Here is a 71,851-nt window from a genome sequence, read left to right as displayed (position 1 = left end):
AACATTTTTACATCATGTCCTGTTTTGGGGGGTTCGGGTCAGGTCAGGTCAGGTCACAAGGTCACCAAAACTGACACCACCTCTAAAAAAGTTCAAAGCTCTCTCAAAGGCACAGCTTTTATCCGATCGATGTAAAATTTACAGTACTTGAAGATGTCACCCAGCTCTACAAAATGGCTATCTCGGATTTTTTATAAATGTGACCTAAGGTCAGGTCAGGTCATCGCTGCTCCCCATTATAAGTCAATGGGAGAATCGAAAAGTAGTTGTTTTTCAGCTAAATCGGGCGTGATTGATCCTATATTTCGTTATTGAAGTGTCTTGGGTCAGCAAATCACAGCCCATGTGAAACCATTTGCTTGTGACCTCGCTGAGGTCACGCTAGGTCATCTCCCTGGTCACCAGAGGTCACCAGCGGTTTTTCTGCACTTACTTGTTATTGAATAGAGATAGAGACTCCGTTCGACGTTTATCGTGTTTGTCTCGTCAATGCGGATCGAATGATATGCAGCATGACCTATTTCGGTAAGGTCATGACCTTGACCTGAGGTCAAATTTTCAAAATGACCTTTCGAGGTCAAGCTATATATCATTCGACGCGTCTCGACGAGCCAAGCACGATGGTGCATGAATCGTTTCTCTATTTTCTCGTGAATGCATGCTATAGTTAAAAACATTTTCAACAAAATTTGCCAAGTTGACCTTGCATGACCTCTGTAGGCCAAACCGTTGAGCTGAGGTCAAATCTGACGAACCTTGGCGAAAGAGCTTGAAAAGAGCTATCGATTGCTTTTTTCCGCGGCTCTCTAGCTCTTCTAGTTTCCGAGCTACAGCGGAATATGTCCGGCAACACCGAAAACACTGAAATTTGACCTATGATGACCTCTAGCGACCTCAATATTGACCTTAGCGAAAAAAATGACCGAAATACTTTCGAACGTACTTGTTATGGGCTTTCGTTTGCTTTTTTCCGCGTCTTCCTAGCCCTCTTCGTTTTCGAGTTAGACGGGGGGGGGGGTCATTTTGGCCCCCCCCCCACCAGGGCGAAGGTGGCTCAGACCCACACCAGGGCGCGGGTTAAAATATGCCTAATGTAACAATGTAATAATATATGCTCACTCGAAATAATATGCCTAATGTACGTTTTTGTATATCTCTTAGAAAAAAAAAGTATTCGAAAAGTTTGTTTTATCGTATTCTGATAAAAGCCCCATACCTGGGGCATTCCAGGACGATTCAACAGGTGCATAACACCCGACCCCCTCAGATTTGCTTCTAATTTGCTGTACAGGGTTATTCTGTGCCCAGAAGCCGAATCTGAAATTGTCAGACCCGTAGAAGCAACAGTTTTTGAGTTATAGCATTGGGAAATTTTGGAAAGTTAAAAAACATCATTGTATTTTAGTAGCTATATCTCTTCAAAAACTTGTATTAAACTATAAAAATTATACATATTTGAACTTGCCACATCACAAGCTTTCTGATGGTATGCAAAAATTTTCAAAATTTTGAATTTTTAGTTTTCCGAAAATTGTTCAAAAATTTATTTCAAATTTTTCAAAGTGTGGCCAGTTAAATAAAATTTATTTTTTTTAGCTTTTATTAATGCTTAGGGTATTGGGAAACTATATCGTGAAAATTGGAGATAGGTATTTTTTACAAATATTTTATTTTATTTTTTTACTTTCTCCATGTTAATATAGGGTAGTGTGGGGTAATTTGAACATATTTTTACGTCTTCTCCGTTGTACCAAATTCCAGTTCAACCCTGGATGAAGAAAAACTGCTTCAGTAGCGCAAGTGTCACTTGCTTTCACCATGCAAGCCTCATTTTTGGACGAGCCGAGCATACCTTGAATAGCATAGCCTCACTTCTCCACCAAGTCACGGTGTGTTCAAATTGTCCCACCGTGGGGTAATTTGAACATACTGTCTTTACCTGTCATAAAAACGATAGTCTCGCCAGCACCGATGGTGTTTGACCCATAAACAAATAGGCAGAACAATTCTTAACATACCTTCACTTGAAAAATCAACACAACAGCAAAAGTCACAGTTGCAGAGTATCAATATCTGCACGCTGCACACCGATCAGTTGACAGAATTCGCCCCTCTTCAATTAAGAGAACGTCTATCATTTTTGTTCGATAAAAACTCTCCCAACCGTACTACATCTGTTAAAGTGGTGCCAATCGAAACCTGGACATTTGGAGTTCTGATTTTGTCCAATGTCCAATTCGGAATTGGTTGGACAAAGGTAGGAGACTGGACAACATTGGACGATGGCTTGCTACACTTCAGCGCTTTTTGTAAAGTAATCGTGCATAGCATTAATTGGCGAATGGAAAGCTTGCTAAGCTCTCAATATAATGAACACTTTTCGGCTGGTAAAATTACATGATAAGCAATATAAATGACGGTTTTGAGTGTTGATAGCTGCATAATTTTCGGACATATTTGGACAAATAGTTGACTTTAACATTTTTGGACGGAAAATCAACAAAAATGCCGGACATTAGACGGATATTAGACGTAAATTTTCTAAAACTGGCATCACTTATCTGCTACTGCCTTGGGTCGAAAATATTGGCAAAAAAAACTGGGAGCGTTGTTTTTTTCGGAGCTATCCCTGTCTTCATTCAAATTCTCACAGTATGTTCAAATTACCCCACACTAAAAGTTATTTTGCCAGTTTAAAAAACAGGGTTCAAAAGTAAATTTCTTGGATTGAAGGCACCGATTAGGTCATTATACAACAAAAACCGTTGCGTATTAGGCGCTAGCAATGCAAGATTTTGCGCTGCAATGAAGTTGCAATGACGTGTTGTTAGGCGTTTTTCCTTGTGAAATTGATTTTTTACACTGTGCGTCAACATCTTCATTCCCTGAAACTTAAAACCCCGTTCATATGATAGCCCTTTTAGTTACGATAATTTCTCTCATTGGTCTTATTGTCATGCCACTTATGGATTTTCCGTAATTTTCTGTTATTCACACTATGTTCAAATTGCCCCACATGTTCAAATTACCCCACCCTACCCTACCATTTTGCTCTGATATGGTGCCGACGGTGCTATCTCGGGAACGGATGATCGTAGCGCGCCGGACGAGGCGGCAATGGAAAGATCTCAACGAGATGGATCTAGACATTGTCCGAATGTTGTTCTCGAAGGTCACGGGTCAGGTCAAGGTCAGGTCAAAGACCAAAATTCCAGGTTCTCATTCCCCGGCTGCTCCTGAGGCACTTTCATAATGATGAAGCGATGTGAAAATTGCACAGCATGCGTCCAACATATTTATAAAGGCGGTGAATCAGTAAATATGCAATCACAAGGTAAGGTCAAGGTCAAAATCAGGTCACGAAAGGTCATGATGAATAAACAGGGATTAGGGACATGCGACACATGTTTTATGGGTTATTTTTCGATTCCAAGTCAATGGTGATGGGCATTTGACCATTCGGGACCAAATCAGGTCAGATTAGGCCAATGCCAAGGTCAATGTGTAAAGTTGCTGCTTCTATGTCGGCATTAAAATACCTACCTAATAAAATTGTATGATATATGGCTATACTAGAGTAATGAGTGAAATGAAATGAATAATTTTTACATTTGTCTCCGTTTCCAAATTTCCATTTGGCCCATCCCGAAACCTATCGCTATATCATCTGCGCCTGTGACAGACCAGTCACTGCGAGCTCGGCTCGCTCGAATGAGCCTTGGCGCGGTGACAGACGACGCGCCGGTCCATGCGGTCAAAACAGCACAATAAAATCATCGGGTGCCATAAATCGACCACGCAGTATGTGACACTGAGAATGAAGAATGCATGACGGGAATGTGTCAGGATTGCCCTGGCGAGGCTGGTGTTGACACGTTCTTGAGCCTCGTCCTCCACGACGAGGAGTGTGTGACCATGGACCATATGTATAAACAGTGGGTTAGCACCGACCGATGTGAGCTTATTGATGTGCGAAAGTACTGAGATGATTTCATTCACGATCTATCTGTGTCAGTGGTGAAGCTCACCAACCATCACTATGTAGCAATCCGACAGTGTAGGGCATTTAAGGAGTGTAAAGAAAGTGTTGTGGAGGGAGAGGCCGTTGTCGTTGGGGACTTCAGTGAGAACTATACGTTCGTCATACAGGATGAGGTGCAGAGTCATCACTGGGACGCGCCACAGTGCACCGTTCACCCGTTCGTGGTGTACTGGAGGGAGAATGGAGAGGGACAGCACCAGAGCTTCTGCATTATCTCAGATAATCTAAAGCACAACACGACCGCTGTCCATGCTTTCCAAAAGGCTCTGATTCCACGACTGTAGGAAAAAATTCCGTCTTTGACTAAAATCAGATACTTTTCAGACGGCTCAGCAGCACAGTACAAAAACCGCTTCAACTTTTCAAATATCTGCGCTCACAAAAGTGACTTTGGGCTAGACTGCGACTGGCAATTTTTTGCCACCTCGCACGGGAAAGGCGCATGTGACGGCGTGGGAGGCACCGTGAAGAGAGCGACCGCTCTCGAGAGTCTACGCAGGCCCATAAGGGAGCAAATCACAAACGCGACCGAAGTGTTTGAGTTTTTAAGTGACACGTTCGAGACTACAGTGAACTTTGTATTCGTGTCGAGGGTCGAAGTCGAAAAAGCTGCAGAACACCTCAAGGAGCGTTTCAGCAAAGCGGTGGCAGTGAAAGGTACGCAGAGTCTGCACTGCTTTATTCCGGTCAACCACGAGACACTGCGAGTCTCAAAGTTGTCAGGGGGACCAGGCCGGCTGGTGAAAGTACACCACAGTAGGGCACCGAAAAGACGAAAGTGAGCCCGCGTAGACTTGCTAGCACCCCTGCCGTGTGTCTGTATGGTGGCTGTCTGTGCACTGTATTGTTGGTGATATGTGTGCCCAATACATTTCAACGAGCTGGTCACCAAAATGTGTGTTGTATTTCCTTCGTTGAACAAGGGATTGGTTGACCTGACCGTGACCTGACCTGAACTGACCTGATTTTGTCCCGAATCGTCAAATGCCCATCACCATTGACTTTGAATTGGAAAATAACCCATAAAACATGTGTCGCATGCACATAATCCCTTTTTATTCATCATGACCGTTCGTGACCTGACCTTGACCTGACCCGTGACCTTTAAGAACAACATTCGGACAATGTCTAGATCCACCTCGTTGAGATCTTTCCATTGCCGCCTCGTCCGGCGCGCTACGATCATCCGTTCCCGAGATAGCACCGTCGGCACCATATCAAAGCAAAATGGTATATTAACCCGCGCCCCGCTGGGGGGGGCAGAATCTGCCCCCCCTCCCGTTTTTCGCCAATAACTTCTACACGCGTTTTGCCAGCGACGTCAAACTTTCAGTACCTTATCATACATCAATTTGACACGTTCCCTGAAAATTTGAGCGAAATCCGTCGGAATTTTTTGAGAAATTGACGTTTTAGTGACGTCATGTTCGCCATTTTCGCCTCAAAAATGGCAAAATTTCAAACGCCGCTAACATCTTCATTTTTAAAGGAATCAAGACGTAACAAAAAAGGTTATACGTGATTCTACCTTGTCTATCAAATGGCTATCTCGGTTTTTTGAAAATTTTGGATTTTGACCAAAATTTTTCCAAAAAACTGACTTTTTTGGGAAAATATTTATAAAATCCAAAATTTTGAGTTTATCAAAAAACCGGAATATATGCCAAAGAAGTTGTCTATGTGCACCTACATACCAATTTTTAGAAGAATCGGTTCAAAAATGTGGGAGTTATTCAAAATTTTATGACGTCACGACACACAATTTTTTTGAAAAATGATTTTTTTGGAAGTTCTAGACCTCGTACGGAAACAAAAATAGCACCATTCGATTCGCCGTGAAAAACTGCATCGGATGGACACCTTTTTAGGCCTTAACAACCAACTTCAAAATTTGACCTCACTTGACCTGACCTTGACCTGACCTCGACCTGAAATTCATCCAGAGGTGGTCCATATCACTTATTGAGTGTGCCTATTGAATTCCATGAGTAAAATGACCCATAAAACATGTGTCGCACATGCCCTTTTCTATATTTTGTTTTTGGTGACCTGACCTGACCTGACCTGACCTTGACCTTGACCTTTGAATGACATTGTGTGCAACGAATATGGTCTTGGTAGTCTAAGAACACGTTTTTGGCAATCAGTCTCAGTCCATTCTTCGGCAACTACGGTGCAAGGCCGATACTGTAGAAACTTGCATTTTGTACCCTTGACCTGACCTTGACCTGACCTCTGACCTACTTAAGCAAAAAAAATTGGGCTCTTAAGATCCGCCTTGTTGAGAGCTTTCGATTGCCGTTTTCCCCGTCTTTCTACGACCATCGGTTCGGAAGTTAGACAGGGGGGCAGAATCTGCCCCCCCAGCAGGGCGCGTATGGCTGAATAGCCCAGCGGGGCGCGGGTTAACATGGAGAAAGTAAAAAAATAAAATAAAATATTTATAAAAAATACCTATCTCCAATTTTCACAATATAGTTTCCCAATACCCTAAGCATTAATAAAAGCTAAAAAAATAAATTTTATTTAACTGGCCACACTTTGAAAAATTTGAAAGAAATTTTTGAACAATTTTTTGAAAATTCAAAATTTAAAATTTTGAAAAATTTTGCATACCATCTGAAAGCTTGTGATGTGGCAAGTTCAAATATGTATAATTTTTATAGTTTAAAAAAAGTTTTCGATTAGATATAGCTACTAAAATACAATGATGTTTTTTAACTTTCCAAAATTTCCCAATGTTATAACTCAAAAACCGTTGCTCCTACAGATCTAAAAATCTCAGATTCGGCTTCTGGGCACAGAATAACCCTATACAGCAATTTTGAAGAAAATCTGAGGGGGTCGGGTGTTAATTTGCACCCATGAGCTGTTGAATCGTCCTGGAATGCCCCACCTGTTGGCCATCGGCGGCGACGTACGAGGGGGCACCGGGCACCGCGCCCCCTTTGATTTTGGAATTCTAACATTAGCCCTATGGGCGTTGCATGGAAAGAATGGGACCAAAAGTCGGCAGTGCCCCCCCCCCCCTTAATTGAAGGTGTTCCGCCGTCACTGCTGTTGGAAATTTATTGCGCCTTCACTCTTTAGGTCCGAGCCGATGTCAACATTCCATTGACAATATTGTAGAGTGCATTCACGACGGAGGGACCGGAGCGTCTTCGTTTATTGACTTTGTTTGTTGACTCCGTTTCGTCTGGCTGCCGACCGTTTTCAACAATCGTCAGTCCCTGCTGGCGGTCTATGGGCTGTGCTGTCACCTTTCAGGGGCAGCAAGGTTCACCTGAAGGCACTGACACTGTATTGATCTCCGAAACGGTTTCATTCGAGCATCTTTTGTTACGAGGCTTGTAGCTACAACATCGATTTGAACAGCGTCGTGTTCCTCATGTGGAGACGCGGCTAATGAGCTAGGTTATCATTACAAGCTAAACTTGAAAATTTGCTTCAATGTCAACTATGCTTGTTTCTACAGGAAAAACGTATTTAGCACTAGCGAATGATGATAATAGGTGTCTTTTGATTAGGTACCAGGCGCGGATCCAGGGGGGGGGGCGACAGGGGCGGCCGCCCCCCCCCCCCCCCCGACATCCGAAAAAGGCGCCCATAGCCCGCGGCAGAGAGGGCGCCCCGAGCAAAACAGAGGCGACACAGCAAAGGTTGAGCAGAAATAGGGCGCCTCCAGCAGAAGTTGGGCTCACCAAGCAGGAGAGCGACGCCCAATTGCCCATTCCCAGCAGATCAGAGTCGCCCCAGAAGCAGATGGGCGCCCCCAGCAGAAGAGGGGCGTCTTATTACAAGAATAAAAAGATGCCTTCTGTTCAAGAGGGGCACTCCTGGCAGGAGAGGTGTCCCCCTGAAGAGGAGCGACGCCCCAGCAAAAGTAGAGAGGCGCCCCCATTCCAAGAAGAAGAGGGGCGCCCTAACCGCAGATAGGCGCCCCAACAAAGAAAAAGAGAAGCCCCATAATAAAAAATGGGTGCCACTGGCAGAAAAGGGGCGCCCCTGGCAGCGGAGGGGGCCCAGCAGGAGAAAGGAGCCTCCAGCAGGAGACGGGCGCCCCAGCAGAAGAGAGGAGCCCCCTGCAGGAGAGGGGCGCCCTCAGCAGAAGAGGGGCGCCCCAGCAGAAGAGAGGCGCCACAGCAAAAGTTGATCAGAGATGGGGAGCCTTCAGCAGAGGTTGGGCTCGCCAAGCAGGATAGGGGCGCCCCATTGACAATATCCGTCAGAAGACAGACGCCCCAGCAGCAGATGGGCGCCCCCGGTAGAAGAGGGGCGCCTCATTACAAGAAGAAAAGGAGTATATTCTGCACAAGAGGGGCGCCCCTGAGGCAGCGGAAGGGCAACCCCAGCAGAGGGGCTGTGCCCCAGTAAAAGGAGAGTGGTGCCCCGCTCCGAGCAGAAGAGGAGCGCCCAAGCAAAAAGAGGAGCCCCATAAGAAGAAAAGGGATGCCTCTGGCAGGAGAGAGACGTCCCCCGCAGTGGAAGGGCGCCCCCCGAAGAGGCGTCTCTAGCAAAAGATAAGTGCCCCTGCAGGAGAGGGGCACCCCAGCAAAAGTTGGGCAGAAATGGGGCACCCCCAGCAGAATTTGGGGTCGCCGAACAGGAAAGGGCCGCCCCATTCACAGTAGAAAAGGGGACTCCCCAGCAGCAAAGGCGTGCCCTAACAGAAAAGGTGCACTCCCAGTAGAAGCGGGACGCATCAAGAAGAAGAGGGGCACTTCTAGCAAAAAAATGGGCGTCCCAGATAAGTGGGCCGCCTACAGCAAATTGGTCGTTCTTAGAAGAAATAAGGCGACTTCAGCAAAGTGAGCCTCCCCATGACGGATGGGCGATCCAAGCAGAGGTTGGGCGCAAATATCTTTAAAACGGCGGCGCTGCGCGCAGCCGTCTTAAAGATATTTGCGAAAAACCTAGGGGGACGTGACAACGCACGGCGTGGGTTGTAACTCTCGATTTTGACGACGGTTTGGCGCCCCCGGATTGCCAGGTCGCCCCTATTTCAACTTGCCGCCCCCCCCTCCCGAAAATTCCTGGATCCGCCCCTGTTAGGTACTGAAGCCAAAACAGCACACCAATGGCCCGCATGATTGCATTGAGATCAACACAGGTCGTGCAAACAACACCAGCAGCTGAACCTTTTGGCAGAGACACACGAAAGCAGTACAATCATCTTAACCCGCGCACCGACGGGGGTCTGCGCCAACTTCGCACCGACGGGGGGGGGGGCGGATGACCGCCCCCCCCCCTGAGATCTCGAGAACGAAGCAAGATAGCGACAAGCGGTAAACGGCATCGGATACGCACGGCCAAGATCTACAATTTTTACTAAGGTCATTTTCAGGTCAGTTCAAAGATGACGTCACAGGGGTCGAAAAAGTCAAAATGGCGTCGCTATATATAGAGATGGTTTTTCTCGAATAACTTTCGAATTAGTCAAGATAGGAACAAACTAAGGGCATCATCGTGATCCTCTCGTCAATCTGCATCGAATGATATATATGTTGACCTCGAAAGGTCAAGGTCAAAGGTTGACCTCAGGTCACGTGACCTCGAGGTCATCATGTATATCATTCGATGCGTCTTGACGAGCTGAATACAATGAGACCATCCACGCGTCTGTATCTTGTTCCTGTACGGAGTTATTGGCCAAAAACCTTTGGTGACCTTTGATGACGTCACATGACCTCACAGCTGCCCAACAGCAAAACAGACCTCAAGGTAGTGAAGGTTGATCGTATATGAAGTCATGTATGGTATATGGGGCGATTCCGACCCGTTTTAGTGGTAAAAACAGGGAGTTGATTTTTCCCCCATTGACTTATAATGGGGAGGTCGCGAAATTGACCTGACCTTAGGTCACCGATATCAAAATTCCGAGATATACAAATTGTAGCTACTAATGACCTTATAATATCCTGCGACTTTCAAAGGCCTCCGACATCTACTGTAGCTCTGGCACGGTGACAAAGTTGCAAAAAAGTGACTTGAGGTTGGGTCATTCAAAGTGACCTGGTGACCTGACCTTAAAAGGTAGGAGGTTCAACCTTGCACACCATGTGTAAAATTGAGGAGGTTATGGTCATACCAAATTTTGCGGCGCTACACGCCGCGGTTTTCCCGCTATTCGCGAAAAACCTCAGGGGGGGGGCGGATATCCGCCCCCCCCGTCGGTGCGCGGGTTAAACGTGCTCATATCAAATTCAAGCATTGCTTAACCTTCGCCCCAGTGGGGGGGGGCATATGTTACCACCCTGTCGCGTTTTTTTCGTATAAATAAAAAACCGCGGCGCGTAGCGCCGCGCCGCTTGGGGTAGCTTTTGGTACATCAATTTTGGACAATGTGTGAAATTTTTGACCCCAGGTCATGTCAGGTCAGGTCACCAGGTCAAGTTAACTGACCAAGCCTAAAAAAAGTTTGCAATCATGTCCAGCCTGCAGTGTTTGTCAGAGAGGTTTCAAACTTGGTGGATTACATGATGTTATGGGTGCCTACAATTTGTATATCTCGGATTTTTTATATGCGTGACCTAAGGTCAGGTCAGTGGCGTGACCTTTCCATTATAAGTCAATGGAGAAAAACGAAAATGCCTCTAGATCCGTGTGTACGCATAGGAACAGTCCAAATATTTCAGGATAACAATGATTTGGACCACCCGTGACGACCAAGGTGTCTTTTTTGCTGATAGCCTCTTGAAAGGTCATCCGAGGTCATTTGCGGCTACAAACAGTTTTTGCCAATAACTCTCGATTGGAAAGAGATAGAACGCTGGGGTTGGCCTCATTGTGTTTGTCTTGCCGAGACGCATCGACTGATATGCAACATGACCTTTTCCGGTCAGGTCATGACCTTGACCTGAGGTCAAATTTTGAAGTTGACCTTTCAAGGTCAACTTATAGTTCATTCGACGCGTCTCGGCGAGAGGAACACGATTCTGGCATTATAAATGACCTAGCTTTTTTTAGTCAAAAGTTATTGTCGAAAAACACTTTTCTTAAAAACAGCTATTTTTGGAGTTTTTGCCCTCTGGAGGCTAAACCGTTGAACTGAGGTCATTTTTGATGATGACGTTATCAAAAGAAGAGTTCAAAAGCTATCGATTGCTTTTCCCAGCGTTTTTCTAGCTATCATAGTTCCTGAGATAATGGCATGTTTTCTGAAAAATATAATGACAATTCGCAAATTTTGACCTTTGATGACCTCTGGTGACCCCAATATTGCTCTAAGATGAAAAAATGACCGAAATACTTTCAAACGTACGCATCAAGAGCTATCGACTGCTTTTTACCGCGTCTTTCTAGCTCTCTTAGTTTTTGAGTTAGAGGTGGGTGGTAACATATGCCCCCCCTCACTGGGGCGAAGTTGGCGGAGACCGCCACTGGGGCGCGGGTTAAAGGAAGGGTGCCACCTTTTGGACACAACGCAGTTTTTACAAGATTAGCCTCACATGAACCTAAAAATCGGCTTCACTTACCTATGCTCGAGACGGTCAGCATTGAATCCGCACGTGAAGTTATCATTTGCGAGTTTTGCTGCCAGCATTCGGGCAGGCAAAAATCTTCAGCACTATTTCCTCGTCGTGTTAAGGGTATTTTATAAAACATGAAATCAGCAAAGGTATGTATAAAAGTTATACTTTTGAAGCATGTTTTATCATTTTGAAAGGGTATATTTTTTCTTTATGGTATACACTTAAGTTTTAAAATTTTAATTGGGAAGTTTTTCTAGTAAGTTGCATGAAGGGTGAAGGGTTCCATAGATCTCTTAAGCATTGTAAAGGAAAAACCTTTACTCGACTTATTTGATGTTCTTTTGACGTATCTTACTTAGTTCAACTTACTTACTACAACTTAGTTCAAATCATGTTATCTTCTTCCTTTTTATTTGTTCATCTTTTTGTCTCAGTTGCGCCATCAATGCAAATGGCAGAATGATATGTTGCCATGACAACAGGATATGCCAGCCGTCCTAGCTGCCACATCAAACGACCTTGAGTTGTAGTGGTGATATAAACAACGATCTTTTTTTTGGCCAATGTATTAAATGCAATGTTTCGGTTTTTTGTATATTGTGGACGCGCTAACCACGTCTAAAAATTCAAATAAGTAAAATAGATTCATAAAACAAAAATTTCGGAAGGTGGCACCCTTCCTTTAATGCGCGAAATGACATTGTTCGTTCCAGCAATACCTTTATCTTCTCCTTTTGACTTTTGATGAAGAGCTCGCAAAATTGACCCATCTTACTATTGATAGGTATCACTAAAATCGAATATGAAAATCAGATACCTAAATACACGGAATCAGAGATAATCAGAGAAACGTTTCAAAACTCATGCTACCTACTTTTCTTTAGTTATTTACACCAGTCACATAATCCATAGTTAGGTACGCCATCCTCTCTTCAAGTGATCGCACTAGTGTCACCAGCCTCGAGCTCGGGGCGGCACGGATGAAAGTGCGGCTATCTCGTGTGCATCACCGACTGCAATCGCAGGTGTTTTTATCTAGTGGCACTCGCCGTCACAAGAACAGGCGCTGGCCGGGACGGGGCGCGTGTCGCCCCGGGTGTCTGTCTCAGCGCCGTGCCGAGGCGGGCCGGCCGTGACGGCTGTGACCCGGTTCGCATGTCATCCATCAGGTGGGATGTCGTCTCGACGCGGCGAGAAATGAAGACGGCGAACGGCTAGAAGTAAGGACATTCTCCTAAAAATGAAAACACTGTTGGCCTTCAAGGCAATCGGCTTTTGTTTTGACCGTGATTTTAAGCGTTTAACTCAATGGTGACTTCCTTCCATCACATGAGCATAGCTTTGGTAACAGTTCGACTTTACAAATGGGTGCAAAATGGTTGTATTTTTTACGTTAACCCGCGCCCTGCTGGGGGGGGGGGGTGTTTGAACACCCCCCTTGTGGTTTTTCGCGAATATCTAAAAAACGGCGGCGCTCCGCGGCGCCGTTTTTGGTACACCTTATCATACATCAATTTTACACATGTTGTGAAAATTTCAGAAAAAGGTCATTCAAGGTCAGGTCATCAGGTCACTTGAAGTAACCTCACCTCATAAAAAGTTTCAATGTTTGTCGTAGCTACACCGAGTGACCGATCGCTTTGAAACTTTCAGCGATTGCTAAGAGCAATAGCATGTACAAAATGTATATCTCAGAATTTTGATATCAGTGACCTAAGGTCAGGTCAATTTTGCGACCTCCCCATTATAAGTCAATGAGAGAAAATTGAAATGCGCCTCTTTTGGATGAAAGACATTATAAACACTCCCAAACACCGAATTACAAGTGGTTTAGACACACTGAACATGAAAATGGTGTCCGTGACCCTTGTTTATGCCCTGAGGTCATCTTAGGTCACGAATGGTATCTAACAGTTTTTCGCAAATACCTTTTGATAGAGGCATGCTAGAGCGATGAAAACGCCTTATATGTGCTCAGCTCGACGATACGGATCGACTGATATGCAACATGACCCTTTCCGGTCAGGTCATGACCTTGACCTGAGGTCAAATTTTCAAGTTGACCTTTCAAGGTCAAATTATAGTTCATTCGATGCGTCTTGACGAGAGGAACACAATGCCGGTGACAGTAAGCTCGTACAAGGCTTGGGTCAAAAGTTATTGCAGAAAAACTGTTTCCGAAAAATCGGCTATTTTTGCAGTTTTTGCCCCCTGCAGGCAAAACCGTTGACGTTATGTCAAATCTGAGAGTATTACTCAGAAAGGGCGACGGGCGTTAACCCTATTAGTGGCAGGCTCCTGGCTACCCCTATTAGTGGCAGGGGGGGCTGTTTACGCCCCCCCCCCCTTGATATCTCGAGATCTAACGGACCGATTTTCAAAATTCAAACGGCATTCGATTTCGCTCAACGTGATCTACATTTCTAAAAAATAAAAATTAAAAAAATGTCAATAGGGGGGTAGAGGGGGTAAAAACGTGCAAATTGCAGATACATTTTAGACTGTTTATCACGGCCAGGTTTCTGAACCAATCTTAACGCAACTTTTGCCGATCGATAGAGAATGAACCAGGAATTCACATGGATCCTAAAAGTATGCATTTTCAAAAATCATAGGCGGATACAGATCATTGAGATTAGGGGTACACAAAAAGTATAGTAAATAAGGTTTTGTTCGTACTGCTTCTAAAAAGGGTGGTAATGGTCTTGTTATGTTACAATTTTCTTATGAGAGAACGACTACAATTGTATTGGTCATGCATAGGCGGTGTCAGGGTACCTATGTTGGGAGGTAAAACATAACCCCCCTTTTTGGACGCCTGGATCCGCCTATTATAGCAAAAACGTGTCAAAAGAGGATGCACAATAACTTTGTATATGTTATCACATGATACATTTCATTCACTGTTCGTAAAACTTGTGCATACAGTTATAATACATCAGCATCGTGATCTTTGCCCAAATGACTCGCTTCACGAATAGGACCCCCCAATTCCCAGTGCTCTGGAGCCGCCCCTGGCAAAGTTATGAACTTGAAATTTTCAGGGAATGTGCCCAATTTAGTTTTAGGAAAAGTCAGAAAATTTCTGCATCGTAGCTGCAGCGGTTTCGGAGATATTCCCGAAAAACCTGAGGGGTGGATGAAAACAACCCCCCTGCCACTAATAGGGTTAATATGGGCTATCGAATGCGCTTTTCTGCGGCGCTGTAGCTCTATTGGTTCCCGAGTTATGCGTTGGCTTCTTGGAAATTTTCGACATTCGACGCTGGAAATCGGCGAAATTTTGCCTTCAATGACCTCTGGCGACCTGACCTTTGACCTGACCAAAAAATTGACTGAAGTGATTTCGTCATTATTTTTGACGCTCTTTCGAACGCCGCCTTCCGCGTATCGCTACGTGGCCCAGGAGCAGAGTTAGAATGGCGGGGGTGTTCAAACACCCCCCCCCCCCCAGCAGGGCGTGGAAATCCAGGACCCCCAGCCGGGCGCGGGTTAAGACCGAACACTCGGTTCGAAGTTTTGGAAAATAGGGAAGAATAAAAGGAAATTGAAGATAGCCATTTGATCTCACAGGATATGGCAGGCTAATGACGTTTCGAGCTTGTATGTATTGTATGTCCATTTCGTGCGTTCATACGACTCTTTTTTCTTCGAAGACGTGTAATTCTTGTCGAAATCCTATCATTCATGACGCCTTGTTATCTGAAAAAAATGAGCCGTTTTTAAACTTTGTTATAATAATAAAATTCAGTGAATTCACTCAATTCGTATAGAGATAAATATTTAATTCGTAATAAGAATCCAAAAGTTGGCGCGACTGCGGTGCGCCATTTTTCACTAGGGGAAGCGGGGGTAACACCGCCCCCCTAAGCTTTTCGCCAAAATGAGAGAATATGTGTGAAGTCTCTTGGTAGTTATTGTTTTGGTTACAATATTTAAACATTTTCTCACCTGTTTTAGGCACTTATTTTGCATGCTCCTAAAAGGTTTTCATGTATCACGACTTTTAAAAATACCTTGCATATTTGCTGCCTACAAATTTTGTGGGTAACCCCGCCACCGGTGTTGATGTTAACCCAACCCATTCCTACGAAAGCTTTTAATTGTTCAGAGATCGTGTGCGATGAGTTTCCTGTCGGTAAGTGGTAATTTTCGCAAATAATCGGTAATGGACACCTAAATAGGTATAGGTTCATCAGCTGTTTGCCAGTTTTATACAGCTGGCAAGTGCTTGGTCGGGATGCATGAAAAATATAAAGTAAAAAATCAAATAAGCTGCTTATTCCCGACTTAGGAACACCTACGAACATAAATAAAGCGTGTCTTTGGAGTTTCATCACTTATCACGCTACAAACAGGAAACACCGCAACCTCAATTGGGGTAACACCGCCACGGGGTGGCGGTGTTCCCCAATAAGTGATCACAAGCAAAAATCGCCAGCGGTAAGAATGTACTACACGGTTCAAGCAAACTTATCTTACTGGACAAAGCCGATCAGTTATTTTTCGATGTAATCAAGTAAATCAAAATGAGTCTCTACTTAAAGACATTCAAAAGTGCTCCCAACTCATCGAATTTTTATAAGAGAATGTGCATTTTTCTTGAAATGCCCACATTGAGCTTCGATTACACTGAAACACCGAAACACAAATCAGAAGACGCTTACCGGCGTGCGGTCAATAGGAAATAACGGATTTTTACACTTCACATTTCATACTTTCGCCGCCAGATGGGGTGGCGGTGTTTCTCACAGTGGCGGTGTTACCCCCGCTTCCCCTATATGCGTGACAAAAATGTATGGGGCGTTTAACGCCCCCCCCCCTCCCCATCCTCCCCATCAGGAAGTGGCGGATTGGTTGGTCAAACGGCTTTTTGGTGGATTGAGTTGGCGGCTCGCGGTCTTGGTCGCTAAATGTGTGTCCGTCTCCTGTCTCGGTTTCAAAATGTTTGAGATACCTACACACCATTTTAGCCCGCTTTTTCTGTCGAAACGGATTTACGGACTAAGGAGCTTGCGTCACAGGTCCAATTTTGAGTAATTGTGCACACTTATGGCGTTCATTTTGTTACAAAAACTAATGGCCTGGCAGAAGGGCACAACTGATTAAAAAGGGTGATTAGGTACTGATTATTGAACCAAGGCCACAGAGAGCTGCTATCAGCCATGTAACTGTTTCTAAAACGTGTAACTGTTTGCTAAAGCGAGTGAAACGCGTGCCAGAGTAACTCCACTCCATGCCGTCACTGATGAAAACATCGGCTCTCGACACCGGTCTGTCACCGAAGCTTGGTATGCAGACAACTCACCTCTGACGCGACACACCGCGCCTGTTTTTGCCGCAGTCCACGCTCGCGGCGCACGCAAAACCGCGCCGTTTTGACGGTTCGGTCAGCGCAGAGCGTCGGGTTTGTCGCCGCTGGCGGGATGATCGCGCGCGCAGTGTACGCAACATCAGCAAGAACGGCCCTCGGCTCTTCGTCTGAAGGGCGGCGGGACGGAAAATCGCAGCCGGGGAGGCGGAGGAGGCGGTACCTATATAGACGGAGATGCCGACCGGAGAAGCACAGAAGGGGAGAGTGACCTCACCAAGACCAGCCGACTCCAGCCATCATGAGATTGGTGAGTGTGTGGCGGCGACTGTGAAACGGCGACCACGCATAATCGTAAACACATTACAACGCACAGAACTTTTTGAATTTATTGCACTTTGAGTGTCATTTCAACTACTCGTATGCTTAAGCCGATGCAGAGACTGTGCTGTTATGCATCATCTTAGGTGTGAAAGTGATCAGTGATTATGTAGCTTACGATGCTGCGTGGCACATGCTGGTGTGGATGCCAATTGCTTTAATTCAGTATTGTTTGCCCTATTGTTTACACTTCATTACTGCTTCATCGCGCTTTTTACCGTGTTTCTTTTTCATTGTTAGATTTGTTTCCATTCCATTGTCTTTCCTCCCGTTTCAGCTACCTTTGCTGACCTGTGTGAGCGCGCTGGCGGCGGTGTCGCTATCCGCCCCGGTGGAGCCGGACCAGGAGAGCCCTCCGGCGGCGTTCTCCGACTTTTCGTCCACCGAGGACGACCTGCAGGCCTCCGGCACCATCAGCAAGCTGAACTGGGCGCGGCCAGGACGCCACCGACCGCACTACGTCGTGTACCATGTGCCGCACGGCCACGGCGGGCACAGCGGCTGGAGCGGAGGGCACGGCGGCTGGACTGGAGGGCACGGAGGGTGGACCGGAGGGCACGGAGGGTGGACCGGAGGTCACGGAGGGTGGACCGGAGGGCACGGAGGCTGGACTGGCGGTGGAGGACATGGCGGATGGACTGGCGGCTGGAGAGGAGGCTGGGGAGGCTGGAGAAGGCGGCCTGGCTACGTCATCGTGGTGCACAGGTGAGGAAAATGATTCATTTCGCACTCGCTCCATAGTCCACACAGGTTACGACGGTATGCCAGCTTTACTACGCCGTGAACTGCATGCTCGCTACTTAGCAGCTCGCACGCAGCTGCCAGCCCCCATTCCTCACCATGCGACTCCCAGCGCCGGGTATATCCTTACCATCTGAGCGTCGGCACACTGTTCGAGCGCTCCACTCTGCGACCATCTGCGCGAGTGGCTATCAGCGATATGTTTAATGCATCAGTCCACGTTCAGTTGTCTGAGACCGACCAGCAGCGTGCCAGACAGACCGATCCAAGGTCGTCTCAAGGTCACCGAGGGGTGGATCTGAGGGATATGGGTCCAGGGGGGGGGGGGAGTACTCGAGAGTCGCCAACCTATATTTGGCCGAGCGGGGGTCTCGTTTTGGCGAGACACGTGGTTCAGTCTCGGCGGACTGGAATGTGGTGGCTCCATTCACCGTGGTTGCCATGGCAATTCACAGGTTTTGACAGACATCCTTAACATGTCACTGAGTTATTGGGATACCAAGTGCATTTCAAGAGCTCTAACTCAGTATGTTAAGTTTTTTTTTTTTACTGGAGCCCTCGCTATTGGTATGCCTAAATATTTGCAAGCACTTCACATGTACGTACATAGTAACTGGTGTTTCATGTGTAAAATACCAATCGTTCAACAATTTACATAGACGTACCTACTGGCTACTGAAAGTAAACCAGTTTTGCTTCTATAGAGGCCATGCGTTTTGTCCTCTACAAAGTCTTTGTGGCTTATATGTGATTTCCACCCCCTCCACTAAAAAAACAGACGCAACATCGCCTCTGATTCAACGACGTCTTTGTCTGCAACTATTGTCGGCCATGAGTTGACTTCCTCCTCCCGTAAAAGCACTCTCAGACCGGCCATCGGCTTTGCTGTAACCAAAATGTTGTACCTTTTTATGTTTTAGGATGTTCCGTTTCTTCTCACCGCACTCGCACATTCGTTGATGATCAGCGCACCGGTGCAGCGCAACGACTTCGTAAATCGACCACATGCACCATTGCATTCCTGCATTATGCATTAGCCAGGAACGCCCGCCTGACAAAAGACAGTTATTTATGAGACTAATGTCACAAGCACGAGGTCTTTTCCTTTCCCCATGTTAACAAGCTAAGAGCTACATCTTCTCGCACCGGTGTAACGTTCACTTGGTCTTTGCATTGGTATCGGTTGTCGTAGTCGCGTATCTCAAAGTCATGACCTTCATCTCGTGTTCCGCAGGCCGGTGACCTACGGCTGGGTCGGCGGAGGCGGTCAGGACTGGGGCGGCACCGAGTACCACGGCACGGGCTCGCAGTACCAGCAGCAGTACACCGAGTACCCGCAGCAGTACGACGCCCAGGAGCAGGGCTACGGCGCCGGGACGGACGAGTACGCCAGTGACGACATGTACTCGGAATGACCAGTCGTGAGCTGAGGTCACTGGACTGTGGCCGTCAGTGCAGTGGATGTGATCTTATGTGTACTGCTAAGTTTCGCCTCTGCTTTGTATATCGTTTGTTTGCTATTGGAGCGTATGTTTTTGAAACATTTTTATTTATACCAATGTAAATATGTTTTAATAAAAAATCCTATAATTAATATCGTATTGAAACCACCAAACGATAAGCGATATGTTGACACAGGAACTAATTCTAAGAATGTACCATTTTACAGTAAAATATGTCATTGTCTTTGTCATTGTCATTTATTCATTGTGTAAAGACCTATCCACCAATCTGTGGCTATTACGGCCTAGTCAGTAACATCAACAAAAACACAGTAGGTACATATCACACAACATATTAAAAGTACAGTTCACATGTAAGTATAAAACAGCAGCGTCAGCTGGGATAAAAAGAATGTGAATGCTACGAGTAAGACACCTTTTCGGGCGACATACGAGCGAGCACGAGAGTGGCATATAAGCATGTGCGGAAGCGCAAAGTGTGACCTCCAACTTACATGTGCGGAGCAGCCTATCAATCGGTCCCTAACCCGGCAGGCGGTGGGCCTACCAGCCACCTTCCACGCGGTGGGGGGGGGGGGGGCACTTTTTTGCCCCCCCCCCGTATCTCCGAAACTACTGGACGGATCCGAAAAATTCAAACGGCGTTCGATAGCCCTGTCAAATTTGTCGAGGGAAACCAAATTTCATTGACCTCGGGGTCACCGATGACGTCACAGGTCAGGTCAAAGATAAAATGTTTCACCGTTCACAGGGCTTCTAGGGAAAGCGCTATAACACCGAGTAAAACGCATTTTGTCGAAAATCAGCGATAAGGCGTCAGTTGTCTAGTACATATGTTGCTATTAGAGGTCACTGGTCATACCAGGTCAGGTCACAGGTCAGGTCACCAAAGGTCACCAAGGGTCACCACATGAGCCCAACTTTACTAAGGTTATGTGATGCATGTTTTATGGCCAGTTTTTCATTTCCAACTCAATGGTGTTGGTTATAAGAGCATCAGGTACGGTTTAGGTCACTTTCTGGTGGAGGTCAGGTCAAGGTCAGGTCAAAAAAGGTCAAATTTCAAAGTTGATATTTTTGCACAAAATGGGTATCGATTCGATGCAGCTCGTCACGGGGAGTCTAATGGTGGTCTTTGTTTTGCGCTACGAGGTCTAGAACGGCTAAAAATTGAGTTTGAAAATTTGACGTCATCAATTTTGAACAGTTTTTTCGCTATAACTTGGCCAAAAAACGAGGTATCGATCTCAAATTTGGTATGTAGATAGAAGGCGGTAGGGACTATCACATATATTCCGTTTTTTTTTCGAAATTCAAAAAACTTTTTGGATTTTTTGGCTATTATATTCAAAAAATCTATTTTTTGATTTTTGGGGGTCAAAATCCAAAAAATTCGAAAAACCGAAATAGCAGTTTTGTAGCCCTTTTGATTCCACACCTTTTATGTCTAAAACATTTTTCTGTATCTCTAAAGCTGTAGGCCTGACAGCTCTTCCCGCGAAACCTTTTTTTGGGTCGAAAATTGCAAAAATGACGTCACTCTTACGTCATTAGCGGCCAACCTATCATAGCCTTTGGAAAAATTTTTGGTCACCATGTGCGCTAGCTGCTCCCGGGAGGGTACTGAAAGTTTGGTGACGATCGACGCAGCGGTTCTCGAGATATATCGAAAAAAGTAAAGGGGGGGCAAAAAATTGCCCCCCCCCCCACCGCCTGGAAGGTTAACAGTGTGATGTAGGCGCAATAGGCCCAGCAAAATTCAAGGTGTGGAAGTGGCCTACCGCAACTATGCACTTGCAAGCTGGGTCGATAATGACATTTGCCGGCGCCCTTGTCACCAGTCTCACTCTGTATCCTCATCCTAGCCCTCGCCGGCACAGGGGGGGGGATGCAACCTCCCTAAGGTTTTTCGCGATTAACTCGCGTAAAAAGCGGCCGATCGCGACAAAACTTTCAGTACCATCGCGTTAATCAATTTAACACCTACCCGGAAAATTTCATGACCCTGACCCAAATGACCTTTGACCTGTGACCTCTTTTCCGAGACCATGTTTGGCCGGAATCACGATTCGGCGTATGTCGGCTCGCATTCCGCGCGTTTGCAGTCTTTTCGTGGTTTCAAGCGTTCAAACATGTGATATGATGTTGCTCCCATGCATTAGGGTGGGTGTCAAGGTCACCTGAAGGTCAGGTCAGGTCATTGACCTTTGATGACCTCGGTTCACTTTTACGAGTTTTACATGTTTCTAGGCCAGTTTTTGGAGCTGAATTCGAATTAAGCAACCATGTGAACATTTACGATGTAGTTTTGGTGCCTTCGTAACATGTTACGAAGCTATCGGAGGCGGTTGACACCTACTAGGAATACCCGGCAGGACCCCTACTGGTTGACCTGACCTGACCTGACCCGACCTGGACTAAACGCTTAAAGACATCATCTGTGATCAAAACTAACATGATATTCGTGGATCAGCACCCCGAAAAACCCCATAGCAGCCACACTTTACGACGTTCTAACAGGTCCCGATTTTTCCGACTTTTGGATCATTGACCTGACCTGCAAGGTCAACCGGTGACCTGGGACCTTAACATTTGGTATCATCGGCTTCCTCTCGTCACGGGCAATACGCTCGTTTTTTTTTTCCGCGAAGCTCTAGCTCGATCAGGGGTGAAACGGCAAAGGGGGGGGGGGGGGTCCAACAGACCCCCATTATAGTTTATACGTTCGCGGCTGGAAAAACACCAATACGGGCGAGGGTTCAGTATTTTTGCTAGGTCAAATGCTACATAACCGTGCTCGTAATTCGTCTTTGTCTCTAAAACTCTATTTTTGGCAGCTGGTTGAAGTTCACGTCTGTGACGCCGAAGTTTGCCGTGCAGGAGTCTAGAAAAATCGGTCCTGAGAGTCTGAGACGTTATCAAGCTGGCTAGGTCCATTTTTTTTTTGCTTCAAAAGATGTCAAATTAATGGGGGATAAGGTGCAGCAAGTTTCGTCTTTCTATCCCTAAGCGTTCTTGAGGTATCGCAAATATTCGCCAGGGGAGGCGAAAAACGCCCCCCCCCCCTCCTCCGGACCCGCGAGGGTTACGCTCAATACGCCTATGCATGAAACCTGAAACCATAATAGTTTTGAACGGCAACATCTAGGGGCAAGGTGCTCATGGATTTTGCAGATCGGCGCATCGCCATCAGACAACAGTCGGGTCACCTCAAGCTTGCCCCCACACTGGCGAAAATTCGTGGCGCCGCCACTGCTTCGAAGCTCATATTTTCACGGGCGTAGGAACGTCATGAAAAGTGGGTGGGCCACCCTGTCAAGGGGCCTCCTTTTCCAGGGGGCCTCCTATTTTCAGGGGCCTCCAACTTTTGCCTCGTCCTGCTGGCTGCTTTCAAGTATGACCTCCAAATCTAGCTTCTGAGATCGGGCAGATGTACCCAGGGGCGTAACCGCTTAAGCGAACAGTGCGGAAAGTCCGCATCATTTTTAAAACTTATTCCCCCTCCGATTTTTTTTTTGAATCTATTTGCCGCAAACGGCGCATGACCCCTGAAAACCCTTACACAAATGTCTTCCTCGTTTCCCAGGTGCCCTCATTAGCTTCATAGGCGCCCTCTTTGGCATATAAGCGCCCTATGTATAGTCATCAGAGACATCCCTATATGTCCAACAGTCGCCCCGTTGTCGCATACAATGTGCGCTTATCATAGGCGTCTCTCTTTTATGGACACTTGAAGGCGCCTCTCTTTGCCATACCGGCGCCCCTGTTTCTTATGAATGCACCCCCATGGCATTGATCAATTGCAATTTGCAGACCTCTATTGCATGTGGACGCCCATATATGTAGGCCTCAGAGGCGCCCCTCTTTCGCATTGAGGCGCCCCTATGGGCTTCATAGGCGCCCCTCTATTGCACGTAGGTGCCCTACTGTCTGAGAACCGCTCCCCTTTGGCATGCAGACGCCCATCTTTCGCACGGAGGAGCCGCTGTGGTTCTTAGAGACGGCATGGTGCTCCCAGACGCAGATGGAGCTCTAGGAGTCGACAGTGTGGGACCTTCAGTCGCTGATGGGTGCCCGCCAGATGTGGACCCTCGGAGACGCCGGTATGGGGCCCTCAGAGATGCCGGTATGTGGCCCTTTAGAGACATCGGTGTGGAACCCTCAGATACTTCAGTGTGAAGCCCTTACAATTGCTGGTGTGGGGCTATGAATGCGCTGGCTTAACCCTCGCCGGACCTATTGGTTTTCTACATACGCGCCGGCCTACATCCATCAGTATCATGGGCCTCTTCTGCCTGGTGTGATTATAAGGGCCTCTCAGGTCATCAGTCTCAGGGGCCTCCTCTGACTACAGTGTAGATGGATAGGCCTCCCAGACATCAGTCTCAGGGGCCTCTTCTGACTATTGAGGATAGAGGGGCCTCCTCTGACTAGTGAAGGTAGGGGGCCTCGGCTGGACCGCCAGTGTCAGGGGCCTATTCTGACTAGTGTGGATGGAGGGGCCTCCCAGACCACCAGTCTCAAACCTCTGACTAGTGTAGATAGAGGGGCCTCCCAGACCGCCAGTGTCAGGGGCCTCCCCAGACCAGTGTGGATATTGGGGCCTCCTCAGATCCACTAGGGCCTCTCAGGCCATCAGTCTCAGGGGCTTCGACTGACAAGTATGAACAGAGGGCCTCCTTGGATCCATCACGGCCCCTTGGAGTCCGTGCGTGGGGATTCGTGGAACTTATTTTTACCGAGTTTGTTTATTCTGGAAGGTGACGACGTCCTCTCAAATCGAGACGAGGGGCCTCGGGTAAAAAGTGGGTGGGCCAAAACACATGGTTGGCCCCCCACCTCGAAAAGTGGGTGGGCATTTGCCCACCTGGCCCCCCCTGTTCCTACGCCTATGCATATTTTGACACAGGTATCAAATTGATACAGCCGAAGGTAATGCAATAGAGGTGGCAAAAGTGAAAAGATGCTTTTTTCCAGACTCGAACCAGACCCGACCGGACATTACTGTTACTGTCCGACTCTGGAAAAGTTGCAGTCAAGGCCCTAAATACAGTTGCAGTGTTAGTAATCTTGGGTGGCAGGGGGCGTTGTAAGCATTCATCATTTGTAGATGGCAGCACTATCACTACACTCTACAACAAAAGTTGCTTAATTTCAATTTTTAAGTGTAATTTAAAATATGGCTATCCAAATCAAGAAGTGAATTTTCAGGCTCATGAATGAACAAGTACACCGAAATCACGAGTGAAATCGAATATATTTTGCTTACTTTCGTGCTTTCGCGCAAGCCCTTGCCGGTATCTTTCTTTCTTTAGAATTGATTTTCTTAGTCCCCCATGAGGATCATTTGCTTTTTTCAGGATGTGTTTTTAACACGATTACTTTGAGCGTGTTTTGTGTTTTGTTTGATTAATTTTAATATTTGGCATCATAAGATATTTTGGCATTCTTACTCTGTGCGCCTTTTATTGCAGTAGAATAAGATGTGGGAAGGTTAATCTGCACCAATCACAAGCAAGCACGATGAAAACACACTTCACAAAACAACATGGCATCGAAGACATCGGAGAGGTTTGGGGCTGGGGAAAAACTGAAAGATATTAATATAACACAAGATGAGCTAACTAAATTCTCCAAGGCCTTGAAGGATGAAGGTTTCCGCAAGCTTTTGGGCGAATATGTTGATGAAATTCGTGATCCTGAAAACAGGAAAAGGTAAGTCCGCTGCGGCACGCCCCCAGGCTCCAGGCCCAGCGCCGGTCCGACTCCCAGGTCCCATTCCGGGATTTCTAACACGTGTCGGTCGGTTTCTGGTGCTTTCCTTGTTAGAAAGAGGTGTTCCATAATATTTCAATTTGGATGCCTTCATCAGTGTAATATGTTAAACCAAAACCGTTTATGCTTAAAACAAACATTTTCCAGTAGGTAGGTACCTAATGCATCTTTAGGACTCAGGAGAGGTGTTTTCTTCCTTTTAATAGGTAGTTACCCTAAGAACATTTGTTATAGCCGAGGGTGCAGACAGACTTACGCTGAGCAAATTAAAAAAAGCATCTAAAGCTTTCTAGATTACAATGATCATAGCTAGGAGAAGGTGATTTTTAGCTGTTTTATCAGGTGTCGCAGTATTTTATTTTAACTGTGTTGTGAGTTGTTCATTATGAAATGTTAACTGACATCGACCAGGGAGCAGCCCATTTAATGCGGATCTGGTTTGTTGCTGTGACAATAAATAAATAAACATTTCAATGTATTATTATCAGCCTATCCTTTCAAATCAAAGTGTTACCTGTGAATGGCTGAAATCAAAATGGGATGTTGACATGATAACTCTGTTTAATGGCACACCGCTAGCGCTGATGCGCTTTTGGTTTCCTGGGATTCGGCAGCAAATTTGTGTCCTCGCAATGAAATTTCTGTTCCAGCACCTCTTGTAGAAATTCTGGACTGGAGGCTGAAGGCTCTACTACTAAATTGGAGGTGCAGGAACACAATCTGGAGATTTCTGGAGATTGGTGTCAGGGCTATTACAAGAATGATGATATTTCACTCTTGAAAAGTATTGTTTTTGATTTTAGAAAGAAGCTTTAAAACAATTTTAATAATATATTTTTTTCAAGTTTAAATTTCAAAATTAATAGTCAAAAGTCCTTTTTTGCATTTGCAATTGTCACATGTGCCATAATCTGGAGGTTTCTGGAGGCATTGGCGGCATAATTCTGGAGGTTTCTGGAGGACTGGAGGCATTGGAACAGGCCCAATGTTTTTTATGGAAAGCAAAAGCGCAATAGCACTAGAAGTGTATTAGCAGCTTGCTGTGAAACAGGGCCCAGTAGAGTTGACCCTCGCATGTGTAGGGGGGGGGGGGTCGGATGCACCCCCACCCCATGGTTTTTCGCGAATAACGCGCGTAAAAAGCGGCCGATCGCGACGAAACTTTCAGTACCCTCCATTTGATCAATTTCACACCTACCCTGCGGATTTCATGACCCTGACCCAAGTGACCTTTGACCTGTGACCTATTTCTCGAAGCCATATTTGGCCGGAAGCGCGATTCGGCCTATGTCGGCTCACATTAGTCGCGCGTTTGCAAGCTGCTCGTGGTTTCAAACGTTCAAACATGTGATTTGATGTTGCTCCCATGCATTTGGGTGGATGTCAAGGTCATCTGAAGGTCAGGTCAGGTCATTGACCTTTGAACCTCTGTTTACTTTTTCGAGCTTTACATGTTTCTAGGCTAGTTTTTGTAGCTGAATTCGAATTTAGAAACTATTTGAACATTTACGAAGTAGTTTTGGTGCCTTCGTAACATGTTACGAAGCTGCCAGAGGCGGTTGACACGTACTACGAATACCCGTCACGACTCACGACCCCTACTGGTTGACCTGACCTGACCTGACCCGACCTGGTCTAAACGCTTAAAAACATTATCTGTGATCAAAACTAACACGATACTCGCGATCAGCACCCCGAAAAACCCTTTAGCAGCCACACTACGACTTTCTAACAGGTTCCGATTTTAGTTTGAATTGCTGTTAGCAATGTTTTGAGAGACATGCTTAAACATATAATCAAGTAAAGTAACCGTACTCTCATAGTTGATTTCCAAAATCGTAAGAAAAAGGCCTGATAATTCCGAGGAGCTTTCGGCTTACGCCTGCTTCAAGCGAGTTGAAGAAGGCGTAAGCCGAAAGCTCTTCGGAATTATCAGGCCTTTTTCTTACGATTTTGGATATTAACTATGAGAGTACGGTTATTTTACTTGATTATAGGTCCCGATTTTCCCGACTTTTGGGTCATTGACCTGACCTGGAAGGTCAACCAATGACCTAGGACCTTAAAGTTGGGCATCATCGGCTTCCTCTCGTCACGGGCAACACGCTCGTTTTTTTTCCGCGAAGCTCTAGCTCAATCAGGGGCCAAACGGCAAGGGGGGGGGGTCCAACCGATCCTTCCTCCCCACACATTAGAAGCTGGCAAACGCCGCACACATGCGAGGGTTAAGTCTAAACAGCTCAATTTCAGTTTCAGTGGCCATTGGACTGAGTGGGATTTACACATGCACAGAGTAGGTAATACAATTATTGTCATACCTATTCTGATCATCATGCCCTGAAAGTCTTTTTGTATGTACTCAAAATATATTTGATTTTGCTAAGAAAGCGCTCATCAAATATAAATCACCTTATTATTTTGAAAAGCTTAGCTAGGCAAAACTTTATTTTCACCATAATCTGGAATCTCATATAAATTTAAAGTAGTGTTCTGGACTATCTTATTCCATGCATAGTCCTTAAGTTTTTGTGGTTAGGTAGGTATGTCAGTTTTGAAAAACAGCTTACATACATTTCTGAATCTTTTGCAATTTGATTGAACATAGGAGGAGCAAACATGGAACGGACCCACTTGGTTTTACACGAATAACTCGCGCAAAAGCGGTCGACCACTACGTAACTTTCAGTATGCTCGAGTTGACAAATTTTAAACCTTTAGGTGTAAAATTAATGCATTTAGGCCAGGTCAGGTCAGGTCAACCAGTAGAGGTCCTGTCCAGTATTTGTAGTAGGTGTCAATCGCCTCTGACAGCTTCATAACATGATACGACGGCACCAAAACTACTTTGTAAATGTTCATATGGCTGCTAAATTCGAATTCAGCTCCAAAAACTAGCCTAGAAACATGTAAAACTCGAGAAAGTGAACCGAGGTCACCAAACGTCAGTGACCTGACCTGACCTTCAGGTGACCTTGACACCCACCCTAATGCATGGGACCATCATCATATCACATATTTGAACGCTTGAAACCACGAAAAGACTGCAACCGCGCGGCTAATGCGAGCCGATATACGCCGAATCGCGATTCCGGCCAAACATAGTCTCGAAAAGTAGGTCACAGGTCAAAGGTCATTTGGGTCAGGGTCATGAAATTTTAAGGGTAGGTGTCAAATTGATAAACGCGAGGATACTGAAACTTTCGTCGCGATCGGCCGCTTTTTACGCGAGTTATTCGCGAAAAGCCGAGTGGGGAAGGGGTCGTCTCCCCTCCCCTATACGGGCGAGGGTTAACCCGCGACCCGTTGGAGGAGGGGGGGGGCAAAGGGCCCCCCTGTGGCTTTTCGGAGATAACTCAGAAACGGCTGCGAATTTCGACTTGAAACTTTCAGTACCTCTCCGGACATCAATTCTACACAACTTCTGAAAAAATTAGGTCCCAGGTCATCTCAGGCAGGGCTGCGGAGTCGGAGTCGGAGTCGGAGTCGGAGTCGGTCGGAGTCGACAGTTGTGACCGGAGTCGGAGTCGGAGTCGGAGTCGATTTTAGAAACCCGAGCCGGAGTCGGAGTCGGAGTCACCGAAAATCTGTCGACTCCGCAGCCCTGCTAGGTCTGCGGAGTCGGAGTCGGGAGTTGGAGTCGGTCGGAGTCGACAATTCTGCCCGGAGTCGGAGTCGGAGTCGGAGCTGGTTATTGAAAGCCGGAGTCGGAGTCGGAGTCGGAGTCGCCGAAAATCCATCGACTCCGCAGCCCTGATCTCAGGTCACGAGCTATAGAGAGGTCAAACTGAGGTCATGTTCGGCGGTTTTTCGTCGAAAAAGTTGTTCACGGAGAAAAATTGCAGAAAATCAGGGTTTCAACGTAGTGACTAAAAAACTGGACCGTAGGTATAAAAAAGTATGGCGAACAAAACGGCTATCTCGAAATTTCCAAAATGTAAAAATCTCTAGATCTAGGGATTTTTTAACTCAAAATTTAGATTTCTTGAGATATTTTTGCAATCTGGGAAAATTTTCAAAAAAACTAGAATATATGTTAGAGAACCCCTTACAGGCCTTACACATGCCAAAAATTAACAAAATATCTCAAAAACTGCCTGAGATATAGCCATTTGAATGACTGAAAAAGTGGCGACTGTTCTTATGACGTCGCAGTATTTTCAGCCTATTTGTGCTTGAAATCAGTCAGGAGTAATATTTATGATCCTTATTAACCTTTTGCTGACTGAATATGATCCTTTATGTGACCAAAGTCACTTTTACGTAAAAATTGTTTGTTTTTTTTTGTTGTAAACTGGTACAATATGACCTTATTTGACATTCCTGTGACGTCATTGTTCCAAGAAAAATTGTCATGGAGATTTCTGTGGATGCATATATATGACATGTCTTCATAAAGACTCGAATATTCACAATTTAACATGCCTTTCCTTACGATTCACCAAAGTGTTTTCTGATTGGTCGAGGCTGACCCCTGTTGTGACGTCACAGGTCATCATCGACTCAGGTGACTATCCACATAGCAGATCTATCATATACATCATATCCAGACTCATTTTGAATACTTAGATTTCATTTTCATGACCGACTTCTTGTGATTGCAAATTGGACTGATTTGACCTTATTTGACCTCCCTATGACGTCAAAGGTCAAATATCAAGGTCATCGATATCCTATCTTGTGCATCTCGATGAGCTCTTTCGATTGCCGTTTGAATTTTCCGATCCGGCTATTGGTTCCGGACATACGACGGGGCCCCTTTGCCCCCCCCCCCCCCCGCCCACCACCACCACCAACAGGACGTGGAACCCGCCAGACCTCAACGGGGCGCGGGTCAAATGATAAGAAGCATGGTTACCTACCCACATTGCTGCAAAAATTTGAAACTACCCATCAACTAGCTTGATGCTCTGTCCAAGCTTTGAGCTGGGACCATATTACTAAAAAAAATCATTTGATCTGCACAAGTACCTACCTATGGCTCATCAATGAGCCGTATAATCTCCGAATTGGGAGATTAAACTCTGAAATAAATTAATTTTTCTTCACACATACTAAATCAGATTTTTCAGATTGATGCTTTTAAGGCATTAACCCTATTAGTGGCAGGCTCCTGGCTACCCCATATTAGTGGCAGGGGGGGGGGGGCTGTTTACGACCCCCCCTTGATATCTCGAGATCTAACCGGCCGATTTTCAAAATTCAAACGGCATTCGATTTGGCTCAACGAGATCTACATTTCTAAAAAAAAAAAATAAAATTAAAAAATGTCAATAGGGGGGTAGAGGGGGGTAAAAACGGGCAAATTGCAGATACATTTTGGACTGTTTATCACGGCCAGGTTTCTGAACCAATCTTAACGCAACTTTTGCCGATCGATAGAGAATGAACCAGGAATTCACATGGATCCTAAAAATATGCATTTTCAAAAATCATAGGCGGATACAGATCATTGAGATTGGGGGTACACAAAAAGTATAGTAAATAAGGTTTTTGTTGGTACTGTTTCTAAAAAGGGTGGCAATGGTCTTGTTATGTTACAATTTTCTTATGAGAGAACGACTAAAATTGTATTGGTCATGCATAGGCGGTGTCAGGGCACCTATGTTGGGAGGTAAAAAATAACCCCCCTTTTTGGACGCCTGGATCCGCCTATTATAGCAAAAAACATGTCAAAAGAGGATGCACAATAACTTTGTATATGTTATCACATGATACCTTTCATTCACTGTTCGTAAAACTGGTGCAGCATCGTGATCTTCGCCCAAATGACTCGCTTCACGAATAGGACCCCCAATTCCCAGTGCTCTGGAGCCGCCCCTGGTAAAGTTATGAACTTGAAATTTTCTGGGAATGTGCCCAATTTAGTTTTAGGAAAAGTCAGAAAATTTCAGCATCGTAGCTTCAGCGGTTTCGGAGATATTCCCGAAAAACCTGAGGGGTGGATAAAAACAACCCCCCCTGCCACTAATAGGGTTAATTGGGATCTGTTTTATGAGTTATAATATATTAATAGCATTATGTTTGTCTTATTAATTTCTGCAGATATGAGGAAGAGATTGCATTACTGGAACAAGAGCATGGCAACGAGATCACCTGGATCCATCCGGAGCCAGGCCATGTGCTCAAGCTGCAGACGTCTTCTGGCGGCAAAGCCTTCATCAACGTCTGCAGCAACCAGCACGTGGGCGCGCCGAGCTGCACGCGCTCCAGCGGCGCCCAGCAGCGCGGCCTCAACTGGTCGATCCCGTACGCGCAGTCACGGCCGCGTGAGGACCGCGACAAGGCGGGCGCCGCGTGCACCGTCTACGACGTGGTCTTCCACCCGGACACGCTGTACATGGCCGGCAAGAACCCGCAGATGCGCCGCCTGGTCGAGCAGACCGCCGTCGACGCCGTGGACGACACGTTCAAGGCGGGCCTGAAGCGCGACAAGATCGTCTACCCGAAGCTGCAGTATAAGGGCGTGCCACAGGCCAGCGTCATCCGTCGCCGCCGCGCGGGCGCCGGGGACGCCGAGCGCGACGCGCCGCCCGTGCCGGCGGCCGTGGTGGAGCAGCTGCGTCGCCAGGCGGCAGGCATGACCCTGGACCCGGCGGAGGACGCCGAGCAGACGCCCGCCGCCGGGAAGGAGGACCCTGCAGCTGGAGCACCCGCCACCGCCGGCGACTCGGACAAGCCTGCCGACGCGGACGCCGACGCTGGTTTCGAGACGCCCAAGTACACGGTGGTGTACCGGGATTCTCTGGACATGCAGCAGTTCGCGGCCGGCTGCGGCGGCCCGCCGACGCGGCCGCAGGCGCTGGTGGTGCGCGTCCAGCTGCCGCGGCTCACCTCGGCCGCCGGCCTCGACCTGGATGTGGGCACGCGCACGCTGAAGCTGCGCTCGCCGGCCGGCTACCGGCTGGACGCGGTGCTGCCGCTGCCGGTGCGGGACGCGGCCGGCAGCGCCACCTTCGACCGCGCCGCCCGCTGTCTGGTGGTGACGCTGCCCGTCGAGCCGGCCGACACCGTGCCCGACAGTGGCATCGACAGTGACTGTGCCAAAAACGAGTCGGACGACGACGCGTATCGGACTTGGCGGAGAGCCGCGGGGGAGGGAGAGGGAGAGGGTGAGGCGGGCAGTGAGGAGGGTGACTCGGAGCCCGCCGAGCAGGCTGTGATGGACGCCGAGTCAGAGTCGGGCTCTGACTCGGCCGAGCCGGCGGCGACACCGGCGGCCGATCGTCTGTACTCGCTGCCACGGTTCACCATTCACCGTGACCAGACGCGGCTGTACATCTCCATCCAGGAGCCGAACGTGGTGTCCGAGTCTGTGCGCGTGGAGCGCGGCGACCGCTGTCTGACGATGACGGCCTGCTCGCTGGGCGCCGGCCTGACGCCGCTCCACTACCGACTGCACCTGGCGCTGCCGGCGGCCGTGGCCGAGCCGGCCGTGCGCTGCGGACAGGACAGCGTCGAACTGGAGACGGCCACCACTGAGGGCGACTGGACCGGATGTCACGTCGGCCGGGACGCCACCGAGCTCACCGAGCACCTCATATCGTGCAAGGTGAGAACGAGGCGGAGGGAGGGAGGGAGGGACGGCCGGGGAATGCTAGAGAAGGACGGCTTGTGGGTAATTCATGATAACTGGGTGGTGGTGGTGGTAGTGATGCGGGAGAACAGGGATTAACACGGTAAAATAGGCTAATGGGGATATGCAAGTGAATATATGTTAGAAAGGTCAACTGTAAAATTTGGCAATGCGACAGTATATGCGTGTTGTTTTACAACATGTTGGGTCTGTGTGGGTGAGTTATGGTCTAGCACATCTGCACTGTTGGTTGCATGTGGCCCTCTCGCTTCCAAGTTTCATTTCAACTGCGATGTCGAGTTTGACGCCGCAAAGCCTTTGGGACAACATACGTCAGCCGCGGTGCCGTGTCGGCCTTTATTGATCATAACGAGCTGCAGGGTGACCTCAGTCCGCCGCTGCCGGCGGTCGGGAGGGCGGTCGATGTCTCGGTCGAGCTGCGAGGCGCTCGTTTGGGTTCATCAGCGGTGGTAGATGTGCCCTTTCGGGTCACTGTTAGAGCCTGCCGATGGTAAGGGGCTGTGGGCGACTGAACCGCGTGCGAAATCTAGGGCAGTTGGATGCCTTGCCACCCTGATTCAGAGCGTGTACGACGGCCCGGGCGCGCAAATAGCAACGAGGTTTGTTGTTGCATTGGGTCTTTCGGGCAACTCGCAGTAAGACATGGCTAGGATGCCTGCATTTTTGAAAGATTTAGCTATATGTAAACATATCATTTTTATTTAGCTTGACGCCCTCATTTTGGCCTAAATTTTTCGTTCCAGAGGTACAAATGGCAAAGGTTTTTGTCAGTTTCTGGCTGAAGACGATTACTGGTTACCACTGAGTGTAAAAGAGGGGTAAAAAATCGATACACTGGACCACTCGCTTGGCACATATTCAGACGATCCGGCCCCTTCAGATTGTCAGGCTCACTACTGACGATGCTCACGTGCTTACGTGCCTTGGTCTGTCTTATTATTTTCAGTCAAATTCAGTCCAGTCCCGGATCTGCCAGTCTCATTGGGATGTGATCTGTACCGACCCTTGCTGTTCGGGAGCAGATGTGACCTTCATATACTGTTTGCGTGTAACTGAGCGGCCGAGCCGCGCGCCGGCCACAAAGCAGCAAGGCGGCAGCCGCGCCGCCGTGTTTATCACTGGACGGAAGTGGCCGTCTGCAGCGCTCCCCGTCCCGTCACCGTCCCCGCGACCGTCCCAGTTCCCTGGCTGCCCAGTCCCTCTCCGTGTCCGCTCCCCCCGTCCCCGTATCCGTCCCAGTTCCCCTTTCCGCCCCCTGTCCCAACCTGCCCCCGTTCTCATCCCCATCCCGCCTCCGTCGCAGTTCCTCCGTACCCGCCTCCGCCTGCAGTCCTCCCCGCCTCCGCCTCCGCCCCGAGTTATGCACCCATTTACAAGGAAATGTTTAGTTTAGATAATCAAAATTTGACCTTTGTTGACCTCTGGTGACCTGGCTGAAAAATGACCAAAGCATAGGTTTTCGTGAATTTCGACGCTCTTTCGAACGCCGCTTACCGCGTACCTCAACGTGGCCCAGAAGCTGTGTTACAGGGGGTGAGGGGCTCAAACATCTCCCCTCTTCCAGCTAGTCGCGGTTGGCGCTGAACACCTAGGCTTTTGCTTTTCTCTTGGGGGGGGGGGGGGGTACTACTTCATCGTCCAATGATTCGTCTCCGCTGTCTGCTAATACAACCATATCCGCAGACATACGGATGCAGATCATGGCTATTTGTTTGCACTGTGACCTTTGCATAGCGGGCCGCTGCGCGCCGCCCCGTTGTTATGCTGCTCGGGTGTCGTGGCATCCAATGTTTGGTCTGCCTGGAACTGCTGGGAGAAAAGCAGCCCAGACCAGGGTCGCTCTCCGGGGCATTGAACACGGAAGGACATTCCCCCGGCGATATGTTCAGCTCCGTCGCTTCTGTCGGCTGCGATGAGTTTCAGTGAACATTGCTGCAGGCTTTGCAATGCTGCATAATATTTTATAATGCAATCCACGGCGGGCAAAGAGCTGTGCTGCGCATTTGCTATTGCGTTGCATTTTCAGTTAGTTTATCTATTTTCATATTACCTATGACTAGCTAATGTTGTTGGTTTATGTTGTCAGCTCAAGACAAAGAAGGCAGGACGATTTCAGCTCCATTTCATCATTTACTGTCTCTATTTCTGTCAGTCTATTTATGGTAACAGTTAAGTTGGTATTCTTATATCGTTTGTACGCTGACGTTGCATAATGCAATCCTGGCATCTTGTATTCAGTGATTTGTGAGCCTGCACGCTACAGGGCGCCCCCGTCCTGTCTTCCCACCGTGCGGCTTGTACTGTCAGCTCACACTCCCCTCCCCCGTCCCCATCATGTCATTTCACTACCCCGTGTGACCTCCCCGCCCACATTTCAGTCTGACGAGCCGGAGACCACCTCGTCTGCCACCGAGCCGCCGCGCGAGCCGACCTCCTCTGCAGCAGGTCCTCCGGCGAGCCGTCACGGCAGCGGCGGCAGCAGTCGGCACAGCAGCGGCGGCAGCCGGGCGCGCTGCAGCGCCTCGGCATCGTCCCTCTGCTCGGTGACATCGTGCGACGGACTGCTGTCACTCAGCTCCCAGTCCTCCGTCGATGAGGTGAGGAAAGAAAAGGGATTATAAGGGTGAGGGAGGGCTGTGGGATCATCTGAGCTGAGACTAAGGGGAATCAGCTGAGATGAAAACAGAGGGAAAGATTACCTGGGGAACGAGTATGGCTCAGGTAAGATACAGAAGGACACGGTCTCATAATGTGGCCAAGACGACTACGGACGACAGGCCGGCGGCTGAGGAGTCGATATTGGGCCATAAACCCGGCGAGATATAGGTTAGCATGCTGGGTGACATGCTAAGGCGATTGCCTTTTGTGCTTCCTACGTTCCTAGACATTCTATGATAATTGACAGTTGTGTTCCTCCCTATATTGATTTACGAGTGTAACCTTTGCGCTTGCTTTGTTAGCCTGAACACTCGTAACCAGCTCATCGCAATGACTTTCATAATTCATATTACCATATATTACAAATCTCAGGATACAATATTGCACGTCTTTCGAATACATTTGTAGTTCCTGGTCCAGTTAAAACACCACGGTAAAGTCCGGCCCGCTTCCCACTCGACTCCTATCTGACGCTGTATTGTGTATCGCAGCCCCACGCGTGCGTCAGTAGCTGTAATCTGTGATCGCGCGGCGCGGTTTACGACCACTGACACTGATTAGATGTCCGGGGACCGACCGTGGTCGTCTAGCGGTCGATTAGATGTCCGGTGGCCGACTTTCCGCTGTGGTCCTGAGGCCCTGGTGTTGGGGACTGGTGTGGGGCTGTACGCGACGGGCAGGAAGGTGCTGGGTGTGTGTAGAGGGCGAATGGGTACTCCGCATAGTGGGGTTTTACTATCTCATGGCCTGCTATGCCGCGATGGTGATCTTTAATGTTGACAAGGGAAAGATCCTCTGGCAGGAAAACTACCTAATCGAAAGATGTATGATTAGTTTTGTGCTTTAGCGTGCATTCGGCATCCGGATAATCAGGGATAATTTTCCGGGGTCACCGGGATCATTCGGTCTTGTGCAAGCTGACACCATGCACAACAGGCATGGCAACGAGTAAAAGAGCCATTAGTGAAGCAAAAGCAGCCTGAAAATGCAACTAATTGCATCGATGGCTCCTGCAATACCAAATGATTACCGATGATCCCGGTTAATTATCCCTCATTTTCCAGATGCCGATGGCAGGGTTACATTGAGACTGGATAATATCCCAGATGAATTATTTTTTAGGCAAATATACACCACAAAACTTTTATTTTAGACAAACATTCCTCGATTGGTAGCCGACCTAGCTCGATTTCTGGTCTCCCGCGGGCTATGTTATCGCGTTTATCGCGGAAAATTGGTCTCGGTACGACCGACTGGGTCTGGGTCTGGGTGTGAAACACACTAGCAAAGCTCGAGGCGAAACCGGTCCCAGTTTTTCTTCCTTTCCTGCTGCGGCAGCGTTACTGTATCCAGAACCCCATGCGTTTTATTGCGATATAAGGAAAACAGATCGACTGGCTCGTTTTGTACTGAGCATGACATGTGTCGACGTATGAATCATTGTTTAATAATAGAGTGTCTGTCTGATATAAGGTAGACCGTGTTTAATATCACCATTAGTCCTGGTGGAAGGTCAAGGAATACGACTAATGTTTGCCCTTACATAAACCAGTATAACGCCTTTTGGGGCGACTAACGGAGCGAGCGAGAGGGTGGGCCTTGCACGTGCGAAATTGCGAGGGGGTACCTCCAACTAACTTGTGCACGGCACCCTACTAACTGGTCTCTAGCGATGTGCCAAATTTGAGCACAATCGGCCCAGCCGTTCTCGAGATCTGGAAGCGGCACCCTGCACGTGCGCACGTGCAAAATGGGTCCCAACTGACTTGTGCACGGCACTCTACTAACCGGTCCCTAACCGTGTACCAAATTTGAGCTCAATCGGTCCAGCCGTTCCCGAGATCTGGAAACGACCCCTGCACGTGCGCACGTGCAGCAGCACCCCAACTCTGGCACATGTATATGCAGTGCCTAGTGGGTGCCTACCTACATGCCAACTTTCAGCGCAATCGGCCAAGTAGTTACCGAGATATTGCAACAATTACAAAACTGACACCTCTTCGTTTTGCACGTGGCACGTGCATAAGGGGTCACCCACATGCATCGGGAATAGTCCAATACTTGGTAGAAGGAATGAAGCTACCCTACAAAAATTACCGCGTGTAAATCGGTCAAGTGGTTGCTGAGATATAAGCCTCGCAAAAGCGTGACCACGGCCGGCCGGCCGGCCGCTCATACTCAGAAATTTCCGTTAATCTAAGGAAAGACTACGCTCGCTTCGCTCGCTCCGTAACAACTACTCCGCATTGGGCGAGGATAATTTATGCCCAGTTATTACATTTTGGGTACCTCTGGACGACACTGAGGGGGGGGGGGGGGGGCGGGGGGGGGGGCCGAGGGGGGTCGGCAGGCACAGGGTCTCATACGGGACGGACAGACTGATTGTCATCTTGTCACGTCGTAATATTTGCTGTCTATGTGATTTTCATCTAAGCTGGCGACTAGAAGCGAGTCGTTTCGAATTTCCAACTATTTCACGAACATTTTTAGTGGGTTTGTATAAGTCGTCAAACATTAAATGCATGCACTTTTGAAAGTTCTTGAACGCCGTACGTTTAAACGTTTGTTCGTCATTAAACAGTCGAACGTGTGCATATATACTGCTTTGTTACTCAACACAGTCAGTGGTCCTGTAATTTATTGTTCATGTCATTTGTTTTGGTGCCTATGGTTTATCTGTGGTGCCGAACGCATCATTTTATCTTTTGATGACAACCACGTTGCATCTGAAAGCCAATGTTTACTGTTTACTAACTACCAGTATAACGCCTTTTGGGGCGACTAACGGAGCGAGCGAGAGGGTGGGCCTTGCACGTGCGAAATTGCGAGGGGGTACCTCCAACTGACTTGTGCACGGCACCCTACTAACTGGTCTCTAGCGATGTGCCAAATTTGGGCACAATCGGCCCAGCCGTTCTCGAGATCTGGAAGCGGCACCCTGCACGTGCGCACGTGCAAAATGGGTCCCAACTGACTTGTGCACTGCACCCTACTAACCGGTCCCTAACCGTGTACCAAATTTGAGCGCAATCGGTCCAGCCGTTCTCGAGATCTGGAAACGACCCCTGCACGTGCGCACGTGCAGCAGCACCCCAACTCCGGCACATGTATATGCAGTGCCTAGTGGGTGCCTACCTACATGCCAACTTTCAGCGCAATCGGCCAAGTAGTTACCGAGATATTGCAACAATTACAAAAGTGAGACCTCTTCGTTTTGCACGTGGAACGTGCATAAGGGGTCACCCACATGCATCGGGAATAGTCCAATACTTGGTAGAAGGAATGGAGCTACCCCACAAAAATTACCGCATGTAAATCGGTCAAGTGGTTGCTGAGATATAAGCCTCGCAAAAGCGTGACCACGGCCGGCCGGCCGGCCGGCCGGCCGCTCATACTCAGAAATTTCCGTTAATCTAAGGAAAGACTACGCTCGCTTCGCTCGCTCCGTAATAACACTCACACTTCAACTCGAAATATGCCTACACGGCTACACCTACCACCACTACACCCCCAGCCCACCACATTGTACCCGTCGACAATGCCCCCTATCCCCGTCTACGCCCCTAGCCTGCCTTAGTGCACCCCGAACCCACCTCAATAGACTTGTCCTATACCCTGTAACTAACCCCGTCTGCTGTATGTCCCCAGTCACTGCAGAAGAAGGGCATCCTGAAGAAGCGGCACTGCAGCGAGTCGTCTGCCGACGAGCTGATGAGCCCATCAGGCAGCTCGCTGGTCACCGGCTCGCTGGTGACCTTCGACGAGGCAGAGGAGGCCACCATCAAAAAGTCGGTCAGCTTCAGCAATCACGTGGTGGAGAAACGCTACAGGTGCGTGCAGGGGAGGGGGGGGGGGAGGATGGAGTTGAGGCGCTGCTGTGTGGACAGTCAGGTGCAGCTCACAGGTGGTACCGCGGTATGATAAGTGGGTGGTGGGGTAGACTTGCATGCGACTGTATACTGTGGATGTAGAGCGTCAGAGACTCAAGTAGAAACAGGTAGAAAAGGAGGAAGCAGAGTGGTTTGAGTAGAGTTTTTATCGAAAAGTAGAGACTGCAGGAGAGTAGGTGTAGAGTAGTATATCGTAGAGTAGAGGATGTAGAATAGAACAGAGTGACGTGCAGGGGCAGAGTATGGAATAAAAGGGTAAAAATTGGCGCAGAATCTGAAGCTCATATCAGCAGGCTTGTGCCGAGTGCGGTATCATGTATTACGCGTTTGCTCTGCTGCTTTCCGTTGGTCGGCCGACTCGTACCGTATGCCCGAGGCTCCTGAGATTGAAGGCTTTAAAGCGTCCACGTTCGCTGGCATGTTGAGCACCCCGTGATGCTGGATCTATGACGTGCTGCCCTTTTACGGCAGGACCAACTCGACTATCCTGCACGACACGGCACGCACGGAGCGTCAGCGCGCCAAGAAGAAGCGCCAGCGCGCGGCGCGCCGCCACAGTGAGGGCGACACCTCCGAGAACGACGAGTTCCGATCGTCGTCGATAGATGACGCTGACGCTGACGGCGAGGAGCCGGCGCTGCCCCGCCAGGTGGCGCGCCGCAACAGCAGCGATGGCGACACCTCCGAGAACGACGAGTTCCAGTCATCGGCTACAGATGGCAGCACCGGCGGCGGACCCGTCTCCCAGAGCCGCAAGGAGAAGAAGAGGAAAAACAAGCGCAAGCAGGACCGCAAACAGAAGGATATGCTGAACAATGAGCTTATGTTTGACCTGGACATGTGATAGGGGATCCACCTTCGCCATATTGGCGGCAGTCGCGTTGTATGCGGCGATTTGACCAACTGGGGAACAGGTACACAGTACCTGCAGTTGCTAAGTAGTGGTGCATTAACTGGTGAAGGGCCCCGCATGGGAACACTTGTGTGCTGTTAAACAGGAATATGTTGGTGTTTTGCAGTTCTCTACTGGTTCGCTTTTTCTTGGGTGAAGAAAATGGAGCATTAAGTGATCATCAAAAGTCCCAAGAATGGGACAGCTATGAACTTGGTCAGTCAATTGTGCAAATCTTTGTGATCAGTTGTATTTTAGTTCACCATGTGTAACTTCAATTACGGCTTTGAATATTGCTGAAAGCATCTACGCTCTGCAAGCATTTACAGCCTCGTGATACCTGCTTTTCGCGACGTGAATCGGCGTTTCAGTCATTGTTTTCTGTGAAAATCCCACTAATCATGCTGTATTGTGATCGCTACCGCTGGAGCACCGTTCTGTTACCGTTATTTGTTTTGTTTGTTCGGGCTGGAGTCGGTGTTGAACACTGCCTCTGTAATTTGGAGACGCGTCGATGTCCTGTGCGTGCTCCGTGCGTGTACCTCGTGGCACTTCGCGTATTGGACCGGACGCCACTTAATGTTCTTACTGCACAATGAGCGCTAACGCACCCGCTACTGTCTGTTGGCACCTACAAAATCATTGTTGATCTCTGTTCATCGAATACGCCGACCGCCGGCTCCGGCCAATAGTGTCGAGCGGCGGATCGACCCATGAACTGGCTACAAAGCACCTCATGTATAAAAATAGAAAAATCGAAAGTACAAAAACATGTAACGCAACTGTAGTGTGTACGCCGACGCGTCTCTGGCACCCCTGGCGGGCGGTATGGGGCCGTCGGTGCCGACGATAGCTCGCCGACGGAGGGGCCGGCCGGCCTGCCGCCGCCCCCGCCCCCGCCCCCGCCCCCGCCCGCCAGCCGCGCCACACGGCCCATCTGTGTAGGAGTGTGTGCTACCAAAATCCCGTGAAAGACAAATAAAAATCGCAAGAGATGACGCTCGGGTGTTTGTGGTGCCGGCTCTGTGTACGGGTCGACGAGATCGGGAAATAAATGCAGCCAGCCGGCCGATTGTTCGCAGAAGGGTCGGTTTGTGGACGCGGCTGCCGGGCGCCGATGGGCGCTGACGGAGGGCGTCGGGCGTCGGCCGCCCCCGGGGGCGTCACAAAGGGGGGCGCTGTTCTGCCCGGCGGCCGGCCGGTCTCCCCCGGGATACATACGGCTCGTGATGGATAGGCGAGTGGGCTGTGTTGACGGGACGGCCCAAACCGGGCGGGGAGGGACCGGATTTATGTGCCGATAACAAGGGACGCTGCTGAGGACGCCTGGGGCGCTCAGCCAGTCACCAAACAGCTGAATGATTGGAAGAAACGGCTTTAATTCGGCAGGATAACGGCGGGGTCTCACTTCGAGCCGCTTGACGAAGGGGAATCTAGACATTGGGGACGCTGTTCACCTGCCAGCCGGCTCTACGTATAGGGATTTCCGTTACGATTTCGTGCCCCGAGACAAACTTTCACTGTGCTTCAGTTCAGTCAGAGTGCATCGCTTTCGTTCCGGGTCATTTGCGTACACGAAAACGAGTCACGTCTAAATTGAAAGCTGCCTGCAGCTCGCTCTCCGATACATCAATGCATTCCAGGCATGGGATAGCCGTATCGAAAATAGAAGCGCTCCAGTGCTCCATCCCATCTGATTTCGCATTGCTGCACGCACAGGTGCCGTCCGCTCGCCCGGCCGACCGGAGAGTTACCGAACCGGTCACCGGGCTGGGATCGCGGCCCGGGAGCTCGCCAAACCTGGTAGCCGCGCCTAATATGCTTAGTGCGCCGCCGTTTAATAAAGCCCGGTGCCAAAATTTGGGTAGGTACCTACATGTTGGGAATGGATTGAAGTTTATTGTAACAAAGTTTCAAAAAAAAAAAATCAGTCGGATTTTTTTTTGAGATATCGAGGTTTTAGTGGCGTCATGATTTCTGATTGACTTCATTATAAGTCAATGGGGAAAAATTCAAACTGCTATTCTGGCGCCGGGAACGATCTCCAACTATCTCAAGCACACAGAATCGTGATTTGATGCACTTCTTGCAAGGTTAGATGCGTCATTTTTGCAATGTTGACCTTGCGTGACGTCATTTATGACGTCATCAAGGTCAAATTAGTTTTTCGTCAATAACTCTTGATCAAATTGAGCTAGCGAGTCGGGAAAGGCACCAATGGACTCAGGAAGGCCTGCCGAATCGAATGATATGCGACATGACCTCTTTCGACCAACTTCGTGACCTGGGGGTGCTGACCTGACCTTGACCTGAGGTCAACACCCCAAGTTGACCTGACCCGGACAAAAAGTATATCATTCGACGCGCCTGAGCGAGGCGAACACGATGCTGCCAAAATCGGCGCTCTGCGGCCGTTTTTTGCGAAGTTATTCACCAAAAACTGAACCGTACCCTGGGGCACTTGACCTGACCTCAGAGGTCACCGGTTGACCTAGGACCTTAAAATCGGGTACCAATCTCTGCGTCTCGTAACGGCACACACGCTCGTTTTTTCCGCGACGCGCTAGCTCCACCAGGGGCGAAACGGCGAGGGGGGGGGGGTCGTACCCGCCCCCCCCCCTCGGCCGGCGCGTATGTAGAAAACCAATAGGTCCGGCGAGGGTTAACCCTCGCCCGCACATGCCATTTTCCCATCCTAGAACGCACATGGGGGGGGCCACCCCCCTGCGCCATTTCGTTCCTGTTGGAGATAGAGCTTAGCGGTAAAGACCAAAAAGATTCTTTGGGAAGAGACGAATCCAATGATACCCAGTTTTACCTTCTCAGGTCAGTCATTGACCTTCCAGGTCAGGTCAAACTAAAAAATGTTGCTGTTTTGGGTCACCGTTGGATATCAAGTGTGCTGCTTATCATATACCGATGACGATGCCGTTTTCTGGTGCCAAGCCAGCTAGAACCTCTTTGTGACACTACCTGACCATTTTTTTTTTTAAATTTTGCATCCCGGCTGCACTAAGGCATACCGGGGAGGGGAAAAGGCGATTTTTGCTGCTGAGGTCACTTCAGGTCAAGCTAGGTCAAGGTCAATTATAACCGCAGGTTGTTTCTTCATTAGACAAACACTATTCGTTAGAATTGTGTTTTTCTATTGAAAAAAAACCGGAGCAGTCGTTCACCGGGGTATGTTTTGCATACTTGGCAGCGAATTGGGGCAACTTGGGTGGGGCCTAAACGGTACTTGCCAGGTTCGAAAAAATTTCAGGGTATGGGCTCCCGAAGGCGATCTACCTGATGGCACCGGTCGCTACTCGATGTAAAATCTGTGGCGCGTGGCACGTGCGATTCCATTTTCCCCATAGTAAGTCTATGGGGGCTTAGGACACTTTTTACGCGACGGCGAATGGCGGAAAAACGAAGTCGTTGAGGGGTGGTTTTCTTCCAAGTATTTTATGACAAACACTTTGGGGTACACGCCAGTGTGCGCCGTATACCCCTCAGAACCTCAGCACGGTGCTTTGCACGAGGTCAAAGTTGGAACTGTTTCGCCTGCCATGTTAACCCGCGCACCGACGGGGGGGGGGCGGATATCCGCCCCCCCCTGAGGTTTTTCGCGGATAGCGGGAAAACCGCGGCGCGTAGCGCCGCGAAATTTGGTATGACTATTCTCTCATCAATTTTACACATGGTGTGCAAGTTTGAACCTCCTAACTTTTAAGGTCAGGTCACCAGGTCACTTTGAATGACCCAACCTCAAGTCACTTTTTTGCAACTTTGTCACCGTGCCAGAGCTACAGTAGATGTCGGAGGCCTTTGAAAGTCGCAGGATGTTATTAGGTCATTAGTAGCTACAATTTGTATATCTCAGAATTTTGATGTCGGTGACCTAAGGTCAGGTCAATTTCGCGACCTCCCATTATAAGTCAATGGGGGAAAAATCAACTCCCTGTTTTTACCACTAAAACGGGTCGGAATGGCCCCATATACCATACATGACTTCACATACGATCAACCTTCACTACCTTGAGGTCTGTTTTGCTGTTGGGCAGCTGTAAGGTCATGTGACGTCATCAAAGGTCACCAAAGGTTTTTTGCCAATAACTCCTTACAGGAACAAGATACAGCCGCGCGGATGGTCTCATTGTGTTCGGCTCGTCAAGACGCATCGAATGATATACATGATGACCTCGAGGTCACGTGACCTGAGGTCAACCTTTGACCTTGACCTTTCGAGGTCAACATATATATATCATTCGATGCGGATTGACGAGAGGATCACGATGATGCCCTTAGTTTGTTCCTATCTTGACTACTTCGAAAGTTATTCGAGAAAAACCCTCTCCATATCTAGCGCCGCCATTTTGACTTTTTCGACCCCTGTGACGTCATCTTTGACCTGACCTGAAAATGACCTTAGTAAAAATTGTAGATCTTGTCCGTGCGTATCCGATGCCGTTTACCGCTTGTCGCTATCTTGCTTCGTTCTCGAGATCTCGGGGGGGGCGGTCATCCGCCCCCCCCCCGTCGGTACTAAGTTGGCGCAGACCCCCGTCGGTGCGCGGGTTAAGTCAATGGGCAGTTTTGCAGAGTCATTTTCATTTGTTCATTGTACAAAACTGTATGATACGATTTTGTTTAAACTTTTAAATGTTGTCGAGAAAAGAGCACAGTACATGCTGGTATGCTTTTGAAAGTTTGAAAAACTATTTTGTGCTTATGGGGTTCGTCTGAAAATGAAAATTTTTAACATGGAAAGTCAATGGGAGCGTCTTTGTTGCTTAATAACTTTTTACGCTTAAAGAATATTATCGTGAAAAGTTGATAGATTATACAACTTTTAATGCTCTTTCCAATGATATATAGAACGTTATTGCGCTTTGTGCCGTTTTTGGGAAATTAAGTAAAAAAACACGACATTAACGAGATTTGAGCTCAGGCCTATATATGGCCTTGGCTCAGACAGTATACGAACAGGTGACAGGGATACCTCCCATAGAAGGATGCGACACGAATTTAATGTTAAATATTAGCGGCCGGCCGCCTTGGGGACGTTTTGTACGACTTTTATCTCCGCAGCCACTGGACCGATACACTTGCGGTTTTTTGTATGGGGTAGCGTATACCCTTCTTAGAAGTATTTTACTATGGACGATGCATGCGGGTGACTCCTACTGCACGTGACACGTGTAAAACGGAGAGGTGTCACTTTTGTTGTAATGACAATACCACGGTAATTCCTGAGGAGATTCTGCTGAAACTACACAAGGATGTAGGCACACACCGGGCCATGCGTTTCCATGTGTTACGGTTGGGGTGCAACTGCACGTGCGCGCGTGCAGGGTGACGCTTCCAGATCTCGAGAACGGCCGGACCGATTGAGCTCAAATTTGGTACACCGCTAGAGACCGGTTAGTAGGGTGCCGTGCACAAGTCAGATGGGATCCAGTTTGCACGTGCGCACGTGCAAACATTTTTGCAACGCTTATATCAAACACATTTGCAACGCTTATATCTCTGCAACCACTGAACCCATTCACTTGCGGTATTTGGTATGGGGTAGCTTCTTTCCTTCTTACACGTAGTGTGCTATACTCGATGCGTATGGGTGACCCCTAATGCACGTGCCACGTGCAAAACGAAGACGTGTCAATTTTGTAACAAGTACAATAACTATATTATTACTAGACCGAATGCGCTGAGACTTGGCATGGGTGTAGGGACCCACCAGGCAATGCATTTCCATGTGTCATGGTTGGTGTGCAACTGCACGTGCGCACGTGCACGGGTCACTTCCAGATCTCGAGAACGGCTGGACCGATTGTGGTCAAATTTGGCACACCGCTAGAGGCCGGTTAGTAGGGTGCCGTGCACAAGTCAGATGGAACCCATTTTGCACGTGCGCACGTGCAGTGTGACGCTTCTAGGTGTCAAGAATGGCTGGACCGATTGTGCTTAAATTTGACACACCGCTACAGACCGGTTAGTAGGATGCCGTGCACAACTCAAATCGAAGTATATGCTCCCAAAACCTCACGCGCATGGCAGCACTCTCAAGAGACTTAACCCTCGCCGGACCTATTGGTTTTCTACATACGCGCCGGCCGAGGGGGGAGGCGGGTACGACCCCCCCCCCTTACCTATTCGGCATTGCTCGCCCAACAACCAATAACCGCAGGTTGTTTCTTCATTAGACAAACACTATTCGTTAGAATTGTGTTTTTCTATTGAAAAACAACCGGAGCAGTCCTTCACCGGGCTATGTTTTGCATACTTGGCAGCGAATTGGGGCAACTTGGGTCAGGCCTAAACGTACCATCCGATATGCTGGTATGCTTTTGAAAGTTTGAAAAACTATTTTGTGCTCATGAGGTTCGTCTGAAAATGAAATTTTTTAACATGGAAACTCAATGGGAGCGTTTTTGCTGCTTAATAACTTTTTACACTTAAAGAATATTATCGTGAAAAGTTGATAGATTATACAACTTTTTATGCTCTTTCCAATGTTATATAGAACGTTATCGCACGTTGTGCCGTTTTTGAGAAATTTAGTAAAAAACCACGACATTACCGAGATTTGAGCTCAGACCTATTTATGGCCTTGACTCAGACAATACGAACAGGTGACGGGGATACCTGTTCGTATTGTCTGAGTCAAGGCCGCATCGCGGGACGGGGATACCTCCCATAGAAGGATGCGACACGAATTTAATGCTGAATATTAGCGGCCGGCCGCCGTGGGGACGTTTTTGTACGACCTATCTCCGCAACCACTGCACCGATACACTTGCGGTTTTTTGTGTGAGGTAGCGTATACCCTCCTTACAAGTATTTTACTAAAGACCATGCATGCGGGTGACCCCTACTGCACGTGACACGTGTAAAGTTGAGAGGTGTAATTTTTGTTGTAATGCCAATAACACGGTACAACTTGATTGTAATGGCAATAACTACATTATAACAAGGATGTAGGCACCCACCGGGCAATGTGTTTAATGTGTCACGGTTTGGGTGCAACTGCACGTGCACACGTGCAGGGTGACGCTTCCAGATCTCGAGAACGGCCGGGCCGATTGTGCTCAGATTTGGCACACCGCTAGAGACCGGTTAGTAGGGTGCCGTGCGCAAGTCAGTTAAGACCCACCTTGCACGTGCGCACGTGCAGGATGACGCTTCCAGATCTCGAGAACGGCCGGGCCGATTGAGTTCAAATTTCGTACACCGCTAGAGATCGATCAGTAGGGTGCCGTGCACAAGTCAGTTAGTATGTATTTCCATGTGTCACGGTTGAGATGCAACTGCACGTGCGCACGTGTAGGGGTCGTTTCAAGATGTTGAAAACGGCTGGGCCGATTGAGCTCAAATTTCGTACACCGCTAGAGACCGGCGTATAGGGTCCCATGCACAAGTCAATTGGACACAGCTTGCACGTGTGCACGTGCAGGGTGACGCTTCCAGATCTCGAAAATGGCCCGGCCGATTGCTCTCAAATTTGGCACACCGCTATAGACCGGCGAATAGGGTGCAGTGCACGTCAGTCCGTAGCACACCGACTCCGGTCTGCACGTGCAAGGCTCATCCTCTCGTTTGGCGGCGGGCGTTTTTGCTGCGTAACCGCAGGTTGTTTGAAAAGACAAACACTATTCGTTAGAATTGTGTTTTTCTATTGAAAAACAACCGGAGCGGTCCTTCTCCGGGCTATGTTTTGCAAGTCTGGCCGCGAATCGAGACATCTTGACCGGGGCCTAAACGAATCGCTCAATTTCCGTAAAAATTTCAGGGTATGGGCTCCCGGAGGCGATCTACCTGATGGCATCGGTCGCTACTCGCTTAAAACCTCGTGGCACGTGGCACGTGCGATTCCATTTTCCCCATGTTAACCCTCGCCGGACCTATTGGTTTTCTACATACGCGCCGGCCGAGGGGGGGGGGGCGGGTACGACCCCCCCCTCGCCGTTTCGCCCCTGGTGGAGCTAGCGCGTCGCGGAAAAAACGAGCGTGTGCGCCGTTACGAGACGCAGAGATTGGTACCCGATTTTAAGGTCCTAGGTCAAGCGGTGACCTCTGAGGTCAGGTCAAGTGCCCCAGGGTACGGTTCAGTTTTTGGTGAATAACTTCGCAAAAAACGGCCGCAGAGCGCCGATTTTGGCAGCATCGTGTTCGTCTCGGTCAGGCGCGTCGAATGATATACTTTTTGTCCGGGTCAGGTCAACTTGGGGTGTTGACCTCAGGTCAAGGTCAGGTCAGCACCCCCAGGTCACGAAGTTGGTCGAAAGAGGTCATGTCGCATATCATTCGATTCGGCAGGCCTTCCTGAGTCCATTGGTGCCTTTCCCGACTCGCTAGCTCAATTTGATCAAGAGTTATTGACGAAAAACTAATTTGACCTTGATGACGTCATAAATGACGTCACGCAAGGTCAACATTGCAAAAGTGACGCATCTAACCTTGCAAGGAGTGCATCAAATCACGATTCCGTGTGCTTGAGATAGTTGGAGATCGTTCCCGGCGCCAGAATAGCAGTTTGAATTTTTCCCCATTGACTTATAATGGTGAGGTCACGAAAATGACCTGACCTCATATGACCTTTAGGAAAAATCCGAGATATACAAGTTGTGGGACTCATAATGGATACTAGATCCTGCAAGTTTCATTTCCCTGTGACATCTCCTCTGGCAGTGAGGGCGTTGCGAAGTTGCGACATCTGAAGACCGTGCAGAGGTTCACTTATGACGTCATAGGTCAGTGACCTGACCTGACCCAAAAATGCGGTTGGTGTCAAAAGATCCGGCTTGGATCAAAGGTCAGGTATGCCAAGTTTCAGCTCTCTATCGCCAGCGTGTTCGGAGCTATCGCGAAAAAACCCTATGGGGGGGGCGGCACCCGCCCCCCCCCTCGGCCGGCGAGGGTTAAGTCAACGGGGTTTTGGACACTTTTTGCGCGATCGGGAATAGCGGAAAAAATCGCGGAACAAGGTATGGTTTGCTGCACACCATTTTATGACCGACACGTTCAGGTACACGCCCGTGTGCGCCGTATACCCGTCAGAATTCGTTAACTTGAGTTGCACGAGTTTGAAGTTGAACTTTTTTCGCTCCCCATGTTAAGTCTATGGACGTTTTTGCAGAGACATTTTCATTCGCTCATTGTACAAAATTATATGATACGATTTTGTTTAAACTTTCAGGACTTGTTGCGAAAAGACCATAGAAGATGTTGTTATGCTTCTTTAAGCTGTGCAAATTCGTTTCTTCTTTTTAACCTCGTTTAAAAATGAAAAATTTTAACATGGAAAGTCAATGGGAGCGTCTTTGCTGCTTAATAACTTTTTACGTTAAAGATATATTTAAGTGAAAAGTTTATAGGTTATACAACTTTTGATGCTCTTTCCAATGTTATATAGAACGTTATTGCACGTTGTGCCGTTTTTGAGAAATTTAGTAAAAAAGCACGACATTACCGAGATTTGAGCTCAGACCTATATATGGTCTTGGCTCAGACAGTATACGAACAGGTGACGGGGATACCTCCCATAGAAGGATGCGGTTTAATGCTGAATATTAGCGGCCGGCCTCGGTGGGGACGTTTTTGTACGACTTATATCTCCGCAAGCAGGGGACCGATACACTTGCGGTTTTTTGTGTGGGGTAGCGTATACCCTTCTTAGAAGTATTTACTATGGATGATGCATGCCGGTGACCCCTACTGCACGTGACACGTGTAAAACGGAGAGGTGTCACATTTGTTGTAATGACAGTAACACAGCAATGGCAGGGCTCATTGCGCTGAAACTTCAAAAGGATGTAGGCACACACCGAACCATGCGTTTCCATGTGCTACGGTTGGGGTGCAACTGCACGTGCGCACGTGCAGGGTGACGCTTCCAGATCTCGAGAACGGCCGGGCCGATTGAGCTCAAATTTGGTACACCGCTAGAGACCGGTTAGTATGGTGCCGTGCACAAGTCAGATGGGATCCAGTTTGCACGTGCGCACGTGCAGGCTGACGCTTCCATATCTAAAGAACGGCTGGACCGACTGTGCTCAAATTTGGAATGCCACTAGAGACTGGGTAGTAGGGTGCTGTGAACAAGTCAGCTAGTATGTATTTTCATGTGCCACGGATGGGGTGCAGCGGCACGTGCGCACGTGTAGGGGTCGCTTCCAGATCTTGTTTACAAAGGTGCTTGCTCAAACAACCTGCGGTCCCGCGATGCGGAGCCCGGCATCGCAGATGCCGGTAACCGCAGGTTGTTTGAAAAGACAAACACTATTCGTTAGAATTGTGTTTTTCTATTGAAAAACAACCGGAGCGGTCCTTCTCCGGGCTATGTTTTGCAAGTCTGGCCGCGAATTGGGGCAACTTGAGCGGGGCCTAGACGAATCGCTCAATCTTCGTAAAAATTTTAGGGTATGGGCTCCCGCAGGCGATCTACCTGATGGCACCGGTCGCTACTCGCTTAAAACCTCGTGGCACGTGGCACGTGCGATTCAATTTTCCCCATGTTAAGTCAACGGGGTTTTGGACACTTTTTGCGCGATCGCGAATAGCGGAAAAAATCGCGGAACAAGGTATGGTTTGCTGCACACCATTTTATGACCGACACGTTCAGGTACACGCCCGTGTGCGCCGTATACCCGTCAGAATTCGTTAACTTGAGATGCACGAGTTTGAAGTTGAACTTTTTTCGCTCCCCATGTTAAGTCAACGGGCGTTTTTGCACAGACATTTTCATTCGCTCATTGTACGAAATTATATGATACGATTTTGTTTGAACTTTCAGGACTCGTTGAGAACAGAGCATAGAACATGTTGTTATGCTTCTTTAAGCTGTGCAAATTCGTTTGTTCTTTTTAAGCTCGTTTAAAAATGAAAAATTTTAACATGGAAAGTCAATGGGAGCGTCTTTGTTGCTTAATAACTTTTTACAGTTGAGATATATTTAAGTGAAAAGTTGATAGGTTATACAACTTTTGATGCTCTTTCCAATGATATATAGAACGTTATTGCACGTTGTACCGTTTTTGAGGAACTTGGTAAAAAAGCACGACTTTACCGAGATTTGAGCTCAGACCTATATATGGTCGTGGCTCAGACAGTATACGAACAGGTGACGGGGATACCTCCCATTGAAGGATGCGATTTAATACTAAACATTAGCAGCCGGCCGCCGTGGGGACGTTTTTGTACGACTTATATCTCCGCAACCAGGGGACCGATACACTTGCGGTTTTTTGTGTGGGGTAGCGTATACCCTTCTTAGAACAACGTGAATATCGGTGTTGAATGCAAAGCAATCAATGCCAATAATTTTGTCCCATGCCTTCGAAAACCCGCCACAAAAACTGATTACCAACGGACAAAAAATGCCCCAGCCGGTAAGCTGTGCATGGCGAGCAGGCATGCAGGAGTGCCCTTCCATGCCCATGTGACCCGATTACGTTAATACCAGTTTTATTCGTGCGCACTGGGTCACACCACTCCCCGCTCCTGTTAAACGAACATCGGTGCGTTACTTTAACCCTCGCCGGACCTATTGGTTTTCTACATACGCGCCGGCCGAGGGGGGGGGCGGGTACGACCCCCCCTCGCCGTTTCGCCCCTGGTGGAGCTAGCGCGTCGCGGAAAAAACGAGCGTGTGCGCCGTTACGAGACGCAGAGATTGGTACCCGATTTTAAGGTCCTAGGTCAACCGGTGACCTCTGAGGTCAGGTCAAGTGCCCCAAGGTACGGTTCAGTTTTTGGTGAATAACTTCGCAAAAAACGGCCGCAGAGCGCCGATTTTGGCAGCATCGTGTTCGTCTCGCTCAGGCGCGTCGAATGATATACTTTTTGTCCGGGTCAGGTCAACTTGGGGTGTTGACCTCAGGTCAAGGTCAGGTCAGCACCTCCAGGTCACGAAGTTGGTCGAAAGGGGTCATGTCGCATATCATTCGATTCGGCAGGTCTTCCTGAGTCCATTGGTGGCTTTCCCGACTCGCTAGCTCAATTTGATCAAGAGTTATTGACGAAAAACTAATATGACCTTGATGACGTCATAAATGACGTCACGCAAGGTCAACATTGCAAAAGTGACGCATCTAACCTTGCAAGGAGTGCATAAAATCACGATTCTGTGTGCTTGAGATAGTTGGAGATCGTTCCCGGCGCCAGAATAGCAGTTTGAATTTTTCCCCATTGACTTATAATGGTGAGGTCACGAAAATGACCTGACCTCATATGACCTTTAGGAAAAATCCGAGATATACAAGTTGTGGGACTCATAATGGATACTAGATCCTGCAAGTTTCATTTCCCTGTGACATCTCCTCTGGCAGTGAGGGCGTTGCGAAGTTGCGACATCTGAAGACCGTGCAGAGGTTCACTTATGACGTCATAGGTCAGTGACCCGACCTGACCCAAAAATTCGGTTGGTGTCAAAAGATGCGGCTTGGATCAAAGGTCAGGTATGCCAAGTTTCAGCTCTCTATCGCCAGCGTGTTCGGAGCTATCGCGAAAAAAACCCTATGGGGGGGGCGGCACCCGCCCCCCCCCCCCTCGGCCGGCGAGGGTTAATTGTCTACAAAGACCAAAATTATGTGGGAATGGTGCACGACTGTACTGAAACGCACTTTAATGCTTTTCAAACGGTTTGCTCTGGCGCCAGTTATACACACGGAAAATCCACGAACGATGCGTTGCGTCCATTCTCACGAGATGCGGCGACCCTTACCACGCCGGCCCCGACCAGCAGACGTGGAGGCTGGCCGCTTAGACGGTTTGGTGGTTGTGGGTCGTCGTCGTCCACGCTGTATTTTACTGCGCACAAGACAGCAGTGCTGCCGTGAGGTGAGGTATATATGATCTGCAAGGATCAGTGCCTCGTCCGTCTGCGACATTTTCTGGATGACGTGCTGTACGTCACTTACAGACACGTTCACTCCCTTGGCATGCAGCTCGTCGCACACAACAGAGGCCACGTCGCGTGTGTGCAGCCGCCTCCAAGCCACGTGGACAGCGTCTCCGATGACATTATCGGCGCTACTCCACTGGCCGTCATCCTCGGCAGTCACAAAGTGACGCCACGTCTTTGCGGCATTGATTTTCATTTGGCGCTCGAAGATCTCGGCCTCCAGCACGTCTGGATTCAGACGCTGAACCTGAATCTCCTCGACAGTTGGCCACTGGTCAGTGGGAATGTGCAGGTGATGTGGGTGTCTGACACGCGACACCACCACCGTCCAGAAGCCGGGCGTCTCTACCCACGCTTTCACTTTGGCCACCACTCGATCCAGCGTGGCGCCCTGGCCTTTAAAGCCGGTGAATGCGCTGCCGCCCTCCAGCGGCGGTCCAACGCGAAATTCGGTCCGACTCTCTTCACCGCCGCCTATCGCCCGATTGTTTTTGCCCTTGTCACGGGCGCGCTTTACCATCCGTATTGGCACCAGATCGTCGGCATCTTCGATGCCGAGGATATTTGGGCCACGATTCTCGGTGTAGTTTGGAACACGTACCACAATGAACTCGGGCAGATGAGGCGGGTGCTTTGGCGTGTGAAATACCAGCTGGACGGTGCTAGACGCCGCGACCAGCTCGTCGAGACGATGCTCATCGCCGTCGACCGTGTGACCGTTGACCTTCACAATGACACTGCCCACGGGAACCTGGTACATACGCTCACGGTCCGAGGCGGGTGTGTCGAGGGGAGTGGTCAGCGTGACGCCACTGGTCCGCACCCTTTCTCTGTACTCACAGCTGGACAGTGTTACCTGCCAGTCATCCTCCAAGTACAGCGGTCCGACGAACTCGACGTGAGCGCCATTGAACAGACCGACACTGGGTGCCACGTTTTCCAACAGCATAAGCGGCAGACCACTGCACGCAAAGAACACTGCCGGTATGCTGCGGAACTCTCTGGGTGACACCTTTTGCAGTCGAGCTGCTTTTTTCGTCGGTAAATGCTGTGCGTTCACGGCCATTACCGGCGTGTCACGCTCGTTGGCGAAGCGAACGAGCGCCCTGGCGTTGTCCGACTCGACGGTAGCGCGATTCACGGCCAGCTCGCTGAACCAATGGTTACCGTGCAGTGTGACAGCGCCGGCCCAAAGTGGATCAGCAGCCATGTGCTCGGCGGTGGCCGTGTTGTCGCGGAGCCACTGCAGACTGGCGTGTGTCGCCCTGCCGTAGCGGAACGATGGAATGATCACCTTTGTGAAATGGTCGGCTAGCTCGTCGTTCTGGACAGTGCGCCGCACTTCATTTAAGTAGACGGTCTCGTAATCGCCGTCCAGTGCTGCCGCACGGAAACGAGCCATCGCACGGCGCTCATCATCATTGAGCGTGTTCGGCTCCCGTGAAGCGGCGTGACTCCACGCCGCGAAGCCGTCCACTGTTTCCAGCGCCGGCATACGAAACACCTCACGGAAGGCGAGCATGCCCAGCCGCGATGCCTCGCAGCAGTCTTTGCCGTCGTCCATTCGCTGGCGGAGACTCCACACAGGACTGTCGCCGATCGGCAGTATCTGTGCCGGGTCACCGACAAGCACGACGCCGATGTCGTCCAAATTGATGCCGGCCTCCTCGAGTCGCTTTACTATCCAGCGCATCATCCTGCGCTGGATCATTGAGAACTCGTCGAATATGAGAAGACCCAGCTCAGGACCGAGCCTTTCACACAGTGATGCGAACTGTCGGCTCTCGGCCGGCAACGGGTCATCGCCTACTTGACCGACTCTTATAGCAAAGAGACGGTGGATGGTGGTCGCACCGTGTGCCATGTGGAACGATGCGCAGCCCGTTGGCGCCGAAAGTTTGACTACGTCAGTCCAGTCGGCCTCATCAGCGACGAGCAGCTCGTTCAACTCGTGCACGGCAGAGCGCAGCGTAGTCGATTTGCCCGCGCCAGGATCACCCAGCAGGAATGCACGCAGTGCCTTGGGCCGTTTGTCCCTAATATCGGGGATCAGGGGCGCGACAGGCTCGGCGATGCGTGACGACCGATTACGGCGCCATGTGGCCACCGCCTGATCGTAGGCATTCCATTCACGACAGGAGCGTCGCCACTCGCGCTGTTCTTTCAGATAGCCTGTGACCAGACGCGGCAGCACCAGCTGACGTCCACTCGGCGTCACCGGAGCAGAATGCGCAGCGTCTCCGGCGCTCAGACTAGCCAGTCGGCCATAGTTGCGACGCACATGTTCTGGATTGACTATGCGATCGCCGAGCCACTGCGCCTGGAAGTCGTATCCGGCCGGGTTTGCGACGCTCGCCGCCGCTCTGTCAGCTCGCTGCACTGCGTCGTCAATGTCCTCTGCAGGACACGCCAGCATGGCGTCCAGAGCCGTCTGGTAGAAGCGATCACGCACACGCTGAGCCATCAGCTCACGCTCTTCCTCTACCTCAGGCGGCTCGACAACATCAGCAGCATCGTCAGCGTTGTCACCGTCGTCGTCATCGTCGCTGTCCGATTCGTCAGACACGTCCTCGCCTGTGGCTGCCGTCGCTCGGCGTTTGTGGTCTTCGTAATACCGAGTGACCCACACAGGCTTGTGTACGTCAGATGCCATCAGCTGCTCGTACATGGCTCTCCAGTGAGCGGCTATGGCGCAGTCAGTGAGACAATCTAGTGGCGGCATCAGCTCCTGCGATGTCAGGCACGGCTGACACCACAGCACGATGTCGCGAGCATACTTCCAGAAATTGACTCTGGCCGGATTTGCCTTTGATATGCCATGATGTGGTGCCAACATGACTGTTTTCAGCACACCACGCCATGAAGACTGGCGACGACTTATCTGGAATACGCGCTGACCATCTATAGTTTTCTCAGTGCACGTGAACGTGTCGTAAAACTCGTAGACTGACATTTTGCGCTGAATATCGGTCAGAGGAATATTGCCATGACGAATGTTGTCGCCCAGCCGCGCGTTGAAGCGCTCCACCGAGTCGGCATACACGTACACCGGATTGTCAGCGGCATTGGCCGGTTTCACCACGCGGCAGCCGCTCATACTGAATCTCCTCACGTCCAAATTCTTCTGCAGCAGCGGCAGCTGCCAGTTTTTGTGCACTGCCTGAAAGATGGACTGACACATGGTTGCCGCCGCCTGGTTGTACATTTTCTGTACGACACCGATATCCACGTTATCGCTCGCCTCACGCCGTTCCATTGCCGACAACAGCATGTCGCCGGTGGTCCTGATCGGAGCCACCGGCTTCATGGCATACTTGAGCGCGTACTCGACGCTACCGTCGCCGCGGGACTGAGCGAGGAACACGTTAAATGTGTAGCCACCGCTGTCCGTGGGCGAGCTTTTCCATTCGACACGCGGCGTACGGGTGAGCCAAGCGGGCACCACTGCCTTGTCGTCGACGTTGTTGAGGACGTGCAGGATGGTGAACGGGTCATGACTACCTAGCCATTTGTCGTTTGAGGCCGTCTCGAACTGATAGATACGAGGATCGTGTGCATCTTTCACCACAGCCGGCTCGGTGCGGAGACGCCGTGGCATGCATCTCTTGCACACAATCACCTCTTTTTTTACCTGCTTGGCACGTCCATCTGCCGAACGGGCCGCCTCGGTTGCCGCCTTGTCCACGACCGGTCGCCGCACGGCACACCCGTCTTTGGCAGACGGCGCGTCTCCGCGTCCGCTGTGGCCCGTGTGTCGCAGCGTGCCGTTGATGACGCGCACATAGAGCTCGTCAATGGCGGCAAAGTCGCCAGTTGACAGCGCGTCGTCCAGCTGGACGGCCATGCTAGCACGGCAAACGGTTGTTTTGCGATCGTAGGCAAAGTCAAAAGTGCGCTCGCCGTCTTTTGTGAAGCCGGCATTCCAGTTGGTGTAGCAGCGACCGATGTGCCTGACATACTCTTGTTGACAGTCACGCCAGGCCGCGCTGACGCGCGTCTCAAGAGTGACGCGAGAATCATCGCTCTCCAAAGTGGGGTCTTCCACCCGCAAATCTCTTTCGATCTCTGCCACCTTGTTCTTCAGAGAGGTCTGAAGCTGGTGTAGGAATCGTGAGAACGATTCACTGATCACGTGACGGTGAATGTGTGGGTTGGCGTTAGCACCCCACTCAGAGCGCACCAGGAAGTATGTTGCAGAGTGTCGTGCCACAGATAGTGCCAAGGTGTCCAGCTCACCAATCAGCGCCGACACCCACGCCACGATGCCGGGATGTCGCAGCGTGTTGGCTAGCCGTGCATGGAGATAGCGCTCGTCACTGAGCGCCTCATTCACGGCAGCGTTGTCACACAGCCGATGAATAGCCGGATGATGATTGTAGGGAACGGCTCGTGTCTGCCACAGGTACACCTCCATGGGGATTGCATCAGACCGCCACGGCGGCGGGCTCTCAAGGTAGCGAGCGATGCCGATGGCGTCCTGCTTTTGCACTCGCCAGTAAGCGTCAGAATCCTCCAGTTTTGAGCGTAGACAAAGCAGCGACTGAGCAAGTCTTTTGCACAGCGCCGGGTCGTTTTCCAGTTGCTCCTTGGTTGGCAACCCGTCTGGAAAATCGGTCATTCTGATGGCAACATTAGCCTCCTGGCCGGTCTTATCACGACTCAGCTGGTTGCTGATTACAAAGATTTCGAGTGGCAACACCAAAATGCGTTCAGCATATTTTCATTTAACAAATAACTCTTCATTGGGTCACGGAATATGCTTTATATAAAAAGTAAATGACTTGAATAACTTTAAGAGCTTGTAGCTAAATTCTCACCGTGGATGTTCCATTAAATATTGCTCGTTTTCATTTAAAGGAAATATACCACTCTTAACATAGGTTTTTGAACTGAATTAACAAGTTTTGTAGCCTGAGCTGAGACTAACACAAATCAGGAGCTTTTACGGCCCAACGATGACCCTAGGCAAATATATTTCATTTCTCGTTCCGAAAAGAGTGCCTTGTGTAGGAATATTTCCACTTGCGGATAGACGCCAAGGATGCAAGTATACCTGTGGCAGTGGCCAATATTCGGCCAATCAGCATGCAGCTGGTTTGAACTACGGAATATGATAGGTGAACGCGTAAGCAGCTTTCACTGAAAATACTGTCTAGTCTCTACCAAATGTGGAAGAGTTCTTGCTGTATGAAAATATGTCAAAAATTTTCAACATTTATTATTTTGTTTCCTAAACATTTTCAACAAACACAATCATAAGACTGTAGCCAAAACCTAAATGGAGAAAAGTGGTATATTGCCTTTAAGAGTTCTTGAACTTCTTATTAGTAGTAACATCCTGTACATTTGTACCACGGAAAATCCTCGACGGTTTCAAATCGTCCAGGGCAACAGACGTCCTACGTTTCCGACAAAGAGGACTCACCACGCTGTGGTACCATTAGGGCACCAGGCTGTCGAACTGTACCGGCAATTCCAGCCTAAACGGTGGATTGCCAGCCATCATCGACGAGAGTTTCAACTAGAGGTGGCAAAATGTGGACCCGAGGACCCGGTCCAAAGAACCAGTCTGGACCCATCTGGGTCCAGACCGGTTCCTGGAAATTTTCTGACGGGTCCAACCGGGTCCTACCATAAACTATACATCTTGCACACTACACATTATTGCAAAATATGAAATGAATGAAGTGAATGTTTCTTTGCACACAGTAGCTCATGAGTATTCCCAGTGGAAAATAGGCTGTTTTACATAATGCAACTTATGATACCCACAAGTAGTTTGTATTAATTGACTTTTGGGAAACGGGTCCAACTGGTTCCGATTCCAACTAAGACCGGGTCCGACTGGTTCCAGAAATGTCCAGCCGGGTCTGGTTCGAGTCTGGTTCCCAAAATTTTCATCTTTTGCCACCTCTAGTTTCAACCACACTCGCCTCTAACACGGTGTGGTGGTACGAAATGGGCACCAACGGGCTGTCCTACGTACCGGCGATTCCAGCCTTAACGGTGGATTGCCAGCCATCATCGACGAGAGTTTCAACCAGACTCGCCTCCAACACCGTGTGGTGGTACGAAATGGGCACCAACGGGCTGTCCTACGTACCGGCGATTCCAGCCTTAACGGTGGATTGCCAGCCATCATCGACGAGAGTTTCAACCAGACTCGCCTCCAACACCGTGTGGTGGTACGAAATGGGCACCAACGGGCTGTCCTACGTACCGGCGATTCCAGCCTTAACGGTGGATTGCCAGCCATCATCGACGAGAGTTTCAACCAGACTCGCCTCCAACACCGTGTGGTGGTACGAAATGGGCACCAACGGGCTGTCCTACGTACCGGCGATTCCAGCCTTAACGGTGGATTGCCAGAGACCACACCTGGGCCCGAAGAGGACATGGTACGATGTGGGCACCAGGCTGTCCAGCGTACCGGCAATGCCGACCTTAACGGTGGATTGCCCGCAAGCATCAACGAGACTTCGAGATCACACCTGGGCCCGAAGACGACATGGTACGATGTGGGCACCAGGCTGTCCAGCGTACCGGCAATGCCGACCGTAACGGTGGCTTGCCAGCCATCATCAACGAGACTTCGAGACCACACCCACTCCGAGACGAGGCGGTACGGAATGGGCACCAGGCTGTCCTAGCGTACCGGCAATTCCGACCTAAATGGTAGAATATGACCTTTTTGCAAAGTCTGAGCTCATACAATTATCTGATATAGCGGTACACATTTATGTTAGCTTACAGCTATTCACTCCAATCAGGGCCTAGCCGTCAATGCCTAACTCATCTTGAAATTGCACAAAATGCTCCAAGTCATGGTTGTGCCAGCATTGATTGCAAGCACTTCAATACTTTTATTTGATGTTCAATACTTGAGGTTGAATTTGATGCAAGATTACCATTCATGGCCTCGGGCTTGTCGCAATAAGCCACTGATGCCTTTTTTCAAGGAGCATTATTTCTGCTTAAGGTTTCGAAAAGGGGGTACGAAGGAAGAAATGAATTCAATGAGTCACTGCTACCTACTTTAAATGTATAGAACACTATTTTTTTGCAAAAAAAAAATCGTTAAAAAAAGCACGGCACGAATGAAGGAATGGACTGAATGAGTCACTGATGCTGGCTTAAATGTACAGAACAATATTTTTCCTAAACATTTCGCAAAACCTGTGCGAATGAACAAATGCCTTCAGATGCCACAAAAAGTGCCTTCAGTTTGTAGCAATAGCATCATATTTGGCATCCTCAGTGTAGTATAGGATGAATATGGCTTGCTGATGTCAAGTATTGAACTGTGCTCATATAGTATTTGCATTTCTATATGCATTTCATTGAATTTTGGTTTCTCATATACGTTCCATTGAAGATGTCAATTATTCTTCCTAGGAAGTTAGGAAGGTCATATTCCACCTTTTCCGTTGGATTGTCAGCCCTCGTGGACGACTTCAGGGCCGAAGAGGAGGGTACGAGATGGGCACCAACGGGCTGTCCTACGTACCGGCGATTCCAGCCTTAACGGTGGATTGCCAGCCATCATCTACGAGACATTGAACGCTGTCCGCACTGTGCCGGCGCGGGTGGTGGATGCCGACCACCCACCACTAAGGGCTTACATGTAAAATCCCAGCCAGTGCGCACTTTGGTGCGAAATGGGCACCAACGGGCTGTCCATCGTACCGGCAATTCCGACCGCCAAGGTGGATTGCCTGCCCTTGCACAGTTAATCCCTCTTGCCGGGGAGTGTGGTGGAGTGCACACACCACACGCACTGACACATTTTGCCAGTCAGTGCTCAGAAGATAGTCGGCCGTCGATATTTGGAGTTTCGTCCGGGCCCATACTCTCCAACGACGTAATGCCCGTGGTTGCTTAGTCCTGCACCATGCACGTACGGCTCCACAGCTGGGCATCATCGCCGTGGTTGTGGACCAGGCTCCCACGCTAACCACGAAGGCAGGCTTGCTGGGTCGTTGCTGCGGCGACATGCGTCACCTTTAGAGTAAAATAGATAATTTAACCGCATTTGTGTACATTTCGCAAGCTGTCGAACTCGGGCCTCTCATTGTAGTGCCGTTTGACACGCATTCTTTATACCAGTGTTCGCCATGGGCCGGGCTAGCCCAATGGGCCATAGGCTGGGCTGGGCCCTCAATTATGAAGAATCGATGGGCTGTGAATGGGCTGGGCCAAGAACTGTAAAGTGGACTAATAGGTTCCCGACTGAGAGAAATCACAACTACCTAGCTTATTATTGTGCAAGACAAAGAAACAGTTACAGCATATATGTGCAATGTGCATTGTGCATGCTACTTCCAAAAGATAATTGCTTTGCACCTATGGGTGACATATGTATGGTGTCCGTCACTTTCGATCCATTCATTTTGACGAGCTGGGCCGTGCTTGGCTTTGACAATTTTACCATGAATGGGTTCTGGCTGGGCCTGGCTGTGAACCCATGGCCTGGGCGGAGCTGGACTGGGATTTTGCGGCCCGTGGCGAACACTGCTTTACCCCTTCACTTTCTGACATTGGTCAGATGATAATATCCTAGTTCACTGAGCTTCCAATGGAATGCATGAAACAATGATTGCATTCCCTGCTTCAAAAGCAAAATGTGTTTTTTAATTGCACACTTAGCGTTCGATCTTTGCTCGGTGGCTTACGTTCGGTGGCTTGAGCTAGGCTGACAGGCCATTCACGATATGCTTAATAACCACATTGGTATGAAGCATATCATCCGGCTTATCCGAGCGTGAACTGTTTTCGTTGTTAATACTGGTGATGCACAAGCCAACGTAACGTTAGAGGAGACTTCATCTCAAAAGCCGCACTGCCTGCAGGGCTAAAATCCCGGGGGGCGCGTATGGCTCGTATCATTTACGAGGCACGCGACGGGAGCCCTGAGTGGCTCTCTATCGAAAGCTGCTCTAAACCCAGGTCTCACTTGGAGATCGATCTCACTCGGAGATCACGAGTCTGTTGTAGAGTGGCGTCATCTTACGTCCAGTCCACCGAACCGGTGTGCACAATTGCTGGCGGTGGATACCAGACTCCCCCCACGGGTCGTCATGTGCGAGGCAAGGTCGGGGATAAGATGTCACGGCAGCAATTGAAGATAAAATTGAGTTTCTTCATGTAAATGCTAGCAGGCTGCTACATTTGCACAATGAGTGAGTGCAAAGCTTCTCTTTAATTTATACTTATCCTTATCCAAGCAGACTGTTACCTAATACGTCTGAGTCTATATTCACTTCATCCAGGAAAATGCTTCAAAATCGCGTTTTTCGTCGGTAAATAGCATTGTAACCTTGCGTCAGTTGACACAAGATTTCACTGCCGCATCCGGAATCTCAGTGCATAGCTGTCTATGCATCATGAGCTTAGGTATTGTTTCCTTTTTCGTTAGGTCATGCCTCAACTTGTAGCGCTTAATCGCTCATGCCACAACAAAGTTTGCGGACTTGTTAAAGGTTAAAAGAAAATATATTTCCTTCAACAGATGTCCGTCAAATGAGGCTACAAATGAGCTGTTTTCTTCTGCCAATTATGTTACTATAGCACGTTGCTAATGGAAGGCGGTCATGAATAAGACTATTTGCAGTTGTGCCTCATCATCATTTATTTGCCAAATACAATTTCAATTGCTACTGTTATCCCCGGCTATAGTGTCTACGGTGGCGAGCTTTCTCCGCGGACCTTCAACTTCAAGACCTTCTACTTCAAGACCTTCTACTTCAAGACCTTCTACTTCTAGACAACTAAAGGGATATTCGCGTCATACTGTACTCTCGATGACCTGCATGTCGGGCGTGCCATGTCCTGAGGAGCGTTGTTTTCAATACCCTCAGTGCACATACTGCACCAGACTATATTTACGGACGTTGACTGTTTGTTTTAGGCACTGTTTCAAGCATTGTACGATGGCCGAAAACAATAGTATTTGTTAACGTTTTCAAGTGCCATTCGGAATATCCGAAACTACGACGCAATGTTAGTTGGAAATAACGTATCTAGTTAATCATGTTATCGCATGATGTTCTTGTTCATTGGCAAACATTATTTCAGCAGTCGATACGTCCTCCAAACTTCAGTAACTGTTACTATATAGTCCCCGTTCGTCACAAACAACCGTTGACATTTTGTCAACCTCAAATTCGAATATATTAACCGTTTACACGCACGAGAATATCCCTTTATCCAAACTAGCAAGTGTGTCTACTGTTTTCTTACTAGGCAAACAAAAGTTTGTCACAGCATGTGCGCAGTTCACTTTACCTATGTGCATTCATACTAAAAGCCATTCGTCCACATGCAAGTTATTTATTTGCGCTATTGACGTAAGCTTTCATGAAGGCCAAACCAATGCTGATTCGTCAATGCTGATTGTCAGCTTGAAAGTAAAGATGAGCAAAGTGGTTCAACTGAATCTTATGGTTGCAGTAGGGCATATTAGAAGTAAGTGACAAGTATATGTCAGCAATTGTTTATGCTTCTTAACCCTAGATACTTTTGATTCGATCCTTTGGGTGATGACGTAATGTGGCAGAAAACAGTAGACACACTTCATCTCATCGGAAACCCTGAATGATTGGTATTTGTGAGCATGTGTGCCTGTGAGTGTGTAAGGGTGGATGTGGGTGTGTGGGTATGTATGTGCGTATGTGAGCGTGTGCGTGTCATCTTACACGTAATTTAGTGAATGAGTGAATAGGTACTAGTTTTCAAGTAAATACGTGCATGAGTGCGTGTAGTCAGTGGTGTATGGAACTAGCATTGTGCCTGCCTGCTGCCAACGAAATATGCAAGCCCACACAGAGAAAACAGTTTTATTGTGCAAAACTTCATGCTGCTGGCAGGGTTTACATGCAAGTCACATATTGCAGGTCTACCATAAGCAGAGCGATGTGACATCTGATAAGTACCTAACTCACAGCAACACATACTCTGCATGTCCAGGGAAAGTGAGTTGTGCTCGGAACAGATTGGCCAGACAGTTTTGTCCTATCAAATTCAGAATTGTTTCATCCTCCTCACAGTTGCCATTAACATCATGAGCACACATTATTGCTAGATCTGAATGCCAGCTGCCTATTGCACCGCTGGCACGTATGTTTGAGACAAAGGTGCCGCCAGTTTTCCACCTCGCTGCTGATACAATGCAATACTGCTACAAAATGTCCGTGTTCAGTGTTTTTAGTGTTGTATGTTTGTATATGAGTCTTGCGTCGTGTGAACATTACCTACATGAGTTTAAAGTGTTCCCGCGAAAGTAGGTACTGAATTAGCTCAAGCCAGGATTGCGTTGCGGATATATTTGTAGGCCATACAATGTTTTATGGCGTCATTTACGACATTTCCTGTTTTTCTTGTCGTTGTATGCACGTGAGTTGTGCCGCATGTTGCGCTTGCAAATCATGTTCTCAATGTCATTTTCTTTTGGTACAATTGGTCACCACTACACATCACTCGCATACACTCGCCCAAGCAAGTCGGATATCAATCACTGTCCAGAAGTGCATGATGCATTCAACCACGCATAGAACACTGGCACACCAAGAACATGAACTCACGCAAAAACGAGAGGGCTATCACACGACTTCGCATTGGACACACCGCTATCACACACAACTACATCATCACAAGAAGCCCGAGACCGAAATGCAACACCTGCAACACTTTCATCACTGTCAAACATCTGCTACTCACATGCCCACAATACCGACACCACAGGACACACATACAAACATACTGCAGAGACGCCAACATCCCACTAACACTCACAACACTGCTCGAGGACTTACACCCCGAGCTAACAACACTACTCATCCACTAAAGACACAACACTGGGCTGATCAATGACCTGTAAATCTCCTCCCCTAGAGCCAAGGACAAAAAAGCCAAAAAAGCCAAAAAAAGAAGCCAAAAAGAAAAAACAATATTCAAAACAATGAGAATCAAAATAAAAGACCCCAGAATGGCAAAATGGCAAAAAAAAAAACAAAAACAAAAAAACATAATAGAAGGGGCAATTCGGCTACCCGGGAGGAGATAGCTAGGAACCCTGTCCCACCCCTCAGCCCACCCTTACGAGCCAAGAAGACGACGGACACTTCAAGACAACGGACGGACCAACAACGAAGACGGACGACAGAACCGGGCCCAAATACAGGACGCTGTGGTGGCCCGTAAGCCACAAATACCATACCATACCATACCAGTGCATCATGCAGCAGAAGAAGCTTCATTGAACACACTCGTCATCATGAACGGCATCTAGGAGTTTCATGAGTTTGGATCTGTGACCAGTAAGTGGAATGGGAGCATAATGGTACACGCTACCAAACCAGATTTTTTATAAACAAAAACATTACGTTTATTACCGTTTGGAGGTGATTTGTTTTATTCGGTCATAGTGTCAATGTCATGTTTGATCATATAGGTAACGAAAAGCGTACCTATTCAAAACGCTTATTCCTTGTCATGATGTGCCTGCAGGTTGTTTTCGCAGTATCCAATAGCAACCGTGTATGACCAGGTGCCGCTTGGACGCCTTGTCCAGCCACGTCTTCCGGGACTGTGTGATGACTGCCTCTGCAATCTCAAGTGCCAGTTTCTGCCTCCGGCCTATTTCTTTATCAAAGGATGTTGGTAACTGAACGACCAGCTCTGCTCCAAGATTCCAAATCGTTTTACGGTATTGTATGCCTACAAAACGTTAGTATTTGTTTTGGAGGCGGTAATACTCGGATGAACTGACCTTTATGGGTGGGTATTCAACGTTGAATCAAGTAGGCTTGTAGCCATCTGCCTATTGACTTCTAAGGGTTTTAGTAAAATTTATATAATATCTCATCTGAAATGCATTTTCACTCTCAGTCGTCGAAATTGAAAAATCATAAGCTTAGAAATCCGCGGGCTTGACATATTATATTTTCTCGACGATTCGTTTCGACTTGCCGACATGTCAGCTAATCATCCGCTGCTTCTCCTATTTTCACAGGTGCATTACTCTCAAGTGCCAGTTTCTGCCTCCGGCCTATTTCATTATCAAAGGATGCTGTTAGCTGAACGAACAGCTCTGCTCCAAGATTCCAAACGTTTTTACGGTATTGTATGCCTACAAAACGTTAGTATTTGTTTTGGAGGCGGTAATGCTCGGATGAACTGACCTTTATGGGTGGGTATTCAACGTTGAATCAAGTAGGCTTGTAGCCCTCTGCCTATTGACTTCTAAGGGTTTTAGTAAAATTTATATAATATCTCATCTGAAATGCATTTTCACTCTCAGTCGTCGAAATTGAAAAATCATAAGCTTAGAAATCCGCGGGCTTGACATATTATATTTTCTGGACGATTCGTTTCGACTTGCCGACATGTCAGCTAATCATCCGCTGCTTCTCCTATTTTCACAGGTGCATTACCAGTCGTCTTTACCGTCGATACCGTTGAAGATTTTACCGTCGATCAGGGAGCACCCATTGCGCTGGCCGTTGCTGGCACTTTTTTATTTGTCACTAGCTATTAGTTATCTGCACATATACATTAGCCACCTGTGCACCCGGTTACACTAGCTCTCATCATCTAGTTCTACGTATGTGTGTGTTTGTTTTAATTGAATTGCCAATGAATTCGGTAGACATGCTCCGCCCGCAAACATGTACCACATGATGCAGTCCACTGAATGTAGCAGTTAATCACTCGTAAAAAGCAGTCAGGTTTTCGTATAGTGTAGGTTTGCATCTATGTAAGCATGTGTTCACACTCATGAGCGATCGACACATGATATTGCATTTCCTGTTCAGTTACATTTTTAGCACTGGAACACGATGCTCATACACTGTGTTGTTATCTTTCTTTTTTCGCCTGCTCCTTCCTCCAACTTGTGTCTTTGAGTATTTCAGTCACATGCTCAAACGTTCTTAAATGCTCTCGCCATCGGTTTACGGATGCGTTGAAAACGGACATGTGTTGACCAAATTTAACAATATGCGGACAATGGATCGACTTCTTGAAGCCTCTGGGCGTGATACACCTTCTCCATCACCATCAAGAGATCAACATTTTCGAAGACACTTGCGTACGGCCGGTATGTATTCATATTTGAATGTCCATTGTCAACACGTTGCAGAATGCTTTACATTTTGTGTGATCATTTACTGTCCTCATTCCTACACAATGCCAACATGTTTGTCATCGTCTTCATGTACCTATCTATTGGGATTGATGTTTGCGTTTACTGACAGACACTTGTCAACATTTTCAGTAGTGTCCGGCGCAATGCTGAATGCGACCTGTTATCTGTTGGATCTACTCTGTGAGCCCGAACCCCAGTGCAAGTGAGTTGTTTGTTACACCAGTGCCCGAGCACTCTGTAATATGTGCAAGAGCCTGTGACTTTGTTTGCTTGGCTAACTAAACGCATACCTACGGAAAATCATTCCAACGTTGCTTTGGTTTTCAGTGTTTTACTGCATTTTTAAAGCAGTGCCTACACATATCAATCAAATATATCCCGCGCACCGACCGGGGGGGGGGGGCGGATATCCGCCCCCTGAGGTTTTCCCACTATCTACGCTTTTCAGGTTTACAGGAAAACCATGCGCAGGATATTCTAAATGCCTTAATATGGTCCATTCCATAACCATCTAACCGAATTCCCGGTATTATTTTTTTCGCAAAACTTCTCCCTTTCTAGCAGTGGCACTGTTCGACTACAGCGCTGGACGTCGTCTACTTTTTGCTAGAAGCAAATGTCACCATCCGTCCATGAACTTCGGGCTGCTCACAGCTATATTGCCTTGGCAAGTTCTTTGAGCACTTAATACTGGACTTGGGCTGCGAAAGCTAATGACAATTTGGGGAGCTTGATATTGCAATGGCTATGACGTGAAGGTCCAATATGGCGAACAGCTCGACTATTCACCATTGTCAACGCTTATGATAGCTAAATATCATTGTGCTTGGTGTACATTCACGTCTCGTTTCCTTGCTCCATTTGTACCTCACCGGTCGTCCGTCCCCACAGGCCTCGGCTGCAGCACAAGCTACATTCATCGGCCCAATCATCAGTTATTCGTCCTGCAAGTTTTAAGTCACTTCGTTGTGACCCGGACATCGTCATCTTTCAACGAGTTCAAATGATTATTTCATTCATCATCGTCGATCAGACTCATCATGTAAAGACACTTCCATAATGCTAGCCGCCATCTACGTTTGTGCAGGAAGCAAATATCAGGTTGTTATTAGCTGCGGGCTACTCAGTACCGACTGAAGTACTGGCAGTAGTGTGCGAGCACCTAATACGTGTATTGTGATACCAAAGCTAAAACGGATGATAGCTTAGCGCATAGCGCCCTACCGCTTTCCACACACACACACAAACAAAACTTGACTTTGGGCATTAGCACCATGGCAGGATAAACAGGCAGTTTCGCTGTTTTTCACTGCTTTCATTGGCAGGTGTTACTGCTCATTCCCGTTTTATGTGATGTTAGAACAGCCCTTCACCATAGTCCTGTTTTCTCCTTTGCCGTTTTCCATAGACATCAGATGCGACATGCACTCCAACGATCGGTCAGGCGCATCACCGTCAATCCGGTCGCCTGTTAAGCAGTTCGTAATCACCGTCAGTCTTCGACATCTGTCAACACACTTATCCACATTATCGCCTTACTTTTGATCTTATCAATATGCAAGAATGAGTGCAAAATGCATTCCAATATTGCATCAGTTGATGTTGTATCGCAATGACACCGCGTCCTCACCTCACATCTGTTGTGCATACTTGATCACGAATGCCAGTTATACGCAGATTCACATGGTGAAGTTTTACTCCGTTGACGTTTTCTTTCAATACTTGTAGTCGATCAAGAGGGATTACAGTTGCACATTAGGGGTACCCATTTTTGGGTCAATTTTCCAAATTTTAGGTGGGGGTGGATTTTCCCATTATTTGGTCTATTCTGATTCCATCTGTGCCAAAAATAGCGAAATCAAACGATTTCTAGGGGTCGCGAATTCAAAATGAAAATGCCAATTTTAGCGAAAAATTGACCAAAATAATGTTATTTTATTTTGGAACAAGGTTGCCATGCGAACAGGTTGGAGTCAATTTTCCCATTATTTGGTCTATTCTGATTCCATCTGTGCCAAAAATAACGAAACCAAACGATTTCTAGGGGTCACGAATTCAATATGAAAATGTCAATTTTAGCGAAAAATCGACCAAATTAACATTATTTTATGTTTGGACAAGGTAACCATGTCAACAGTTTGGGGTCGATGTTATCATTTTTTGCTCCGTTCTGGATCTAGCAGTGACAGAAATAACGATATCAGACCACTTTTAGTGGTCGCGAGCTTGCATTGGAAGTTTTAATTTTACTTGGAAAAATGACTTCATTTTAACGACTACAAATATGCAAAGCCAATGTGTTGCAGTGGTATTGATGACTGTTGGACACCGTGCAACACTACTTCAGTTGTATATTTGACGTGCAGCGGTAAAAGAGAGCACCAAATATATCTACAAAGACATAAAAACAGCACTAAGCGACGCCGGTATGCGTGACCTTTTCCAATTCGCTAGACGACCTCCCCGAGTCCCGAAGTTGCAGAGACGGCAGAGGGAGGGGCGCAAGCTTTACACCACCGCGCCTTTGGGTGACCGCTGTGCTGGAGTGTAGCTTTGCCCCTCCCCCACAAACACCCACAACCAAACACAGAATGCGATTGTGCATATGGAAAGACAGCTGGCGGAGAACATCACAGGAGGAGAGGAACAATGAACTTCATCCTCACCCCATTATGAAAGCAATATGTTTGCAATCTTGCTGATGACGGACAGCACTGGTCTGGCCGAACGCGTGCACGACTGCTCGTGGCTCCAGTTCTGGGCATGTGCCACTACAAGAAGCTGTTGACATGAAACGGGTGCAGATACCATGCCATGGAACTAGTGCCTGGTGATGGCCGCTGCCAGAAGTATCCTTGCAAGATAAAGTAACGGATCTTACGCTGCACTCACAAGTCACAGGCCCAGTCCAAACCCTCAGATGGTGCTGAACTGAAGTCGAATGGCATTGCCTAAAGCTGAGAATTAGGAAGGTACCAAGTCTAAACGACTCAGCCAACTCCGAGGCAGAACCGTTTACTGACTCTTGGCATTGCCTGGGGGCCGACCCAGTGGGTGGGCCACGGACCTTATGGTGGCGGACCTGATTCTCCTCCTCTTCAGCCTTTGCACGCACACTCCTTTATATGATGCGTCCTGGTGCCACCACGGCCCATGCAGGATGAAAATCTTCTGCTACTTTATAGGTTCTTCAGATTCAGACGCTAATTACCTGAGATCACAAGTGATCTGTGCCAGAAGCTGTGAAAGTTCTTCGTCAACTACCTATCAACCGTGCACGTATGTCAGCGCATGGCTAGTCCCCCGTGTCGAATAATTAATATGAACTCGTAAATGATCGGAGTGTATCGGAAACTCTTACATGAACGGTGTGTATCTGTTCCCACTGAAGAAATGAAATGGTACATGGTTGGTGGGCATGGATAGAATCGACTCTTTGGAGTTTCTGTTTTTGGATCAGAAGTTGATTTTTTTGGTATAGAACACCCATAGGTATTTGTCCTACCCTGTCTAAAGGTGTATTACATCCTAGCCGTGAGCGGGACGGCGTTTCTTGTGGAAGTATACGGTCGAAATGGTTTGATCGTTTTTGAATTACATGGTTTGAAATACATTCGGAGCCATGATCTGCCAGATGTATCCTGAGCTAATTTGCACAAACTTGAATTGTATAATGGACACAAAGAGCCTGTCATGAACTGAGATATGGCAACTGAAACTTCACATAGTTTGACCTCAAAGGTCATCAAAGGTCACTAATGCAACACAAAAAGAAAATATCAAAAATGATTGCACGCTGACCAGAATGATACCAGCAACAGGAGCAAAACATCCCGGCGCTTTTCACCAAATGTTACAATATCGACATTGTAATGATCGCTAGTAAAGTATTGAACCGTAACCACGTGATAGAGCACATCGATCTGGATGAAAAGGGAGCGTTCAATGACCCCTCTACCCGACTCTCGAAACAAAAAGTTTGCCTTCGTTGCGATTTACTATCAGCGTAAAATAAGCATATTTCTAGGTAAATACGCAAATTTCAATCTCAATTCGCGACCCCTAAACCACCTTTGATTTCAATATTTTTGGCACCATTGGAATCAGGAGCCGCGAAATAATGGGAAAAACCACCCCCACCCACAAATTTCCAAAATCGGGAAAAATGGGTACCCCTATTGCACATGCGGCCTTACACATGCGTCCTTACATGTTAGCTGATTGATATGTTGGACACACTGGTTCCTGTGACTCATATAACTATTCTATTTGCGTCGGTTTGCGGGTTTTTTGAAACGCTCAGTTTTTGCAGCGAGCTTTTTCTCTTAGGGCCTGCGAGATAGCCGCGGAACCACATATCTCTTAAGCATTGGCCTCAGACACAGGAATGCGGCCGATTCACGTGACAAACTCGATGGCGGTCCCTCCATCCCGGAGAAATTCGCCGTCATATATATGCTTAACACAGAGCCGAGCGGCGGCTGACAGGTGGCCGGCTCGCGGGAGATCGGCAGCCGACACTCGAAAAATCGACAGCCCGCCGCTGAATGCACGAGCGAAAATGAGCGAGGTACCGCCGTTCCGGAGATCCAGGCACTGCAGC

General features: G+C 48.4%; 2 protein-coding genes and 1 long non-coding RNA gene across 7 annotated transcripts; all 3 read left to right on the top strand.

Annotated features, from left to right (window-relative positions):
- Positions 1–12,049: 12,049 nt before the first annotated feature.
- Positions 12,050–19,539, top strand: LOC122375673 (ATP-dependent RNA helicase A-like). 2 transcript variants are annotated; one of them, XM_043355166.1, is made up of 4 exons: positions 12,050–12,734; positions 16,859–17,135; positions 17,484–17,911; positions 19,182–19,539. In XM_043355166.1, exons 2-4 carry the CDS (start codon positions 17,127–17,129, stop codon positions 19,360–19,362), a joined length of 618 nt encoding a protein of 205 aa, XP_043211101.1. In that variant the 5' UTR covers positions 12,050–12,734; positions 16,859–17,126; the 3' UTR covers positions 19,363–19,539. The 2 variants fall into 2 exon arrangements, with proteins under 2 accessions (XP_043211101.1, XP_043211094.1); XM_043355159.1 differs by lacking the exon at positions 12,050–12,734 and having other exon boundaries at positions 16,553–17,135.
- Positions 19,540–24,677: 5,138 nt separating this feature from the next.
- On the top strand, positions 24,678–41,218 carry LOC122375638 (protein kintoun-like). The gene is made up of 5 exons (XM_043355123.1): positions 24,678–25,125; positions 31,228–32,734; positions 35,158–35,376; positions 39,086–39,267; positions 39,799–41,218. Exons 1-5 carry the CDS (start codon positions 24,959–24,961, stop codon positions 40,169–40,171), a joined length of 2,448 nt encoding a protein of 815 aa, XP_043211058.1. The 5' UTR covers positions 24,678–24,958; the 3' UTR covers positions 40,172–41,218.
- Positions 41,219–61,971: 20,753 nt separating this feature from the next.
- LOC122375613 lies at positions 61,972–68,975 on the top strand. 4 transcript variants are annotated; one of them, XR_006255430.1, is made up of 4 exons: positions 61,972–65,419; positions 65,610–67,200; positions 67,378–67,450; positions 67,813–68,975. It is a non-coding gene; the product is annotated as an uncharacterized LOC122375613 (long non-coding RNA). The 4 variants fall into 4 exon arrangements; XR_006255427.1 differs by having other exon boundaries at positions 65,610–67,450; XR_006255432.1 differs by lacking the exon at positions 67,813–68,975 and having other exon boundaries at positions 65,610–66,220; positions 66,527–67,501.
- The last annotated feature ends 2,876 nt before the right edge of the window (positions 68,976–71,851 follow it).

Source organism: Amphibalanus amphitrite, unplaced genomic scaffold (assembly GCF_019059575.1).
Source record: "Amphibalanus amphitrite isolate SeventyFive unplaced genomic scaffold, NRLGWU_Aamphi_draft 000041F_arrow, whole genome shotgun sequence".
NCBI classification, from domain to species: domain Eukaryota; kingdom Metazoa; phylum Arthropoda; class Thecostraca; order Balanomorpha; family Balanidae; genus Amphibalanus; species Amphibalanus amphitrite.
Note: the sequence above shows the minus strand (reverse complement) of the source record. Positions and strands in the feature narration are given on the sequence as shown.

Excerpts from the sequence above, each read along its gene's own strand:
- LOC122375673 (XM_043355166.1), top strand. Across the intron at positions 17,912-19,181 it reads TACGTCATCGTGGTGCACAG|GCCGGTGACCTACGGCTGGG; the intron begins GTGAGGAAAATG and ends CGTGTTCCGCAG.
- LOC122375638 (XM_043355123.1), top strand. The coding sequence starts at position 24,959 with ATGGCATCGAAGACATCGGAGAGGTTTGGGGCTGGGGAAAAACTGAAA. Across the intron at positions 32,735-35,157 it reads AGCACCTCATATCGTGCAAG|TCTGACGAGCCGGAGACCAC; the intron begins GTGAGAACGAGG and ends CCCACATTTCAG. Across the intron at positions 39,268-39,798 it reads GTGGTGGAGAAACGCTACAG|GACCAACTCGACTATCCTGC; the intron begins GTGCGTGCAGGG and ends CTTTTACGGCAG.